This window comes from Acanthopagrus latus, chromosome 1 (assembly GCF_904848185.1).
Source record: "Acanthopagrus latus isolate v.2019 chromosome 1, fAcaLat1.1, whole genome shotgun sequence".
Taxonomy (NCBI): domain Eukaryota; kingdom Metazoa; phylum Chordata; class Actinopteri; order Spariformes; family Sparidae; genus Acanthopagrus; species Acanthopagrus latus.
The window spans coordinates 4,791,426-4,848,629 of record NC_051039.1 but is presented as its reverse complement, the minus strand read 5'-3'; the positions used below and the strand labels follow the sequence as shown (position 1 = coordinate 4,848,629).

The 57,204-nt window shown below is 43.5% G+C and overlaps 1 protein-coding gene and 3 non-coding genes across 7 annotated transcripts; 2 read left to right on the top strand and 2 right to left on the bottom strand.

The window, feature by feature from the left end:
• Window positions 1-27,096: 27,096 nt before the first annotated feature.
• si:ch211-79m20.1 (transcription factor SPT20 homolog) lies at window positions 27,097-44,661 on the bottom strand. Of its 4 annotated transcripts, none has more exons than XM_037114204.1 (7): window positions 43,727-44,661; window positions 35,118-35,220; window positions 32,555-32,617; window positions 32,260-32,453; window positions 30,306-31,473; window positions 28,436-28,571; window positions 27,097-28,166 (listed from the first exon to the last, which is right to left on the bottom strand). In XM_037114204.1, the coding sequence occupies exons 1-6, from the start codon at window positions 43,796-43,798 to the stop codon at window positions 28,444-28,446; spliced, it is 1,728 nt and encodes a 575-aa protein (XP_036970099.1). In that variant the 5' UTR covers window positions 43,799-44,661; the 3' UTR covers window positions 27,097-28,166; window positions 28,436-28,443. The 4 variants fall into 4 exon arrangements, with proteins under 4 accessions (XP_036970099.1, XP_036970086.1, XP_036970094.1 ...); XM_037114191.1 differs by having other exon boundaries at window positions 32,555-32,620; window positions 43,727-44,660; XM_037114199.1 differs by having other exon boundaries at window positions 32,260-32,456; window positions 43,727-44,660.
• Window positions 44,662-53,811: 9,150 nt separating this feature from the next.
• On the top strand, window positions 53,812-53,883 carry trnac-gca. The gene has a single exon. It is a non-coding gene; the product is annotated as a tRNA-Cys (tRNA).
• A 244-nt stretch (window positions 53,884-54,127) lies between these two features.
• Window positions 54,128-54,199, top strand: trnac-gca. Its single transcript has one exon. It is a non-coding gene; the product is annotated as a tRNA-Cys (tRNA).
• A 610-nt stretch (window positions 54,200-54,809) lies between these two features.
• trnac-gca lies at window positions 54,810-54,881 on the bottom strand. The gene has a single exon. It is a non-coding gene; the product is annotated as a tRNA-Cys (tRNA).
• Window positions 54,882-57,204: the final 2,323 nt, after the last annotated feature.

Genomic DNA, 57,204 nt, shown 5'->3' with positions numbered 1-57,204 from the left:
GAATTGAGGAAGTAATCAGACCTGAGATGAACCAACAAAACATAAAAATATAAGTAGAACAGCTGTTGAAGTTTGGATGCTTCAGCTCCTCTCCACAGGGAGGCGCTGTTGATCCACTCGGTGCAGTTTCCAGTAGCATGAATGCTGCAGAGGCACAGTGTGTCTTCATCAACATAATCATCATCATCCAGGTTGTCAGCATCAGGACCGTCACCACCGTCAACATCAGCGGCTTCCTGCAGATTAGATTCTCAGAGAAGAAAACAGAATTACCCTCCGCCGCTCTCTGCGCCGCTTTATTTGTATTTCCAGCAGAAATAATGTTACAGCACATGATTCCTGTGCTATTAATAACTTGTTTAAAGTGTTCGGAGTGATTCAAACCTATTCTAGTTTTGACCTTCTTCCAGGTTTTGGATTAAAACCCTTTTTTTTTTAAATGTCACAAATGAAAAATGTATGTGATTGGCACCATTTTGCAGAAGCACGACTGGCTTAAACTGCAAAACCCTGCAGGGAGAGAGGAGGAGAGAGGGGAGTCTTCACGGCAACAACAACAAAAAGACTGGTCGATACTGTCATCTCCGTTTAGGCCTGCAGGGTTTTTCTTTCTTTTTTTTTTTTGAACAGATAGGCAGGAAGAGGAGGAGAAAGAGAGGGCAAACAAAATAAGTGGAGACGGACCAGTGAGCAGCACTCACAGAGAAAATGTTCAAACAGGGCGGCTGGAGTCACACAGATGGCCAGACACACACAGAAGGTCAATTATGAAGCTGTGGAGGAGGCAGAGACTGCTGGGAGTCTGTTGTCCAGAACTTGGCCTGAGATGTTGGTGTGAGGACGGTGTGTGTGTGTGTGTGTGTGTCGGTGTCAGGCGGTGTGTGTTTTTTTTATCTCCACCCGAATCTTAAATCAGTCTCTCTCTCTCTGAGATATGAAAGAGGGGAGAGACACGTTGGTAAGAGATGGAGACAGGTGGGTGGAGAGGGAAAGAGAAAAAAAAATCAAGCGAGAGGTCGAGAAGAGGAGGGAGGGTTTAAAAAAAAAAAAAAAAAGCAGCCGGGGACTTTTGATGTACAGGACAACAATAATAAAAAAGAGGCAGCAGCGGGAGATTTACAGTAACAAATCTGTTTTCCTGGATTACAGTAAGCCGGGCAAATTGTTTATTTTCTGTGCGAGTGACGGAGCTGCTGGGGATTTTTTTTTTTTTTTTTTAGGAAAAAGATCAAAGATCAGCAAAAAAAATAAGCCAAAAATATTTGAAGGCTAACATCCTGGAAAAGTCTCTCCTGTTGTTGTTGATGTTGTGAACCTGCAGAATATCACATAATCACAGTTTACCTAAAAGAAACCAACATTAATAAATCTGGCTCATTACTGTTGTTTTAGGTTAGAGTGTTTTGGTTTAGTCTGGTTTAACACCACATTTCCTCCAAACTGTGTTGCTTCCTGCTGGGATATTGTCGTCTTCCTGGCTTTTATCATCGTCCCTCTGAACTTTTTTTTTTCTTTTTGTTTTGGTCAAATGACTCACTAATGTCTCCAATTCACTTTTTTTCCTCCCCAAAGACGACGACACACACATGCCAGAATGTGTCAGCCTGAAATAAACAGATTACTAGAGTTTATTATCTGAAGACGTGTTGATTTGGACTGATTACAAAATGCCTCATAAAATATTTAGTTGACACTGTGACATGGTACAAACTGTATGAATTGGCTGAGACGTGAGTGATTTCCTCTTAACATCTACCACAGCAAGAATTTAACATCTTTGGCTCTGTTGTGCAGAAGAAACAGTCCCCTTGTTTTGTGTGGTAATGCAGTCGGGCAGATATTTAACCTTAAAGCGACTTTATTTTTGTGGGAAAGTATGTGTGAGACGGTGGAGATGCTGCGGAGGCTGGTAACAGGGAAAACAAATTCCTCTCCAAAGGGCGGCGTATTGAATTCCTTTCCTCGGTACCCTTATTCCCAACAGGACGACTGAGGATGATTCAGCTGCTCGTTTCTTGTGATGCGAGTTTAACATGAGTTGTGGTTATTTGGTTTTTCATGTTTGAGCTCCAACATTTTGAGATTTTGCGCTCAGAAAGTTTGTAGTTCCCCATTTTGGGATGTACTTGTTCTGTGAATGCCGATTGTAAAATTGCTGGAATACGTACTGAGGAAGCGTTTACTCGCCTGAAATGTCCGTCTGGAAATACTAAATAGTCAAATTGGAGTGCCGTCCTCATCTTTCTGTTTGTATTATTGAGGAAATTAGGGATTTAACACCTCGTCTATAGGGTGTCATCGTGAATTCAACATGTTGTGTCGTGTGTTTCTTGGAAACGAGGTTGAAATCTGGGCTGGATTTGGAACAACTTTGACTGTTGATCTTATTACATTAAAAAGTTACTACAAATGATGATGTTTGAAAAGATACTCTTGAAGGAGAATCAAGATATCTTAGCTCTGTATTATAACAGACATGTAGAATCTTATTTGGTAGAAATCGATATATTAAATTGTATTTTTCACTTCTGTTAGTTTAACTTTGCTCCATAGGAACTTGGGTAGAGAAAATCTATATCAACTCCAAACTGGTCCTGATGGTCAGCGGACGTTTATGTGTGAGAATGGAGGAATGTGAAGCGACTTGTGCACCACTTTGGATAAAATGCAGACATTTACATTTTCTTTAAAAGTCTTTAAATCACAACAGAGAGACAGACGCTCGTCATCTGTCCTCTCAGACATCAAACGTCTATTTTTGGAGACGTAACAGAGACAAATTTGGAGGCAGAGTTCAAAGGTAAGAAGCGGAAATTATGTGAGAGAAACGCACCCTATAAACACACACACACACACACACACACACACACACACACACACACACACACACACACACACACACACGCGCGCCTCCTCACCTCCACAGGATCTGTAGTATAAACTGTCTGTCCAATCTACTGACAAACAGGAACACACACACACACACACACGCCAAATTTCTTTGTCACACACATGAATATAAACTGTTATCATCGCCGCATACCGTCACTGTCATCAGAATAACCGCGCCAGAAATATCCAACACACACACACACACACACTCTGGATGGTGTTCAGACATGGGTGTGGGTGTGTCAGTCTCCTGTTCACCGCCACACAGAATAGGCCATTGTTAACCTTAACTGACAGAGAAAGGAAAACTGTTAGGAAAAGTCCCTCAGAATTAAACACACACACACACACACACACTCTCTGTACAGTCGTGAAGTGGAAAGAATTTGCTCGTAAAGTTTGTGAAATTATCTCTGTGTTTCATTGTTCTGATCTGCTTCATCTTTTAGTGTTTCGTCCACATCCAGACTTAATGGTGCTTCGACTGGTGTGTGTGTGTGTGTGTGTGTGTGTGTGTGTGTGTGTGTTTTCTTGACATCCATCATTCTTATCATGCTTCCATTTATTTTTTTTTTGTTCATTCTTGTCTGTCTCCTAGTCTCCGTGAGCCATTTTTGTCTCCACTATTGTCTCCGTCTGACTCGCTCTCTCTCTCTCTCTGCCGGCTTCTTTCTAATTCCCGTTATCTTTCCTCCGTTTCCTCCTCGGTCCTCCGCTCCTTCTGCTGCGCTGGCATCTGAAACAAAGGGGGGGAAAAAAATGAAAGCCTTTGTACTTCAGTTACTTTGTATTTGATGTCAGAGCGGAAGCTTTTTCATGACGGTCCAAACTGTAATTAGGGTTTGCCCATACAAAGAGCTGCTGCCCTTGATGGGCCTTGTGTGGATATACTACTGAAGGACTCACACCTCCAGTGTTGTTTGGGGGGGCGGGTCAGAATCTGGGCCCCCTGACCGAGATGTGTTTGAGTTGGTTTCTGTGGTTTTGCCTCACAGTGACACAGCTGAATCTAAAGCTTCTTTTATCGGGCCGTGATGGAGCTCTTTGGTGTGTAAACTGTCATGTAGTGACTGACGTAGCCGCGAATTTCTCAGATGATGAAAACCAAAACTGTCATGATTTCACGTCTTTGTGTTGTGTCTTATGTTTTGTTTCCTCGTCCTCTTGAGTCCTTTCAGTGTCTCCTGTGTTTTCCCCTCTTGTGCATGTTTGTCTCCCTCTATCTGCCACTGTTGTTTCCTCTGTGATTCCCCTCCATCATCTCACCTGCTGCTCCAGCTCACCTGTTCCTCGTCTCATCATCAGTATCTGTGTATTTAGCCTCTGCTCTCCCGCTTGTCTTGTCTTGTCAGTTTGTTGCTTCTGTCTGGTGTTGTGTGATGTCTCCCTCGAGTTCCTTGTGTCTCCAGCTCGCTTTGTGTTCCTCCTTATCCTGCCTCCTGTTCTGATCTGCCTTTGGGTCCATCTTTAGTTTTCCCCTTCAAACCCGTGACACAAATAAGACCCAAAGTGCTTTACATGAACTAAGAATATTTGATAAAATTAGAGAGAAAACACAAGGAAAAAAAAAGAGCAAGAAGAAAAGAACAGCATAAATAATTCATGGTCAACATGACTTATTGTCAACAAAGCATCTACACTGTGCTGCACACTTTAACTATCTTTACATTGTTATTTGATAACCAGAAGTTCCACATGATGATGTTGAGGAAACCCTTTGGTCATAAAAATAATCACATCGTCAGCATAGAATCGGATTTTCCGTGAGGGATAGAAGTGATTCTGCAGCAATAATGTTTTTGAAAGTAATTTCACAGATTACTTTACTAGCTTCAGTTCCAATGGTGAAGATGACAACATTCAACTTTTTGCTAAACTTTAGAGTATCATAGTACTGGATGAAACAAATTCATTGTTTTTATATTCGATTTATGTATGGGACAAAATATTTATTTGGCAGTTTAAAACTGCAAGTATATGCAACCCAATAATCAGAATAAGTGTTGGTAATGTATGTTTCCCTTGCACCCATCATGCCCAGGGCCGACCTAAGAAGCCTGTGGGGGCAGTGTTATGATCTGGGGTTGCTGTAGTTGGTCAGGTTTAGGTTCAGCAACGTTGTGTTCCCTAAAAAAGATGTCATCTGACCACCTGAATGTAATGAATGATCAGGTTTTTCTATCAGAGGATTTTGTCTTCCCTAAATTCCTAGTTTAGGGCCTCTTGGATGAAGTAAAACTATTCTACAAGCCTTGACACAGTTGTTTTTTTTTTAGTTTTCACTTCTATGCTACTGTGGGCCTTCATGCACAGATGCCCAACAGATCTGAGCCTGTAAATGCCTCCCCTGTAACAACGTAACTTTGACCTTTCACTGTCACTTCTACTTGACCTTAAATTCAAACCCACCCTCCTCTCAGCTCAGTTTGCAGAGTCAGAGGTTCACTTTACACCTGGATCACACAGACTAATGCTTTACATAAACGGCTTTGATTACGTCATATGACATCTGACCTTGACTCACAGGCCGGCGACAACGACAATTGTATGGTGCAACTGTCCTATATGTGTCTGGCTATTTAGCTTCAGTCCTATATCATCATGATCATGCCAGGATTACTGTGTCCCAGTGGCTGAATCATGTAGCAGATGTGAGAAAACTACCACTGTAATTTAAAGTTGTATGCTTCCTATACATCCTGGAATTTAAAGAAAACACCTTATATTATCAACAGAATGTGAAGAAACAGTGTTGATGTTATGTCAACGTCTGTGTTTTGTTTGTTATTACAGAGATATCTACTGAAGTTAACATGTCAACCAGCTAGCCCAAACCCGTCCTGTCTAATTATACTACTCTGCACTGAGAGGAGCGTAACTGTCTCGTTAACTCATCATAAAACACGCTTCATTGAATCCCAACTTAAATATCGGTCTATCAGCTATGACTCCCTCCATTATCCAAGGTCGTGTTCCAGGTTCACTGCTGTCAGCTAATGGGACGTAGCTCCATGGCTAACTGAGCTAGCAGCAGCTAGTAACTACAGTCAAAGATGGCTAGCAAAGATAATAGAAACCAGAAGTTGCAGTCCACTATAGTTTTGGAGCTACCTTTGAATTCTGGCCATATCTTACATGTTGCACCTTAGATTGTGTTGACTTCAGTGAAATACTATTCACCTCCATCACATCTGAGTGGCAGCTGAACTCTCCAGGACAAATGAATTCAGAAACTTTCAGTGTGGCTCGATACCACTCACCGAGGTTTTACATCTCCACAAGCTCTTTTTTTTTTATGATGCAAAGCGAGGAACAGAAGCCCCTGGCTGTCTGAAAGGTAGTAAAACACTTTTAAAAGTCTAAAATACTGCAATTCAGCAGCCTGGTTTGCAAAGGTTTCCTTGAGAAGCTCATCCAGCCTCCAGTTCGCCCCTTTCCGTCACTCGACAGACTATTTTCTGTCTTTTATCTGCGAGCTCTTTAACCGTTACGGTTCAGTGAGGAGGCTCTCCACTCTCACCTTTCTGTGTGTTTTGTGTTGTGTCTTTTCCCTTCAGCCCTCAGACTCGTGCAGCTGTGCTTGCACCACATTAACATTTCCACTTAAAGAGGCGATAGATGCAGGTTAAGATGCTGGTGTGTTTGTGTGTGTGTGTGCACCCGCATACACACAAGAATAAAGACTAAAGGAGAAAAAGGAGCTCCGCTTTCACTTTCCAAACATCCTGACGAGCGAAACAGATACGCTCATCTTCAGTGATACCCTCAGTGTGTGTGTGTAAAGGAAAGAAGTATCCAAAGTGCATTCATCCCCTATCAACAGCTTGACTTGATGGGCCAAGGATCCTCTTTCACACACAAACCACTTCCACTACCGCCACAGCTTTTAACACTTTAAATAGGACTCAGTGACACGTAGGCCCTGCATACACACAGCCGACAAACATGGTTTTATTTTACAGCAGAACCGGATCTTGAGAGTGTATGGAAAGTCATTTTTCATCAGAGAGATTGAATTTTTGGCATTGCTCTCCCAAACCTTTGATTTACACTCAGATTCACAGTCAGATCTGCAGCTCTCAGACTGTAGAAGTGAAGAAACAGAGGTACAATCTCACGTCAGTCTGTGTTTCAGGCTGCCCGTCTTCAGGTACAGAAAAAAAAATAAACGCAGCGGGTCCGACAGGCTCTGCTGACACTTCCCACTGTGAGCTGCTTGTGGGCAGGTTAATCACGCTGTCACTGCAAACACAGTTTACTGCTTTCTCCCGTGGCTGCCGCAGTTTAGAGACCACAGATGGTTGAGAAGACTGCAGCTAATTGGAGTTTCAGCCATCAAGAATTTAAGCTGCAATTACCAAAGTCTGTCAGGTCCATACCTAAAAGAATGAATATATTGATTGCTAATTTCTCCCGAAATGACACATGCAGTATAACATTGGAAAGACAACAAGCACACCTTTGTCATCACACGGTTAACTTTAGCAAAGTGTCACAGCTTGGTTGTGTTTTGGGCAACAAACCTACTTGGTTACATTCAAGACAAGATCGTGGTTTAAGTGAAAATAAGCACGTCAATGTGAAGAGGTTACAGTTTTAACATCTGTTTGGTGTGTTTTTAATAGACATTCTGAAGTTAGCATGTTACCAGCGAGCCTCGGCTCATCCCGGTCCAAAGTTCCTGTGTTGGCGACGTAAACGCAAACACTCCTCTGGTGCTCTGAATCCTCAGTCAGTCCTGCTAGCTGCAAGGCTAACTGAGCTAACTGGCAAACCATGTCCTTTGCCAAGGAATATCTACTATGGCCACTAGAGGTAGCCGCCTAACAATAAATCTAAATATGTGTGGTAATAAGCCGGTCAGGAGTGAGCGTTCAGTGCACCAAGACTTTCTCCTTCGAGTTTCCTTTACCACCTGAGATCCTGTTGAACCTCTCAGGGAAAATCACTGAGCTGTTGTAATCCTAAAGAGCTGCAGATGAGGCGGACAGACAGCAGCTGTGATGGTCGGTTGGCGTCATCCTGAAGGCTCCTCCATCTTTGATTTGCTTTGTTTTCCATTAAGGCGTCCCAGTTAGTCCATTTATGAAACTGTGTTGACAAAAGCACGGGCGGATGATCCTCACAAAGGCGATCCTGCCAACACATGAAGGCAGTTAGTTTGACAGTTTTTCAAAGATAGACCGTCTGCGTCCCGCCTCCTTTTCTTTACTCCGAGCAGACACAGAGTAGACAAAACGGTGTCGTCTTAGCTTTCGATGGAACACAGCAGCCCAGTGAGACGTAGAGAATATTTTGTCCTCTTTTTTTCCTGAAAGACCCTCAGTAGTGGAAACAGCTGTTTCGCCTTGTAAGAGCTGTTTTTCCGTCACAAGATACAACAGATCTTTGTTTCCTCTGCAGAAACAGCAGATCCACTGAGCTGCAGTCAATACACTGTGTACTGTTCCACTCAGCTTCTGAACATATTTAGTTTTAAAGTCCAATAGTGACGTGAAACATTAGAACAGAGGGAGAAAATGACAGACAAATATCGTATTGCTTATGTAAACAGAGTCGTGTCAGTCATCGGCAGCACACCGAGGGTTGTGTTCTCCGTAACGGAGAAGTTTTACTCATTATTTGTGCGGCTCACATGCTCAAACCTGAAGGCCGGGGCGCTCTACTGCACAAGATCCTGTGGCAGATATTAGACGGCAAGAACACTTAAAAAGAAAACCAGCAGTGGGGCAACAAGGGAGCGTCGTATTCTCGAATTAACAAACTGGGTTGCTAAACATCCGTACTGCATTTCTATCCTCAAAATGTGCACCTGCTTCTCTTCAGGGTTATTATCCATCCATCCATCCATTTTCTGAAAGCACTTTCAGGGTCATGGGGGGGCTGAAGCCGATCCCAGCTGACGTTCAGCGACAGCAGAGTGCATCCTGGATAAGTCGCCAGTTCAACACAGGGCTGACATATAGGGACAAACAACCATTTAGCTCACAATCCCACCCAGGGAACATTTAGAGTAACCGATTAAGCTAACATTCACATGTCTGTGGATTGTGGGAGGAAGCCGGAGTACCTGAGAGAATCCAGCCTTGTTTTGAAGGTTATTGTCCATGATATGCTGTCTTATATCAGACTGTGTTCAAATACTAAACAAGTTGATATTTAGTTACAAAATCAAAGGTGGAATATGGAGGAATTTCAGTTGAGGACTTCTGAGACTGACTGTCAGGTTCCTTTAAATGACAGACTGTCTGCACAAACTGTGACTCTGCCTGCTGTGCTCAGCTTATGAAAAAAAATGAATAACTAGAGATCTGTATCTCCTCTTGTCTCCACTGTCACTTAGAGCAGCACAAAGCTGTCCTCAGGTCGGTTTTTTTCGGAGGTTAAGACAGCGAGGACGAACTGCCACCATCCCCCCAGTTTACATCCAGCTGGGGAACTTGTCCAGGTCTCTCTGTGATCTCTGTACTATCAGCGATCTAATCAGGGCATAAAGATTTAGATAAAAGAAATCTCACGCTCGTGTCCTTACATGTGTGATACATCTTGCACATGCTAATACAAAATGAGCTCTACAGCACCTCTAGTGGCCAGAAACTCCACCGGCTCCCTTTAGTGCGCGGAGCGAACGATCAATATCCATCTCATCTTGATTCTGCAGCACCGTATGACCGACGGTTCAGACCTACAGTCACTCACACCGACTCCACCCAGCTTCTTCCATCAGCTACTGTGTTATAAGTTCATGTCTCCTACATCTACTGCAGCCAGGAAGAAGAGCTTCAAAGCTGTTTCTGATGCTCTCAATGAGTCCCACCATCTGTAGTGTGTGTGTGTGTGTGTGTGTGTGTGTGTGTGTGTGTGTTTGTGTATGCATGCATGTGTGTGACTCTACTGTCTTTGATGTGTACAGTATAGGTCTGTGCATGTCTCTGTGCTGCTCCGTCTCTCTTTCTCCACTGACATCTGGACGGGTGTGAAACAGCTGTCCCCCTTGGGATTTATAGCTCCACACAGACACAGACACAGACACACACACACGCACACATGCACACACACACACACACACACAGTACTTCCCCATGTAACCCCTCATCCCTTATCTTTCCATAACATCCCACCTCATGCTACACCACCCCTCCCTAACCCGTCCTCCACCTCGCTCAACCTTTTTTTTTTTGTTAGAGAGGATCATTCGGACATCTTTTCACTGTGTGTGTGCGTGTGTGTGTGTATTTCTTTCTCTGTAGTTTGGCAGTTTGGTGCATGTTCATGTATGTAATTGCATCACTCCTTTTTATGTCAGTCTGCAGGAACATGCATGCGGGCCGACATATTTCCATGTGTGTTTTAGAGCTCGTGCGCTCCCAATGGCGAACATTCCTCCGCCTCTGATCTTCCACTCTTCTCCTCCTTTCATCCCTCCCTTTTCTCTCCTCCTCTTCTCATCCTCCTCGGGGCAGCCATTCATAATCAGGATCATTCTGGAAGAAAAAGAGTCTGTTGGAGGGGAAAAAACACCCCTTTCTTTCATCTTTTGCCCTTTTCTCCCTCTTGCCATTTGGACTAAAATCTGCTTCAGTAAAATCCTGCAGAATGATTTATGGGATGAAACTGGCTCGCCATCTTCATGGATTCTGTGTGATGCTCACAGTGTGTGTGTGTGTGTGTGTACTCAGATATCCCAGAACTGAAATATGAAACAGGAAAAAAACTAAATTGTGATATTCAAGAAGTAAATCACAGTTTATTTGTAATAGGATGCCATTACGAATAAAGCACTGTTAGTTTCGGGCATATTTCAAATGTTAAATATTTCCCAAGTCTAATAGTTGTGCTGTAAATAACATAAGATGGATAAATGAAATTAGATTAGATGCAGCCTCAGCGGCCAGCAGTTTATTTGGTGCAGCTCTCTCGTATCTTGTGCGCTGCGAGAAGCGTGAATTTGTCTGGACACGGATCCAACGAGATGCCAGATGCAAAATGAAAGCATCTCTGCTAATTGGACAGCTGCACAGCCTTGCTGTAAAAAAACCCATTCCACCACGTCCCACGGATGCTAAATGCTGTTGGGATCCTGGCACAGTAAGAAATCAGTGAAATAAAAGCAATTAAACTGCAATAAAAGTTGCTGCGAAACATTTGGAGACTGAACTTTTTCTCAACCTGCTGTGTTATCAAGTCAAGTCAAATTCAATTGTGCTGTAAAGTCTAAAATTGCAAATTTGCCTTGTGTTAAAAAAAACATTTAAATGATGTTTAAACTAAAATTAAAGACAGAATGTGAAGAAATAACACTAGATGTAACGTCAAAGATGTTCATGAGGCCACCATGTTGCAGAGATATCTACTGAAGCACATCCTGCATTCAAATACCACTTCGTACCTCAAGAGGTGACAGTCCAGGTGTTTAGCTAACATCCAGAGGTTAAACGATGCCGGGCTGATAATGACCTGACCTCCATCTCGTTGTGTGTCTGAATGTCCGTCTTTCCCAGAGTCATAGTCTTGGTCAGAGCTGCTGGACAGTAAATCACCTCCCTGCCAGGTGAGCAGTCACTCTGTTGCTGTCTCTTACTCGTGGTAAACCCTCAAAAACGGCATGAAAAGATGACAGCTGCTGGGACATGCTAGCTGCTATGGCTAGCACTTCTGTTACGCTGACTGATGCCACACACCGCGGCAATGCAATACATAACTTGTTGGAATGTAGCCTACATTTTGTGTAAAGGCGGAGGGGTTAACCTGACAAATTGCGTGTGCTTGTCTGCATCCGTTCATATAATAGCCTCATCTGTATGTGCTAAACTCTTTATTTCATGATTTATGTGAACAAAGTGTACCAGGGGAGAGAAAGCAAGACGGAGACAGAAACAGACTAATTGGAAACAGTACTTGCTTGTGTGTCTTTGTGTGTGTGTGTGTGTGTGTGTGGTTCATGCCTGATGGACTGCAGCTCCCATTATAGCCCCAGAGCAGTGATTAGACTTGTCTGTGAGCTGATTAATATTCTCCAGAGACGCCGGGCGAGGTGAGGGAAACGATTATGGGATGGACAGATAATGGAAAGATAATGCCCCCATGGATCACACTGTCAGAACAGAGGGAGACGGAGAGCGGGGGAGGAGGAGGAGGAGGAGAGAGGGATGCAGGTACGGAGGAGAGGAACTTTGTTTTAAAGTGCTCAGTACGGGATTAAGAGAGAGGGATACAGGTCGGCAGGAGGGCGATTAAGGGAGAAAAGACAATATGGCTGACGTGTGTGAAAAGGCAGATTTTACATGAGCCATGAACATGTTCAACACCTTCAGGATGAACCGGACAGCTGACCGAGACAAACTTCATCACACAACATCAGTGGCCGACCTCACCGATGAACAACTGACTGACTTTTCTATTTTCACTTATATTTTGTAGACTTTTTGAAGATAGGGAACATTTTAGGACTAAACCTTAACTTTCCCAAGATGCTAATCTACAGAAGAGAAGAGTTGTTGAAAGCTTTTATTCTGAAAGTGTGGAATGCTTCTACGATATGAATGCCACGTTTACATATCTGGCCTCTGAACTGCTGACGCTCCACATCTCAGACTCCACTTCTTTTCCCACAAAACTGTGCAGGGAAACATTAACAGACTGATTGAAAAATGTACCTTTTGAGAGAACATCACTTCATCATAATCATCATGATATCAACATGAGCAACGTCAAAGCATTACAAATCTTATCTTGAACTCTGTGTTTTATGTATGATCTGTTATATACTGTGTCTCAATTCAGGGTCTGCATCCTTCAGAGGAGCATTGAAGGCCAATTACGTCACAATGCTGCGTGAAGGCTGTCCCAATCTGAAGGCTCCTCCAGATGCTCCTTCTTTTTCCCTCCTTTTGGAGGACGCACCACTACTATCCTTCGTGGCCCAAAAAAGAAGAGAGAAAGAGAGAAAATGGCGACATCGCGTGCCATAAATCATCATTTTCGTGGGCCTGGGCAGCAGAAATTGTGAGGTAAGGGTAAAACATCTGGTGATGCAACCAGGAAATGCTCCAAAGACTAGACCGTCACATTTAACAACGGCTGACGAGGTTAACAAGGTCTCTCTGAAGGACTCGCCTTCAAAGACCTCAAAGGCCGAGTCCTTCGAAGGATGCAGACCCTGAACTGAGACAGAGCAAATGTCTGTTTTGTTTACCTTATTTTCTTTTGTCCTTGTTTGTTAAGCAGTTTTTGTCATGTCATCTTGTTTTAAAATGTACAATAGAAATCAATTTTGACACGATTTGACCAACAATCAGCTTTTAATCAGTGGTCATTATAAAAGCAAACATTATAAATGATGTCTATTACAGATATTGGAAGACGAGGAAACAATAAAATACATTAAAAATAGATTAATAAGTAAATATACATAAAACAAAACATCCAACCAAGTCATATGTCCAGGCTTAATGGAGCCTCTAGGAATATATTTTGTCTTTTCTAGGTGGAGAAACTGCAACAACATCTCAAGAGTCTTTTTTTCTTTTTTAGCTCTTTCGTAACATTTATGATATTGTTTGTTCTTGGCAGCTTCGGATGATTCTGTCCACGGTTTTGTTTCTGCACTAAAGACTCCAGGCGACGCTTTCCACTTGTTTTCACTCGTCAGGAATTTATTTCCTCCGTCACAGCTAAAGCATATTACATGAGAAAAAACTCCCGGAGGTTAAACTGGGCTCACGAAACTGATCTGAGATCTGATGTCGTGAATAAACAATTTTCAAGTCATCACATACGATGCACAGATTCATTTTTAGAAGAAATTTTCAGAAATATGATCTTTTTCAACACGGTAATGCCAATGATTTTAGAATGAGATATTCTACAGTGATACATGGGAGTCATGCTCGGGTGTTCACATTGTTTTAGCCATGCGTTGCAGTAAAATATGAAGATGGAAGGTAGAAGAAAACTTGAAAGAGAAGCCGAGGACAGAGAAGGAGTCAGGAGAGTGAGAGGAAAGAATATGAAACAGGTCGAGAGGAGACAAGAGAAGAGCGAAATCATGAAAGACAAGGAGTGGATGGAAAGACAAGGAGACAAAAGAGGTACAAATCTAGAAGAGGACTGTAAAAGAGGGATGCAGATGAAGGAAAGGGGAGATGGCTCCGAGAGAGGGGGAGGATAAGAGCTGAGAGAGGGAGGGGGGAGGAAGCGCAGCAGCAGAGGAGTAAATCCAGCCAGTGTTCGGCCCGGCATAATCTATGCCAACATAATAACGTCACTCACAAGCTGACAAACAGCAAGGCTGAGAGGGCAGAGAGAGGAGGGGAGGAAGAGCGATGGAGTGAGACCGAGGAGGAGGAAGAGGAGGAGGAGGAGGAGGAGGAGGAGACGACGGCGGCACTGAGAGAAAAAGTAGAGAGGCTTTACGAGGAAGAGGGCAGCTTTCTGGAAGATCAGCATGTCGCTCGTCTTACGGGTCACTGTTCAGACCCGCCGTTAAAATCTGCTCCCGGACGATCCGATCGCAGCCAAACGTCTAAAAATACAGGTGTAAATGCATCAAAGACGTACTGAGAATCTGATCACCCAAACCACAGTGTCAGAAACACACTTTGTAGAGAACACATGCGAGTTCCCTGGAAAGACTGGACCGTACGAGCAGAGACGAGTACTTGAGGTGTGATCGAACAAGTTGCGGGGGACGAGCTCACCTTGTGCAGGGGAAGATAAAGTCCGATTAACGTTCTGAGATAGCCGCACAGGAACGCTCAGAACTGTTAATGGGGTGGAAGCAAAAATCCAATCTCGAGTCGTCACGGCCGTTTGAGAAGCAAAGCTGATGCTGCGAATCGCCCGCAGTCTTCTCAGAACAGGGTGTGTAATCAAATGGTGATCAATTTGCTCTGGTGTTACAATGCCGGGTCTGTAACGGTTCAGTACAGGGTTTTAAAAAAGTTCCCAAAAGTCATACCGTGATAAAAGTGAAGATATTTTGTCGGTAGAGCAGCAGTTTCCCCTCATCAGAATTGGAATTGTCATTGCATATTTGTGAAATGTAACTTCTGGGAGGCAGAACTTAATCTACGACCTTTTCCAAAACAAAGCTTGATGTTCTTTTGCAGAATTGATTCATCAAAACAATAATTTGTGGCCGTTCCTCATCAGAAGCACGGTCCTATAGCTGGTAAGTGCGAGCGGACCCATATCTACATTTAATGTTAGGTTGCAGCCTCTAGTGGCCGTCGTTATTATTACAACAGCAATGGAGGAAGTCAGGTGATGAGGTATAAATACAGACAAAGTTCACAGGAGACCGCTGTTTGTGTCCTGCATCAAACCAAAACACGGGACGCTATTAATGCATTAATTAAACATAATAATTGTTTGTTTATTGTTTATCATCTTCAATGCATTCGTCTTATTCACCAAGACAAACTCCTCGTCGGTGTTAAATCCTTCTTGGTAATAATTCTGATTCTGATTCTGACCTTTAAAGGTGCGATATGCAGTTTTGGGGACAAAAAAATATATTAATTAGGTTATGATACAAACTCAGAAATAATCATTAGATGTATTTCATACAAATAAGTCGTTCTCGAGGGTAATTAGGTCCCCAGAATACAGTTTAACATGTAGCAACACAGAAGAGTCCTGCAAATATAAACAAAGTTAAACAGTATGAATTAGTGTTGTTGTTTGATGACAGATTGTATATTAATTTATTCAGCCATGAAAATCAACGAGTGAAGATTTTTCCTATCTCGTAAAACGCTTCTTCAGAACTACATCATGCAGCTTAAATGTTAATTATCAGGGCAAAGTCCCTGAAAATGTGAAAGTTAAGTAAGTAAGCAAAGTTAAAATCATTTTTCTTTATGTAATGGTTCGTCTACCACTAAATGATCTATTAGTATAACCGACCACCTAATTAATTCCTTTCTTCCAAAATGAAATGAATCCTCTTCATGGCAGAGGGCACTAACGTCAGCGGACACTTATTTTTAACTGACACATGGTCGTTGGTCTGTTTGTGTTTTGGGGTTATTATTGCTACGAGACAGGAATGACATTCCTGCTGCGACTGTTTCTGCAGATACGCGCGTATTCGCCCATATCCGACATAACTGCCTTTTTCTTTCCACGGCTTCATAATTGACCTTTTGTGTGTGTCTAGCCATCTGTGTGACTCCAGCCCTCCAGTTTGAACATTTGTGTCTTTTTGGTGAGACTGTGTGCTGCTCATTGTTCTCTCTCTCTCTCTCTCTCTCTCTCTCTCTCTGGTTCTGGCCGTCGCTCCATCACTGGAGTAAGGACACGCTGGAATTCGAGGCACGCGGTTTTGTACTTCCTGTATTTTTCCTCGTGTTGCTAAGGTAGCACTTCCCGTCCCGGGAGCTGGAAAACACTGCTTGGATGCAAAATACACACACACACACACACACACGCCCACTCTGTAGGAGAACATATACTGTGGCAGTGCGCCTGTTAATGTACCTTGGCAGTAAACTGAAACTAGCATGCAGATGCTATAGCATAAGTCTTTCTCTCCCACCTGTAGACGATCCCTCCCACCTATAAACCATAGAGATGTCGACACTGGGGTTCTGCCAATGTGCAAGCAAAAATAAATAAAAATCAGGCTAATGCAAAACACTATCTGACCTTTTAATCAGGTTAAAGTCCTTATAGAAGAAAAGGCGTCTTTATTCTCAGCACTACTGGTGTTTCAGTTAGCTTAAGTTTTTCCTTTGTTCCCTGTCTGACACTTGCAAGATGCCACAGCTGAACTAAAATAAATCAATAAATAAATAAATGTTGTGATGCTTCATCCAGGCATATTCCAAAACTGGCGGGCTGCCTTAGACCCAGTTTGCGCTACCTTCATTGCACCAAATAGCAAGAAAAGTTGGCTGCTAGCTGGTGAAGAAAAACGGAACATTTAGCGGCTGAAGACCAAGATTTTATATTCAGGAGTAGTTTTAATAATAATGCTAATGTTGTTGTGTCTGTTGGACATGTTGTGTATATATATATTGTCTCAGATGATGGATATTGTTATACAGTATGTTGATATGGCATAAATATGGATTTTTCCTGGTTTTAAAGGCTTCATTACAGTAAACAGATATCATTTTCTGAACTTACCACACTGTTATGTTTATTCTAATACTTGCTCTTATCCACTTAGTCATTATATCCACATTACTCATAATTATTCATCAAAAGTCTTGATATTTTGTATAACTACAAAAAGCCGTCCCTACAATATTGTTGTGAGGCATTTGGTCAAAAATATCATGATATCTGATTTTGTCGTCCCGTCCCAACATTTATGAAGTGATTTCAAGATATCAGGATATTCAAAAGATTATTTAATCTTGTTTTTTTTTTTATTGTACTGCTCTATTTTATTTTACTTAATCTTCAGACTAGCTGTGGGACTAGTAGCAGCAGCAGAAGCAGCAGTAGTTTTTTTTTCTCTCCCTCCTTCCTTCTCAACAGTCACACCAGGTTTTGTGACCCCGACTCGATCACAATGGGAGGCTGAAATACGGTCCTGCTGTCACTTTGTCAGATTCTCTCTGTCTCTCTCCGGCCCTGACAGCCTGTGACAGTACGGAGGGGGACACACACACACACACACACACAAAGTCGCACACAGACTCACATTCTTTCAGTCTTAGTCACTTGCCCACAGAAAATGCCATTGTCAACATCCAGAGAAACAGACCGAGGGGGGCCGGAGGGAGGTGGAGGGGGGTGGTACTGCTGCTGTTAGGGGGGTAAAAGAAAGAGAGGATGTTGAGTGTTGACTTGTGACTTTTTGAAAAGGCTGTTGTCGTGTTTCTCAGCTGTCAGCAGCGGAGACGGGCACAGAGACAACAACTGAAAGGGAGAAGGACCGATAAGTCTGCTGGTGAGCTGTTAAACAGCTGATGTCTGTTTGAAGTGAGGTGGTTTTTTTGTGAGATGGAAACATTCACTCTGACCTGTGAAGTGTTTTCCCATAATTTGGTGGAAGTATTCGTATGATTAAAAGGGTTCAAGCACTGTGTTTAAGTACCATTCTATTTTTTACTTCTCTTGAGTATTTCCATTTTATGCTACTCCAGTATAATTCAGAGGGTAGTAATCCACTGGAGCTTTAGGTGACAATTTTAATGCATGACTTTTACTTTTATCAAGTGCTTTAAATGGGCTGGTACTGATCAGTACGCTACATCATATTTTTCGGTGTACCGTAGTTCTCACAAGCTGCTAAATTTCATGTTAATCTCTTGATTAGATTTTGTGTAATCAACAAACAACCTTGTCAGAGTTAAACATTTCACTAATTTAAAGATTTTTAGGATACTGACACCAACATTTTTACCTCGTCCTCGCGTCTGACTGACGTTTTTTGTAATCTCCGCACAGTAGAGTCTCTCATTTCAAGTCAAGAAATCTATTTCCAGGACAACATTTATTTATTTGACAGGTCGATCTTTGTCTTGCATCACCGTGTGTGTGTGTGTGTGTGTATCCCATTAATGTTTATGTGTGTGTGTTTGGGATATTGGGCGTGTGTGAAAACACAGATACCTGACTTCTTACATAAGCTAAAGCCTTCGAGGCTGCGGCACACCTCCGCTCTCAAAGTTTCCACTGCACTGACCTCACACTGATGATATGCAGGCACATGTATGCACGCACACAGACACAAAGATACACACACACACACACACACACACACACACACACACACATGCAAATACGGTGCACGGTGCGCTAACATTCATGCAAACACGTACGTAGACATTAGGGATGCACACACACAGATACAAACAGGCGTTTGACTTAGAAAATGCAACATTCAAATACTTAGTTTTTGTACACACATATACACACTCTCTCTGTATCGAGCTGCAGCGGCTTGTTTTTTTAGGATCTGGGTGTAATTTCACGTGTCTAATGGAGTGTGACTCGATCGCTGATGGATTAACTAACTGGACGTGCTGATTCAGCACTGAGCGCTCTTTAATCAAAAAGAGAACAGACTCACGCAGAAAATGGGACACACCACATGCACACGCACACACATACACACACACACACACACACGTCCAATAAGGAAAGAATATGACAAGGCAACTGAGCTGCAGCGTGATGACCACTGGGCCAGCGAGGACAACAGCGGATTATAGAGTGACAGAGTGTGAGTTAGAGAGAGATCAGGGTCATTGCAGAGTGAGAGAGCTGAGTATTAGACACGACTGACAACAAAACTTGAAACAGTGACGAGCAGGTGACTGGGTTTGAAAAAGAGGGGAAGAGACTGAATGTAAGGACCTCTGATTAAAGTGCAAACAGAAAATAAGAAAATATTTGTTCTGTATTTTCTGTATTGGTCCAGTTTGTTTGGCAGCAGGTCATGAAGACACAGTGAGTAAACAGGCCAGTCTCAAACTGAGTACGTCTGTTTGTTTCCTCGAATCTCAAAGTGGAGGAAAAGGGACTTCTGAGGAATAAAAATCATAATTGAGTTTGGAAGGTTGGTAGCCTGGTTGAACTGAAAATACAGGTTTATCAGGGTATTTTCTAGTTAAGCATCAAGTTATCGTTATGATTTTTTAAAGGGTCTAACACTGATTTTGCAATCAAAATGCAGAATGGTAACAAACTAATCAGGTCTGAATAGATTTCCCTCCGTGTCTGCTCATCCATGGACAAATGTAGTAACCTCTGGTGTGCAGTGGTGATGTGGGGGCAGTATAGCAGCGACGTCGGTAAACCTTTCAGATGAGCAGCGTGGCAGCAAAAGAGTGATCAAGGCCCTGAGAGGATGCAAAGGATGCATGCATGTCAAGTGAGAACAGAGTGCTGAGTGAACTCAAAATCGACTGCCTGCAGGGATGTTGGGGTTGGAGTTCAGGCCCCAGATGTGTTGGATTGGGGTTGGAATCTTGGTTCTGGTCAAGCCCAGTCTGACTCTGTGTAAGCCTTTTTCCAGCTAGCAACAATCACGTTGAAAATGGTAACTTAATGTAACAGTAGCCTGGTCGCTAACAGTCTGAATGTAGCCGCTCTTTTGCAGGAGATTCAGCCGTTTTAATGCCAGGTCGCAGTTCACCACATGCACGACAAGTTCAAGCAGCAGTATTTTGCAGGGATACCCTGGCTGCATCCTGGGTTAAGCCCCGCCCAGGATGAATTTGATTAGCTTAAAAACAAAAAAAAGAGAGCGCTTTTCGTTAGAATGAGAATCAGTTGATGAATATTGTCTAAAAATATCACTGGATGTTGCAGTGTTTGCCAATTTCATTGATTCAGTGACATGTTACAGTTTTGATGATTAACCTTTGTATTTTTCTTTTTTTAAAATTGATAATATTTATTATTATTTTTCAGATTTTCAGGTTTTTAAAATAGACATTCACAAAAATAGAAGGCCAATTTCTATAGAAAGACGAGGAACCACATTAACTTGGGGTTACTTTCGGGTATTTAGTCATAAAAGATTTTCAATGGTGAGACTTCTGCACAACAAACCATCAGGAAAAGTGTGTGTGTGTGTGTGTGTGTGTGTGTGTGTGTGTGTGTGTGTGTGTGTGCATGATTTGAGGATGTGAGTACATGCAAAATTTTGCAACATGAGTGCCACATTACAACACATCCCCCAGAAACCAGAGTCAAATATAGTTCTGGTTAGAAAGAAAGAGCAGTTCCTCTTTCAGTGTTGCTTCCCTCCATGCGTTCATGTGAAGCACAAGTGCAGAGCAGCATGCTGGGAAGAGAGAGAGAAAAAAAAAAGAGGGAATATAGGAGGAAAAAAAAATGGATCTTAGCACTTGTATGCGAACAAAAGGACGGTGAGAGGGTTGGACGAGCATGCACTTCTCGTTTCACTTCTGTAAACCTTACTGAATATCTGGAAATGAGCTAATGGCTATAGTTACCGTAACCAAGAGCCCTGGGACAAATAAACTCCCTCCGAAAATACTTCTTGCTGTCCTGGGGATCTGCTGGCTCAGGTGGCACTCCAGCTTTTCTTTTTTTTTTTTTTTTTTTTCCAAGGACTGAAATCAGGGTTAATGAACAACTGACTTAGGGTCCCAGAGCAAGTAAAGTCTCTAGGAGTATTTTCAGACCAAGCAAGAGGGTTTTGGTCAGAACCCTGTTCAGACCCGGTGAACTGAGCTACCGACGGAGAAACGTTAATTTCCCCGCGGACACAAAACATGAGTCATTATGACACTTTGTTCAAGCGTGGACATTATATAGACGGGTGAAAATAAAATCCTTACATGATGGCATTCAGCCAAGTGTGGAAATGTATTAAGAAAGTGTAACTCCTGTTTGTGGGAGGGAGAATTGATTCTCTCTCTCTCTCTCTATTGATTATCTCTCTCTCTCACACACACACAGTCCAGTAATTATGACTTCAGCTCGCTGTAAGATAATAACAGGAAATTGTGCAGGATGATGTGCGGGAAGACTGAGTACGATGCTATTGTGTGCGGAGCGAGGATGATGACAAATATGGAACAGCGGCCGAGCTGGACGACTTTGTATGTGCTGCCTCTGTACTTCTGTTTTTGGGAAGACTTTGTATTTTGACAATTTTTCAGGAGTGAAGTCATTTTGGGCGTTCGCGGGAATTCTTGATGGGCGTAGACTCGGTGTAGGGTAAAGGTTAGGGTTGGATTTGTGTATGCTCATCTGATCTTTGTCGCAGGAGTAGCTGAGTTGTCACTTGAGCTGGATGTCTTTTAATTGTAATATTGTGTCATTAAATGATTTATATTCAAAACGCTGAAAAATTTGCAGATAACTTTTAGGTTGCTTACAAATTCTTGTTACTTGTCTTACACTCAGCAACGTGAAACTTTGCTTGAAACCAGCTTTGACAAGACTTCATTAAACACTCGACTCGCACTTATCCCCAAAGCAATCTCGATTTCTTTGGCGTGAGTTGTAGAGTTTGGAAGATGTCGGCCGTCGAGATGACACAACAGCTGTGTCTCTGTCTATATCTTGAGTAGACAACACTTCATATCACATCACTTTATAATGATATCCACAATCTATATATAGTCTCATACCATGTAATTATACAATACTGATTTATTTCCCACCTCTAATATTGGGTATTTTTTAAAATTTTTATGGTCAACTGTCCCTTTAAAGGCATGGAAATTCCTCCCTGCAGTCAAATCCAGCGTTTCAGATAGTGTTCGGAATATGTTTAGGTTTGTCTTTGTGTCTGTTGGTGTAAAACTTGCAATTGTCTGTTCAGAATAATGTGCACAGGGGCGTGGATGTCTGTGTGTGTGTGTGTGTGTGTGTGTGTCCTGCAACAGAGACCGGACTGAGGACAAAGCGTAAGGGGTTTAGACAAGGCCGCACATGGAGCCACAACACCCCCACAGCAAATAGCAGGGAGACCAAACTACTCGCCCTGCCCATACAAACACACTCTCACCACATGACAACACTATTGTGGCAGAAGGTCGGCTGTGTGTGTGTGTGTGTGTGTGTGTGTGTGTGTGTGTGTGTGTGTGTGTGTGTTGTTGGTGGGGCGGGTCGGTCATCTGGGTTTCCTCCAGGGAGCGAAACAAACGGAGTGAGGGAGATTCACTTCCCCATCGGGACAGACAGTTAATATTGACACAGTCTGTCACAATAAGAGGCAGACGGAGCCAAAAAGTTCTGACCCGCCAGGACGAAAAGGTTTCCTGAAAGTCTTCTCGACACATAAACTAAATCTGAGTCCATGTGACGTTCTTATCACAAGATGGGCTTTCCTTGTAATTGGGAAACAAATTAGTTAACAACCCATATCTATGTTTAAGTCGGACCAAAATGCAGTTTTGAGCTCACTCTTTTATTTCTAATTGTTATCAGAGGGAATATAGCAACAGTTTTTACAGCTGTATGCTGATGACACCCACCTGTTGTTGCCCCAAAAAACCTGACGGCCTGAAAACATAAACATCTACAAAATACTCCGGGGTTTTTGGAGACTGTGGAAATTAAGGACCCTGTCAGATGCAAAGACAAAATCGGCATCTTTGCTTTGAATTCTAAACATAACACCGTTTGGCTGGTTCAGTTCAGCATCTATCAAATTATTCAGGGTCATTGCAATAATTTAACTGAGCTGAATCTTTTATTTTATACTGTTGAAATAATAAAATGCACCTCACTGATGCCAACATTTTTACTTTCTGTGTCACTTTATTCCTTCCTTACACTGGATTCTACTTGTTTTGGAATTGATTGTATTCTATTGACTTTAATAAAATGAATATTTAACGAAATCGCGTCTTGTTTCATTGCAAATTGCATAAAAAAACTAGGGCTAATTCAGCCCTTTGGTGTAGCGTCTGCTGATGCTCTGAAACAATGTATGTGGGGCATGTGATTATTTGAGTTACTCATCTTTTACTTTTTTTTTGTTTTTTACTTTCAAAAATTCAAATATCTACAGTCTGATTCAGATTAAATTTAGAGAATATCAGAGAATATCTTTCGTGGCACTGTTAATCTAAATAGACTGTAAACAAACAAGTGTAAACCTTTGATTTGTGATTTGATTTGATTTGCTTTGCAACCAGAGCCATCTTGTTGTTTTTTTTTCTGCCATGTCTTGGCTTGGAGGATGGAACCAGGGAGAATATCCTGATTGGATCCGACTGAGAAGCTCCTGAGGAACTTATCAATCACAAGGTATCTAAAGCAAACCCTGCTGACCATAATCCACAAACCGAATGTCAGCAGAAGTAGGGTCATTTTCTCATAAGCTTACATACAGTTTGACTTCTTCTTGAAACCACTGGAGTCGCCCCCTGCTGGCCATTAGACAGAATGCAGCTTGAAGGCGCATCCACATTGGCTTCAGACCTTGACAGTCATCCATATTTTATACAGTCAGTGATACAAACTGACTTCTTGATGTCACTTGTATTTCAAAAACATTTTTTTTTTCAAACCGCCATTTAAACTTCGGATTATTATGATGACTCTCCAGGAATGTGTGTGTGCGTTATATGAAAACAATGCGAGTGAGATGATGACACAGAACAAGGTGTGTGTGTGTGTGTGTGTGTGTGTTTATATTGTAAGTGCACGTTCAGCACGAGTCAGCTTGTAGTGAGTCACTCCCCCCTCAGGTGAGAGGGGAAGACATATCACACACACACACATAAACACAAACACACACATCGGTGATTCAGGATGGCGTGTCTGTGTGTGTGTGAATGTAATCTGTCTGCATGCGTGTAAGCGCCTGTGTGTGCGTGTTGATCTGCTAAAACTGTGACCCCTCCACTGAGTGTGTGTGTGTGTGTGTCTTGTCAGGTGCACGTCAAATGTGGGCGGTCCGACCGCACTGTTTACACACGACGCCATGGTGTGACCTCGGAGGTTGCCGGTGGCCGTGATTGGCTGCCAGCTACCAGCTCATTAAACCGCTCACATGGGGACACAGTGCCAGCAGACACACTCTCCATTTGTTTCACAACACACGGACACAGTCGCACACACTCGTCAGAGGGGCACCGCAGGTATGGCAGGCGGCCACGTGCAGCACACACACACACACACACACACACACATCACAGTTCGTCAGTAGCAGAAGGTCTGTCTGGCCTCGGTGACCCGACTGAACCTTGGCTCACCCTCATTGGTTCATTACACCACACGTCCTCGCACCTAGATGCCTATTGGCTGGTGGAGCGAGCCTCAGGGTCATGACTTACAGGAGGAGAGCAGAGGAGAAGAATATGAGATGGAAAAATTTGAATGGATGCGAATAAAGGAGCCAGAAGAAGAAAAATAGAAGGAGAGACAAAATAATTACAACAAGGAAGATATGTGAGGAAAGGAGAAGGAAAAAGATGCAAGCTGCTTTAAAGTGGAAATTGGAGAAGAAAAAAAAAAAAAAAACAACTTTAGAGGAACTAGAAAAAACGGACTTGATTTCATCTTGATGACTATGAATTTTTCACACAGTCCAATGGGTTTCTGAAAGAGTGTTGTCAGCAAAACTAGTCAGAGAATTTTCTCAACGCACAAAAGAGCATCTCATGACAGGAGAGAGAGAAGAAGAAGAAACGGCCAACGACTGTTATATTATAATCCCTGTTTATTGTAACACAGGACTTATTTTCATTCCTGTCACTAATAACACAGTTATAAGTGAACTGACCCCGAGAACATGGCGACATTGTTGACTTGTTAAAAACCGTTATCAAAACTGAGAAATATGACCGTCAGAGCTACAAAAATGGATCCCAAACTCGAACAAACTGAAATGACCCTTTAAGCAAAGATACATTTTATAGGTTACAGGTGATGTAACTGGTGTCTGATTTTTAACATCAAGATGTGGAGAAGTTCTGTCAGAATTAGCACAAACTTAGAGGTGAAAGACGTACTTATTTACAGGTGTAGATTTAGTGGAATGGCCCTTTATACAGTACCAGAGTGAGATGTTTATGTTGGCAGTGCACGGTCTGTTGTGCAGCGCTGAATGAAGCGCGGAGGACAGGTAACAGAGTATTTCTGCAGTGTTTGTGAATAATTTACATTATTTGATTATTATTATTGATGCATGAACGTGTGCATGTCTCTGATGTTACGGCATTATCTTCAGAACAAACGTCTGAGTAGTTTTCTGGGTGCAATTCTTCTTCTTATCATATCTAAACCTTTGATTATACATATCCACATATCTTTTGATTATGTTTGTTATTGTTTATCTGAATCTGCAATATGACTATCGACTTGAGTAAGAATAGCTTTATTTTTATGCAATATAATGTAGTAAAGATGATGATTTAAGTTGTAGAAACGTACGATATCTACTAGCAAGTTGATGCTTCCTGGACCGTACAGTTGTTGTTTCCATCCAACCTGCTTGCACATATTCATATTTGGAGCTCCAGCTCTGGCTGCATGTCCTCGAGATACTTCCCAATTTCTGCTCCATCTGTGTTTAAAGTGGTTGTTTGAGTGACTGAGCGTTAAAAATGGGGCATTGACGGCGCTGACGAGGAGGTCGGCACGTGGCATGGCAACCTTCCTCTGTCATCAGCCTGTGAATGTGCGAACTTGGCAAGTGTTGTAAAGCACATTGAAAAACAGATGAGGTGATTGGACGATGAGGTGAATCTGAATGGACTGACGGTCTCTCAACCCTCCAGTTTTCTTGAGAAACGAACAAACGATCACCTCTTCTGCATCGTCTTCTTCTCCCTGTGATTCTTCCTCTTTTGTCACTGGTACAACTTTGTGTTAGCGTTTATAATTGAGAAGTTTATTGGTGCCATCTATGTCACTGTGACTCATAACGACGCCCTCTGGCACCACTTGTGATGCTTCTAAAAATAGTTACGGCACAATTACAGTATTGAAAACGGTGACGTTTTCTCCAAGTCCAACTATCTCTACGCTGAAACACATGAATCTCACCAAAGTCGCAGCTTTGGCGACAACAGTGACTTGGATCTTACAATATCCAGGCAGCTTTCAAGTGTGTGTCGCTGTGTGTGTTTGTGTGTTTATGTACCTCGACGCCTGGTAAAGTACACGCTGAGTCATCATTCTTAAAGAAGAGAATTCGCTGACTGAATTAGCTTTGCAGGGGGAAACCCAGTTACACAACAGAATGACATTTAAACGGCCTCTCTTTCTTAAATTATCTTTCATACCGGCCTGTCCTGCACCCTCTACTTCATCGTATTTACTTTTTATAGCCTGATTCATTTATCAAAACTTACTCACATACATTTTTCTGTCACTGTTTTTTTTTTTTTCTCCTTCCCACTCGGCTGTGATGTTTCAGCTCCCTCCACGTCTAACTGGGCCTTTACCCCCTCATTCTCCCTCTCCCTCTCTCGCCGTCCATCTTCTGTCCATTCCTGGTCTGACACCCCGCCCTCCCTCGTCTCTCTTTCACCATACGATACTTCTCTGTTGACGTGTCCGTCAGCGAGTTCCTATAGCAACCGGACATTTCTGCTGACCCCTGCCTTGGTTCGCGTGACAGAGCTGCAGGACGTTCAGTCGCAGGGCAAAGATTAGGAGAGGGGTCTACTGTATGAGTGCGTGTGCACGGCTAAACATACATGCACGCACACTTTACATGCACATGCACTCATATGCATGCATTCATCATTTAGTCACACATATACACACTGATATCTGAAAGTAGATGACTGCAAACAAGCTGTATATTCGTTGAATATTTTTATTTTTTATTAAAAATAACATTCATAACAGTAACAGTTGTACAACCAATAATTATAATCTGAACCATGTCGGCAACAATAATTACACTTGAGAACTGGAGGACTTCACATCCTCCTTCTTTTTTTTTTTTTTTAAATAAGTTAAGAAATAAAGTTTTTCTTTTCTTTCCCCAGAAATCATTTCTTTAGAAGCATTTATACATACAGTGTTGGCTATAACTGGCTCACAGCGATCTCTAAAAGCCAGGTCTTTAAGACTTGCTTTAATGTGGATATTCATAGCATGTTATCTAGGCAGGCATTTGGTTGTTATTCCATTTTGATCTGGCAGTAGTACAAAAATGAGCAGGTTATCGATATTTTTTTTCCAGTACATTAAGCTACAGTACACGGTAGAGCACTTCTCTAGTCGACGTAGTATGATCAGTGTATGGCTACTCCAGTGTTAATAAAGTTAGACTCAGACATTTGTAGGACAACAGCAATGTTTGGCATTGAGGCCTGAGCTGCACTCTCCAGGTTCCAGTTATTGTCCCAGTGTAGAAATCCAGTTCTCCACGTCTCCGGTTTCATCTCGAGCTCCACGTTTAGCCCCAAATTATGACCTCTTAGTCCGACTTACAGTCAAGTTCTCCATTTGAGGACCAATCAGTCGTCAAGTCAAAAGTGTTCAAGCAGCCAATCAATGGCTGCAAACTGCGAGGAGAGACCAGCGGTCAAAGCCTTCGGGCATCTCATAGGCCTCCATCGATCCATGTTAATGGGATTATGTGGTTCATACGAATTAATTCCAGTGTTTAGTGTGACAAATATCCTCCCTTTCAAGGAGTTCATAAGATTGCACTTTTATTATATCCATGAAGCTGGACGCTCTGCGGCAGCTCTGGAGCGGTGAAGGTGACTTTGTTGGTGGAAACAGCAGCAGTGTCCGTCACCTCTGTTGATTCCTCAGCATCCGTCACCCGACATCCATGAATCCAATGTTTCTCTTCTCTCCATATTCCTTTGGTGCAACGTGTCAGGCCAAAAGCGTTTGGTTTGCTTTACCGCTTCCTGTCGGGGGGGGGGAAAATCCTTTGTCTTATTACACAGTCCAGATAGAATGATTTAATGACACATACTGTCAGATACATCCCAGAGAAAACAAATAAACCTGGAGGGTAAATATCTGTGTATCTGTATCTTTGTGAAGCTGCTGTTTACTTTTTCACTGTCCAGGTCAACAGAGGCTGGTGTTTTCAGAGTTTGGTGACATTTTTATTGAGCTCAGTCTCACTCAGGTAATAAAAGATCTCATTATGCCCTCGGGCTCGTTCTCTCACCTGCAGCTCTACATGATCATGGCTCTGATGGCTGATTTGCTGATGCGTTTGCGGTGCTTCCTCCTGCGGCGGGGCGAGGCTGGTCGGAACGGGGCCCGGCGGGCTGAGGGCGACAAGGGGGCCACGGTGGAGAGGGCTGGAAGACAAGCGGGAGAAGGTAGAGGACACGGTGAATACAAAAAGTCGACACCAAACATTTTGTTCTGATCTTTCAACACAGCTCACGACTTTCATAAACATGACTGAAGATTGAAATCTGAAAAATGGTGTCAAAGATGGAAGACAGTCGCATACTTGTTACTAACATTTCAACACGTCACACTTTTGAGTACCTTGATGAAGACCGTCAAGTCAAAAGGTTGTGTGCACTGATATGAATATAATTCTTCCTTTCTCGAGTACTTTTACTAACGAAACTTGGGAAAACAAGTCATGCTGGTGTGTCTTTGTCTCCCAACTTGGGTAACAAATCAGCAAAACACTTAGTTGAATTCATTTGGAATGCATGACGAAACAACATGTCTTTGTCATTTAGGTGCGAGACACGATTCTGTCACTGGGGGATCATAAACAAACATAGAAAAAGGTTTAGTTTCATCTTGTTTCAGTGGCCGTATATAGCAGCAGTGGAGAATAAACACATGGCGTGTTGCTCCTGTGAGGGGCTCTAACTGCGCTCTGAAGGACGGCTGATAACCTTGAAGTCTACGTAACACAGCGTGTGACCGCCTGCAGGTTCGAGTCCAGCATGAAGCGGTGGGAACAGCGGGGCTCTCAGGGGGTCGAGGAAGAATAGCAGGACACATGTGGCTGTGTTGTTTAGTCATACGTGTCCAGTGGGCTGCTTCCTGCCTGGGAAACTCTCCCACTGATTCTCTCTTACGTTAGAAGCTAAGATTTTCAGGACACGCTCCAGAACCGAGACCACTTCTTCTCCCATTAGATTCGACAAGGACGGCGATGCTAACAAACGTGTCACGCAGAAGCAACAGTCGTCCACTGTCAGTGCAAACAAAGACACTTTCCGTCTTACTTTCTTAAAGGGCCACTCCATCAATTTCACTCGTATAGATTACTTTTCTTGTCATTCGGAGGACTGTATGTATGATGGGTCACGCAGCTCTAAGAAGCAGCTCTCATAAATAACCCTGATGATGTCACAGTTATGTCATCAGGGTAATTGAAGCCTGCGTCAGCATGCTCCTCAGATCGTCACATTTCCCATGTTAGAAAGTCTTTCTGGATGCTACAAAGATCTTTTAAACAAAATGTTTGAAGGTGTTTTGAAGTTTGAAGTTTTATATTCGGCTACAAAGTCATTTCGCTTTTCCTGCTGCACCAGTATGTTCCATAAAAAAAACTAAATAATGTCGCTTTACCTGACTTGTTATCCTGGTTAATGCAAATAAATAACTTGTCTAACTAATCTAGGTCTAGGTCAATGAATGCATCACATTGAGTTTAACATATTTGTGCACACCTGAGTTGAAACAGATGTGTTTTGCAAATCAGGTAGCGTCTCCTGAATGATGTTATTGATTTGCATGATGGGAAATGTAGGACCTAGTGTTTTTTGGACCTTATCTTTTCTATTTATAAAGATTACTGCAGATAGGACTGCAGTATCTTGGGGGAGTGAATTTCCTTTTTCGAGAAAAAAATGCCTCAGGACTTCCTTGAGACTCAGACCTAATGACTCGAGTCAGATGTCTGCTTCTGAGTCAGCGGTGCGATGCTGAAGTCCTGGACTGCTCCTCTCACAACTTGCGTGCAGATAACAGGAAATATACATTTGGGGAAATCAACCATGTGACCTTTAAATCCGGCTTTCATCCACTCTATCACACATCATCACGCAGCTGAGCAGTACCTGTTTTAAATGTGGTCGGTTTTGGTCTTTGCTGAGGAGGATGCGGATGAAGTTGACTCTCTCGATCCAGTTCCTTCTGTACCGTCTCCAGAATTTTCTGTCTCCTCTCCTCCTGTGTTAAATGACCGTCCCCGCTGGTCACTTTAGAGTCTTTATCCTTCCCCTGATTGGCCAGCTCCGCCATGGCCGTGTCCCCACTATTCCCACTCTCCTCCCTCTCGTTCCCTTCTTTCCGACTGGCTGTTGCAGTCTCAGTCTGTCTGTGATTTGTGACCTCCGTATTTTTTTGGCTGGTCACCGAGTCTTTCTGAATGGTGGTCAGAGGAGGGGTGGGGTTTTGTTCCAATGTTGGCAGCTGGGTTGGGCTGCCGGGCGGGGAGGCGCTGTCCGACTGGGGAGCGTTGAGCCGATATTGTGTCCTCAGCTCTTGGTCCTCCGCTGCTCCATGGTTGTACTGCTGCGGGTAATGCGGCTGATGGTGATACTGATACTGCTGCTGGTGCTGCTGCTGTCTTTGCTGATGCTGTAACAGCTGCTGCTGCCTCTGCATGTGATCTGGATGGTGCACATCCCCGCCGCTGTTTGCTACGTGCGCGCTGCTTTCCTCCTTGCTCCCATCATACCCGCTCCCGTGCCCCACCTGCTGCGTACTTCCCATGACGCTATGCTCTGCCCTCGCCTCAGACGGCCAGCTGCTGACCGGCCCAAGCACCCCAACCACCGGCTGATGCACCCCTGGCTGCACGTGTGTGGGCGCCTGATGAACCCTGGGCTGCGTCCAGTGCACCAGCTGGGTGTAGCTGCCCTGCTGCCACTGCCTCGCCACCGGCTCGCGCTCCTCGGTGTGGTAGCGCTGCTGGTTGTGCTTCAGGTTGTCGAGGCGATGCAGGTCGGCCTTGGAGGCCTGAGTCTTTGGTGGAGCAGGGTGGACGGGACGGGGGAGGGCCAGGGGAAGGTGGGAGGATGGCGGAGGCTGCTGCGGTGGAGCTGGGTTGGGGTTGCTCGTGCTGGAGGAGCGAGTGACGGGAACAGACGAGGAGGAGGAAGAGGAGGACGGCGAGGACGAGGACGATGTGGGAGGTTGGCACCTGCAGCTGACGTGATCCTCCACTGATATGATGGCTTTGTCATAATGTGCTTTCCTGTTTATATACTGGATCTTTATCACCTGGAAAAGAGGAAGAAAGAACCAAAACATTAGCACAACAAATCTGACACACATGAAGCTTTAATGAAGTCTGGGGTCCGGAAAGAAGATCTCCAATGCATGAATCTGTTTCTTTAATTACTCTTAACTGAACATACTGTCGCTGTATGTACCAGGAGGCGAGTTTCAACCTGCAGCAGGTGAATGTGATTGACTGAAGTCGTTTCCATGAAATTTGGTGGCGTCATGCCAAAACTTTTAGTCGCCTTCTGAGGAAGTAAAGGCTGAATTACTTGTTCCTAAAGCAACACCAGCTTTTAATGTTTAAACAAGACTGAATCAAGAGTGTTGAAGCTTCTGAGACTGTGTTGCTTTGACCTGACCTCAGATGGCATCACTGATTTGAAATTTGTTTGCAGAGTTACAGTACAGTGCTCAGCTGCTCAGAGCCGGCCAGCTCTCGGGTGCAGAGCCAGACGTGCTGGAGGAATAAACACCCACGATTACTTTGAAAACTTTCTGGGACAAAAAATAGGATTCATCTCCACTCCACTATGGAGTTGAGCTCCATTGTATTTGTACTGTAAGAGTGACTGCTGACTGGAGCTGGAGGGGTATTATCATCGTATCTTGGGGCCTCTGGTGATTCCAACCCATAGTAAATACTCAACTTGTCGTCTGACAGTGATGGCTGTGGACAGCTCTTCCACATTTAGCCACCTATGGGAACTATTACCAGCATTTGGCCTTCGGTACAGCAAAAGCTATTTTAAATCACAAATTCATTCTTTCATGGCAGCTGTGTACCTGCAGGTATCTGCTGGAGGTGACGGTGGGGACACACTGCAGCACCCGGGTGTTACAGCAGCCCGAACATCTCTGCACCTCCACACAGGGCGGCCATAACAGGAAGTTGGCGTTGCGGCGATCCAGCATCGACCTCGTCACCTCCATCACCTCCGTCCGGACTTTGCACGCCGCCTGCTGGGCCGGCTGCGCCTCTACTGATGGGAGGAAGAGAAGGAAGAGAGTGTTGAGAGATGGATGGTAGAAATAGATTCATCGAATCAGAATAAAATGAGGACAGGGAGCGGAAACTTACCGAGACTTCTAGTATATCGGCCATGGGTGTGGTTTGTGAGAATATCGTGCTCATCTTCTTCTTCTACTACAGAAAGAGACGGGGGAGGAGGGGAGGTTGGAGAGGGGAGAGAATGAGACAAAACACAAACAGAGAGTCAAAAAGAGTCAACGTAATACTTTCCAGCTTTAATCTGAAAACCAGGCAACACTGAGGCTGCGCTTTCACAAGCGACGAGAGAAATCTGGAAAGCAGGCGATGTGAAGCTTTGAGGGGCAGTTTTTAGCAAAACTCATTGTTCACCGCACACAGGAAGCCATTTTTTTCCTCCTCCCCGCTAAAACAATTAGGCTATTTTCTGCCGCAATTTGTCCTCGCGCTGTCAAGAATACTGTTGAGGAGAGATATGAGTTGTTAAATATAGCTCGTGTGCAGATCTGTGAGTGTGTATGTGTGTGTTTGCACTCTCACATATGTCGTCATTTCATACTGTAGCCCCCCCGCAAGTCCTAATTATATCCCTGGTGTAGATTGCGTTTGGTCACTGTGTGTGTGTGTGTACGTGCAACACACAGATGCATGAGGTGTTATTTGGTTGCCTGTTAGCCCTCGTTAGCTGCCTGGTGCAGAAAGAGAACAGTTTCTGATTGTTCTCAGGAGCTACTTTCTAATTTTATCTGAGAATGTATCTGTGTCTGAATGTTACGTGAGACCGACTCCTTTCTTCCTCTTTCATTTATTAGCATGTGACCCGTCTCATTCCGAAATCAACACACTGGTTCCGCAGAGTTTGACGCTGGCCGCAAATTAAATCAGACGTTTTCCAGTCTTGTGCTCAAAGTTTATGTCGTCATGTTTTTTTAATTTGCATAGTGAGAGGATGACAAAAGTGATCAAATAGATTAAATGGTGAATGATGAAAAAAAGTTAACTACTAGAAACTACAAATTGAGAAGAGAAAAACAAGAGTCACAGCCGCGCTAGCTGCTCTGTGCGGCTGCATGTTTAACGCTAACATGTCCATGCTAAGCTGCTAATGTTTATCATGTTCACTGTCTTATTTTAGCATGTTAGCATGCTAACATTTCTCAAAAAGCACTTAACAAAAGGTGTCATCATTTTTGCAGGTATCTGGATGTAAACTATAGTGCAAAGTCAAATTTTGATTGATCCAATGATGGTGCTAAATCGTGATGACCCCGTTTGATTTGTCCCAAATCCTGACAAATATCTGTAAAATGTAAAAAAAAAAAAAATTAAAAAAAAAAAAATCCCAGTGTCCCAGTTTTCTCCACAATTTCTGATTTGTCTGTATGTCAGGCGAACAATGAAGGTGTTGTTGTTGCTGGCCTATGAGTCATCGGCGAGCTTCAGAGGCTAAGCTAACGGTTAGCTATCATGCCAAACGTAACGCCAGTCTTTTCCAAAGAGCTCTGGGACGATTACTATTTCCTTCCGGATGTGCCCGACAACGCAAGTAAGTGCTGGATGACTTGTCCCCCATCCTGCTGAAAATGACTATAGCACGCAGTACAGCTAAAGGTCGTGATTTGAGGATTTGAAACGAATGCTACATGAAAAGTTAAGGGAGTAACAAGTGTGTGTGTGTGCCATGTGTCAGTGCAGCCAATAGTGGTTCAGACAAAACCACTGAGGTCAACCTCACAGTTTCACTAGAGGTCATTAGGTCTCATCCTCTGGGGAGCAATGAACACCTGCACCAAATATCATGGCAATCCATTGAATTGGTGTTGTGATATTTCAGTGTAAACTTCAGCGGTGAAACGACCCACTGACATTTTCATCCCCAAACTTGATAAAACTTCCAACACTCACAGGACTCAGAAAAAAAAAAAGTTTATTTTTGATAAAAACATACTCTGAGTCACTTCCTCGTGCCCTGTTTCTGAGCATCCTTCCCTCTGTTGGTTCCTCTCTGTGGTCGCTGTTATGTCACTGTGTTATTTATGCATTATGGAATGATCAAAGGACCATCTATTAATATATGTATGTGTGACTGGGCTCCTCAGAAAGATGACTTTAATGAATTTTTTAATCACCCGCCGAGCTGCGTGCGCATGTGTCTGACTTTGTGTTTGTTTGGACTCAGTTTGGGGAGGTGGTGGAGGCGTAGAGAGGAGGAGGGCCGGCGGCGGCGGTGGCGGTGGTGGTCTCTCTCCGGCGAACACAAACATCCATATTTCAAAATCTGGAGAGGAATTCGGAGAAGGAGAACAATGTGGTGACCTTGTGCTGCACGTTCTTTCCTCTGTGTTTCGGTTTGCTCAACACACACCAAGGTCACAGTTACTCGCTCTCTCTCTTTTGTTCCTAGCTCTCTCTCTCTCTCTCTCTCTCTCTCTCTCGCTCGTCGAGCTGGTTCATCATCCCGGCTGCTGTCGCGGGTAAATATTGCCTTAACATGGTGCTTGGCATGTACTCTAATATTCTCCCCTGCTGCATTCCGATCTCTTCAGGCCTCTGTAGACACACCCACACACTTACCTCCTCCACGTCTGTGTTATTAATGTGTGTGTGTGTGTGTGTGTGTGTGTGTGTGTGTGTGCGTGGTGGTCATTAGTACCTATTGCATTGGTTTCCTGCTGCAGCAGCAGCTTCAGGTCGTCCACAGAGGAGATGGGAGAGTTCCTCACCAGGTCGACCAGCGACGCAGGGAGCGGATCACCCTGTGGAGACAAAACAGCCGTCATGCATTTTTTTTTTTTTTTTTTACCGTTACCCTGGAAACAACTGTTGTTGTGAGGTATGCCAGTGAAGTTTAGGGTGTTATTAGAGCGAGCAGATTCAGTGGCTGTGTCTGAACGCAGGGGCTGACCCCTTTAAATCTTAATGTCTGGGACGAATACATCAGGACGGGATATAACCAACGGACAATGTCTTTTGAAGCTGTTGTTTGATGAGGAGTTCAGTTCATAAACTCGTATTTTCACTTATGAAGTATTATGACCATTGACACCATTGTGTATATACACTGAGGCAGTCAATGAACGTATACCCTGATGTATAAATAGCAGTAAAAGTACATACTGTTGCATGCAGTATGCATAAAGTTGGGACATACTCCTTCGTCATGACAGTGTATTGCAGCCTCAGCGTGAAGTTGTGGGGGTGCAGACAGCGCCGTCATCTAGCAGTGCAGCGTTTGTTATTCTGTCTAATGAGCTGTGAGCTGTTTATGATCTCTCGGCTCTGTATAAATTTGCTTGACACACCACTGATACATGTGACGTATCCCCCGCTGTGCAGAGGATTGTGTGTTTTATAGCTGGCTTGCAAACTGCAAAATGCGACTGGATGTTAAAGGCCTGGTTTGTTTTGATAACTTTTAACCCTGCCAACTAATTTTGTTAACCAAAAAGTTTGTAGGATCGGACAGAAATGGAGCAACAGCACAAGGAAAAAAATGCAAAAGTCACCAATTTTTCTTCCTTTCATTCACTTTTTGTCTATAAAAAAATCTAAATGTGTGTGGGAGAGAGTAAGTTGAGAGACCTGCAGAGAAAAAGGGCTGCTGTGTAATATCTCATTCCTCCATCTCCAGTCAACACTTGCTCCAGTTTCACTTCCTCCTGCAGAGGAAACGATGGCTGATTGGTGTTTGTTGCTGCTGTTGTCACTCTCTCCCTGTCTGTTTACCCACAAACACCGCTGTTGCTCCCGCTGTAGCACAGGAAATTAGCCTCCCTCTCTCTCTCTCTCTCTCTCTCTCTCTCTCTCTCTCTCTCTCTCTCAGTTTAACATTTCTGACATCAGACAAAAATCATCATCTCGCGGCGAATCCGACAATTTCAAAGAACAAAAACTTGTCCGGCAGCTTTTATTGTGATTTACTCCAAAATCTGTTATTTCTCAAACACGATTATGCAAGATTCTTAATTCTCGGCGGAGATAAGAAGAGGAACGCGTCGTTGAATAAACTTTTAATGACTACCTTGGCGCGGCTTCATTATGGATTCAGCGTGGCTTGGTTTGTTTTTTTTAAGAGAAAGGCTCATGTGGTTTCTTTGGCGAGATCAAAGGCAGATTACTGAGGCTTCTGTGTCACATTTTGCTTTGGTTGGCAGTAAGCTGACACCATCTCAGAGCCGTCGGAGGCTCGTTTGATAGAGTCACATGCCAGAAAGATGCCAAAACAAATTAGGGAGTGTAAAGAATGTGAGAGGGGAAATATTTTGGGCAACGCTCCGCGACGCCAGGAGACAGGAAAAAGTGAAGACGTTCATCTTTTCTTTTACTGCAAAATTTATGACGATGGATATAAAGATGTTTACGGTATCTTAGTAAAGAGTAAACATCTGGGCTGTTTAATGATGTAGGCAGCGCTCACTCTCCAAAGATGGAGATGAAACAGCCAGTCAGGAGGATTGACTCGATTTCTGGAACTCATGAATGAAAAATGTCCCCACGCGGTAGAAGCTCCCATTGGTTTTGACTGATATTCTCTGATTTACCAACTTGAATCACCGAGTTATCATTAACATCACCAGCAGCATCGGTCCGAGTGCTTTCTCTAATCTAATAACGTATTCTGGTACCTGGTTGTGATTCATTCGACCGTGTTAACCCAAGAAAAACAGTCCCGCCGCCAACTTTCATCCAGTCCTTCCACTCAAACACAAGCCAGGTTTCTCCTGACACTCAGCCCCGCTCTGATAAGACAGAACGTAGTTGCTGTTTATCTACAATGAGTTGTGCTGCAGATTAACCTCACTCGGTCTCTGTGTAGCCACCCATTAGAGCTAATGTTATCACTTCAGAGGTCAAATTAATTATACAGGACATGCGATACAAGTAAGGTTAAGTAAATGTTGCACGGCGATGACGCGGTCTGCCAAAAACTCTGTTAAATGGCCGCTCGTGAGGAATGAATTTCCAATTAATCGGAAAGAGAAAATACAACAGTGGCGCCACAAAATATTGCAGAAGAAGAGGATGCAACAAGCGGACTCAACGGAGGGAAAATGAACGATGTTTGTGTTTCAGGAATTTTAATGCCGCCACAAAGATCCGCCGCAGTTTTTCAGCAGCTCGGACGTTGCGGTCGGACGATCCATTACACCACGATTGTATTTTTCACATTTTGTTTTTATCGATACACCAAGTTTTCCACTTCAGCTACGCATAAAGACTTTTTTTGTGATGACGAATATATTCGTAGTGAGCTGCAGTGGTAGTGCCAGTTACCAAGCGCTCTTCAAGGACAACAAAAACATGAGTGTGCAGCTCATGCACAATATTGATGGGCAGTAAAAAGGAATCCGAGACTCTCTGATGATGATATTCTGATAATTGTCCATATAATGGATAAACCAGCGTGTTGCGACTCAGATTCCCTGTCAGACTACCTATCAATACTCCTGACTCTCCATACAAGTCAGCAGGACAGACATCAACTTATTTCTGGGGATTTGCAATCCATTGTAGATAAAAATATGAAGACTGACACTCTGATAATGAAACATAAACATGCATTCTTGCGTTTAAACAAGTCAAAACCAGTCAAATAGATGGAACGTGCAATCTTACGAGGCGTAAAATCAGAAAAGAATGATATTTCTAAAGGTATCATTTGATTGTTGTCCATATTTTGGTCTAAAATGATCTAAAATGACTTCTGGACTTGAAAACCGTCTTTTCATCATCGTTTTCTGTCCGTCACTCGGTTCATTTTTCATTGAGCTTTCTCCTTCTCCCTCCTGCTCTCCTCCCTCCCTCCCTCTTTCTGTCTGTCTGCTTTGTGGGCGGCGGTGGCTCAGGACACCTGGATGACTTTCACGAGCCATTGACTGACCTAGTTAAGCAAACACACACACACACACACACACACACTCGCCCCCTCTTTTCCAGTTCACATACAGATGCTTAACCACTTAGCTGTCCGCCCAATTTGTCCCAAGACCCACACACACACACACACACACACGGTTTTCACTCTGCAACAAGCTATCATTACAGTCACCGTGTTAATCACCAACAGACACACATGCATGTACAAATACACACACACGGAAATTAGAGAGTGGAATATACAGACGGGAAATAGTTTCTCACATGGACAAACAACAAGCTGCTGGTTTATAAAAAGGCTGAGAATTGGACAACAAGCTAATAATAGTGGTTTGAGCAGAAGAGCTAAATTACCAAGAATGGCTCTGACGCCAAGTTCCTCATTTGCCATCTAACACACACACAGACACACACACACACACACACACACACAAAAATAGGCCTCTCTTGTTGTTTCGACTCTCCGTGAAGCCTCATGAATGCCTCCGCTGCTCGTCGTTGTTACGGAAAGTTCGGCATTTTTCATATCTTACGCCGCATGAGCGTGTGTGTTGCTAAGCTCTCGGGGTCGAGAGGACTGTCTGGTAGGATGTCATGATCTACAGGCAGGTCACACACACACACACACACACACTCTTGTGAAAACACACACTGCATGGGGGCCTTGAAGAAAAAGCCTGGAAGGCAAAAGAGATTGTATGGAATGTTTGAGGAGAAAGGTGAAGTGTAATGGAATGTAATTATGGGGCCAGCTGACTGCACACACACACACACACACACACACACACACACACACACACACACACACACACACAGTCATACATATACAAACATGTTATCAAAAGGGGACAAAGATTAGGCGAAGTAAACAAACACACATGCAAACACAGCGAATCCAAGTGTGTGTTGAGTGACTCACAATCACACCGTGCTGTCACAACACACGTCTTCTTTTATCAGAGATGTGGCGGACGGCCAACATACTGTCGCACAAACTTGACAGACTCGATGGGTACTCCCTTTCTTTCTCCCTCTCTCCCACACACACACACACACACACACACACACACACACACACACACACACACTCCCCGCCCTCCTCGGCTGCAGAGATGAGGGTGCAGATGATGGATGGAAAGACGACAGAGGAGAGGAACAGAAACGAGGGGAGGAGGAGAGAAGATGAGGATGATCACAGAGGAGGAGGAGGAGGAGGAGGAGGAGGAGGAGGAGGAGGAGGAGGAGGGGGAAGAGGAGGAGGAGGAGGAGGAGGAGGAGGAAGAGGAGGAGGAAGAGGAGCAGGGCAGTAAACCTCTCTGCACAGTGTGTCACTGAGACACAAGAGAGGCTCGAAAAACCACCAGAATATGAATTTCCACCATACATGTATTCACACTTTTGATAACAGATTAATCACATTTAAGTGTATTTTCATGCAGGAGTTCCAAACTCTCATCACTGTAAGATGAATATCTGAATATCTTTGACTTGTGGATGAAACAAAACAGGCAATCTGATCTGACCTCACGTGGTCATGATCAGCATTTCTCACTATTTTCTGCCTTTTTTTTATAAACAAAACCGATTAACTGGTTGATAAAGAAACTACAGCCGGGCAATAATAGAGAATGAGTTCATAAATACTGAATGATGATGAAATACCTCGATATTCTTATTGAAACAGGATATTAAGGACATTAGATGTTTGATCAATAATCATGAGTAATGTGGATGTCATGACTAAGTGGGTAAAGGCTGATATCGGAAGTAGAGCCTGATCGATAAACATCGGTTGGCGATATTAGAGGTTTATATTTGTCTATCACAGATGTCGGTGTCATCATGAAAGCTTCCTTTTTAAAGATGCTTAAGCAGATAAAAGATGTCCAAGATCCAAAATGTAACATGATATAAAGTATCATCTCACTCATAATGATAAATAATATCGATATAAGATATAAGAAGAAACTGATCAGCTGATTGACTGACGGTAGAGACGATCGCTCTGTGCAGAATCCTTCAACACAAAAAAGTCGTCCTACGAGAACAACCGGGCCAGTGTCCGCCTCAGACTTCCTCTTAACTCGACTGAATTCCAGTCCAATCTTTCAAACTGATTCAATATCAAAATGAGCCCAAAAGAACTCAATGAATACAGGCTATTTAGAGTGAATAGTTAGCATTCCAGGCTAGCTGATATTGTTCGCCGCATGCCTTTTAACGGCTATAAAGTTAAAAAAAAGGGTTTTCATTGTGTAGCGGCCGCGACCAAGTGTTCGAGTCTGCAGCCTGCAGCATCTTACTGCTTGATTTAAGTTGGTCTAAACTGATTTGCAATGTTTTCTGTGAGTTTTAATGAGTTAATATTATCTTTACTGTAATCTGTTGATACATAAAGTGTCAAATAAGTCAGAAGTTCTGTAAATTCCAGCTGTTAAGTTTAATTTTGGGGAATTTATTTGCATTGAGTGAAACATTTTATCTCATCTTTTGTTACCTTTTTTACCAAGTGATTTTCTACCTTTTTTAAAGATATGTAACTAAATAACAAACCACATCCTACTTTTATCATTTGTTACTTTTATGTCCAGTATCTTGAGCCGTCCGCAGGACTCTCTGACTAGATTTTCCCTCTAATGCTGCAGCACACGGGGCTTACCAACAAATACTCTTATGCACCACTGCGCTTTTCTATCTGACACACACGCACGCACAGAGGCACAACCCCCCCCCCACTGCACACACACACACACACACACACACACACTGAAACACAAGCACATATGTCCACCAACACATACGCAGAAACACCCAGATGTGTGCACACACAAATACACACACACGCAGGGCACACAGCGTCCATGAAATCCCTGGCAGATTAGTTGTTGTTCTTATGTAAAATGGATCAAGCTGGGCAGCCGCAAATCATCCGAGCTCGCCCGCAGAGACAATAGTCAGACAGCAACCTGTTCAAAAGCCACCAATCAGCTGTGTGTGTGTGTGTGTGTGTGTGTGTGTGTGTGTGTGTGTGTGTGTGTGCATGTGTCACTGTGAGCGTGTGTTGATGAAACAATTTTCATTTGAACATCAGACACGGTGAAAGAAATGAGGTCTGACCTGATGTGTGAGCTGCTGCCGTGTGTTTGTAGCTCCAGTTCTGTTTAAATGGATTGAGAAATGAACCGTAGCAACCCTCAGTGTGTGTGTGTGTGTGTGTGTGTGTGTGTGTGTGTGTGTGTGTGTGTGTGTGTGTGTGTGTGTGTGTGTGTGTGTGTGTTTGTTTGTAAATGCATTGTGTAAGCAGTGAAGCCTTGATTGGATTGTTCATGGACAACAGCTGCACAGTTAACGATATTTCATAAATTACGATAATGTCGTCTGGATGTACTTATTACGTCAACCTCAGTGAACCTGTAGTGATTCTGCTGAGTAATCTGTGTGTGTGTGTGTGTGTGTGTGTGTGTGTGTGTGTGTGTGAGACTGTGCAAATTATCAAGTCTTTTCCATAGAAAACACATGTGGCAGAACTAAGATGTCTCCATTTTTTTTCCACCCCTGGACTAAACATTGTGACAGGAAGAGGATTAAAGTGTCACAGAGTCTCAGTCGGTGCTGCTCAGGTCACATGTCAGGTCAGCGTTTGTTTTAATACAGAAATATGTCTGACGTCCAAAAGATGTCAGCTGCAGTTTAGCACAAGCGCGCACATGAGGTCGGGGACACTTAATAGTTTCCGTGATTACGCTGGAGACGGCAGGAACTAACTCCACCAAGTGTCCTCGTGCAAAGCATTCAGTTTCTGCCAGCTGCAGCGTGATGAGAGTCGAGTGACTGAAGCATCATATTTGCAATGTGTGGACTGTAATCCAGTTCTCCAATCACTGCTTCAGGATGTGACGCCTCTGATGAAGCGATTATGTCAGATTCATACGTCGGTGGTGAGAGATTCGAGCATGACAAAGCAAGAAAAAGACCAAAGACTCCAACGAAGCAAAGATTCTCACCTCGCAGGAACAACAGGTTTAGAAAGAGTCCATCCTCACGCCAAGAGCAGCAGCATCAAACACTCGTGTTAGATCATACCCACAGATCACACCCCGTCTCTTACCCGCAGTCTGTCTGTTTCTTTGAGCTGAAAGTTATCTTCATCTAGACTTAATCATGTGGTGTTTGTGGCCGAACCTTTAAGTAGACCTTGTGTTTTTGGGCTAGAGGTCATCTGACAGCTCCTCCACATGACCGACAGCTGATGGAGACGGGACACGATCTAACGAGGGCGGCAGGATTCTTAAGACACTTCACCACCTTGTGTCAATCTCTTGAGTTTTTTTTAAAGAGGTTAATGCTGCAGGGTTTTCATTGGCATGACACAATAAGACGCTCAGGGAAGTGTCGACCGATTTTAGCCGTGTAAAAGATACTCAGGTGGAGTTTCCGAATCGCTCTCTGGTCACCTGAAAGTTTCTGTTTCCTCCCTGAGCAGGTGTCTGACAGCACGAGCTGCACTGAAAGGCTTGTGGATGGATTTATGGCTCTTCCTTGCAACACTTCAGGAGAATCCCTGTCGTGACACAAGAAAAAGGAGCTGCAGAGATAAAACAGAGCCCTCATATGACACGAGCTGCAGAGTCACAGAGGGAGATGTACAGGCTGTCACACACACACAAACACACTCCAACTCATTGTTTTTTGCCCTGCGGTTAAACTGTTACACAAAACATCCACAGAAGCACCTCGGGGGGGGGGATGATCTCTGTCAAACACTCCTTGCGAGCGAAGGAAATTCTCCCCAAGTCTAAGATATCGCCGTGTTCGTCCCATGACTGTCACTGTCGATGTGACGTATCTGAGTCACAACGTGAACTCACAACCTTTTTTTTTTTTCTTTCTCCCCCTCTGTTTTCCTGTTATGTTCTTCGGGAAATCAATCTTCCACCGCTTCCTCTACAGAACCCCCCCCCCCCCAGGCAAAGACGCGTAAGACAACAACACTCTGAGAGAATCTGGGTGTGAAGTTGATGGTGGATCTTTTTTTGGTCTCTATCAGTGTGTTTCACCATCTCTGACATCTTCCTTCCAACTTGAGCAGTGGTGTAACATTAGTGGAGGCTCAGAGCACCTTCTCATCATGGAGACACAAACATGTGAGGCTGCAAATCAGAACTGACTGAATTTGCCATCACACTCACTTAAAAGAACATGAAAATTGGATATGGAACAATAATTTTTTTGCCTCCTTGATCACCACATTTATTATCAACCACTATATCTGTAAAAATCTCCCATCTATAAACTGTCAATCATGCATTTTTAAATCCATGTGTTACTTCCTCCTTCCTCCCTCATAGAGGTCATAATGTTCACCGGCACATTCCCAGGTCTTACCTCAGCGCTTCCGAGCCGCACACGGGCCGCTGAGAGCGCAGCCAGCAGCAGCAGCAGGACCCAGGACCTCATGTTGCCGCCCAGCCTGAGGAGCCGCAAGCGACCGGCTGGACATTTAGCACCTCGGCGTCCAATCCCCCGGCCGCACCGAGCCTCCGTCCCAGCGTCGTCGTGTGCTGGCCGCTGCTGGTGCGAGGCGCGCACTGATAAATATCCTCAGATGTGTCAGTGCTTATAAGCGCAACGCTCGTCCAAGTGTTCGCTCACGGTGACTCACGCTCAGGCTAGACGTCTGACTGCGTCCACGCCGCTGGTTTTGAAAAACTCACACAAGAGGGGGAGAGAGACGTCAAGGGTGCAGTGGGACAGGTGCGTAATGCACGGTGTTGAGGTGCACGTCAGGCTACAGTCCCTATGATATCAGTCTGCAGTCCCAGTAAAGCCCCACTGAGATCCCAAGAATGTCTCCAAATGTGTGATTAAAAAATAAAAAAAAGACAGATTCGTCAACATGCGCCAACGTGCTCGATGCGTCCACTTGAACTCCAGTCCCAAAATGATCAGATTACGAGCTCCTGTTCCAGTAACTCTGATACGTGCTGTGAGAATAACGCAGCATTCTCCCTGTGAGTGAAGCGCCGCATCTCCAAAGGTCCGTGCGTAAAAGTTGGTACACCGTGGTCTGGCGCGTTCGTGCGTAATTCTCTGGACGCTCCGCTGCAAAAGTCAGATTATTCTCCTCCCCGGCGCGATTCACCTGGCTGCAGATAGCCTGTCTGTCTTATCTAAGCGTGTCTCTTATCAGCAGCTCCTCCCTGTGCATATCTCAGTCTGACTCCCTCTGCTCTCCTGGTTCTGCTCAGCTCAGCGGGTCCTGGATCAGGATGTTCTCGCCTCTCGCGCTTCTCCTCTCTGGTTGCCTCTTGAGCTGTGGGCAGCTTTTCCACACAGTGACAGGGCCTCCCTCCTGAAGTTTAACACGTCAAGTCAGACGGATGGTAGACGGATCGGACCGGAAACCGGGTGATTTTCTTTTCAAAATAAGAGGATAGACTGGAATTTGCATGGAAATGTCACAATCTCTGCTCTGAAATTTGCAAGAACAGACAAAAAAAATTAAATGAATAAATAGGAAATGAGGAAATAAATCTGATTTTACAAGTTAAGACAACTGAAGTCAAGAGAACCAACAGTACTGACTACACCTAAGTGACAAAAGTTGAAGTGATTTGTTGAAATGAAAAAATAAAACGAAGGCAAAATGAATCAAGAAAAAAAGACATTGTATAAAAAAAGATACTACATGACAATATAAAGCTGTGTGAATCTTATAATTCTGTGACTGACACTGACTCACTGCTCTGAATGAAAATATTACGGATGGAAAGGAAACACTCATTCATTGCCTCCTGCTCCTATAATCATATCTCTTCTCTGATTATTTTTATTTTATATTTCTATTCTGACAATGATTTTTGACCATGTGGCATGCGATTAAAAGGTTTATTTTGAAAGTTTCATACCGGAAGTCTCAGGTCTCCGGTGGCTGACGACTTGACTCTGGTCCTTGAATGTGTGCCAGGGCCCCCCTGTCCTCTCCTCCTGAAGGTTTACCACCTCCTTATTAGGAGCAAGGAGACCTGAGCGCCCATGGGTGCTCTTAAAGGGGAAGTGTGAAGCCATGAGACGGATTATTGACTCTTATCTTCATTACAGTAACAGAAAATGTCATGTGAAGAGTCAAATTATGTTTTTTTTTTCCTTTTTCTCCAGTGAAAATAAGGTAATTTTTAGACTGTGATGAAAAAACAATCAGCAGAAAATGTTTTTAAAAATGAGATTCAGTTGAGTTTGAGTTTAATTTCTCTTATCTAATCTATTTGAATTCTATACACTTATCATTTATTTTCTTAATTCCCTCATTTATTTGCACTCATTTCTCTCCTCTTGCTGCTTAAACTGTAACACCTGAAACCCCCCTCAGTGGGATTAATAAGGGATTATGTTATTTCAGCCTCTAAAGAGTGATTTAAAGGTAGTGAGGTCACCTTTCTGTTTACGATTGAGTCGAGGATTGCACCTTTTTTAGAAAACGATGATGTCACCGTAACTGCAGCGATGACATCACCAGAGAGGCTCCTATATTGGATTATGATACTAAAGAAGAATATTAAGAACTTTCGAGGCAGAGAGGATATCAGTTCTGAGAATGCATTTGGGTTTTTTTTTTTCTTTTTCCTTTTCTCTCCTGTTTTCACTTCCTCTAATGTGAAATGCATGAAGAGCATTACATCATCAGTAATTCCAGCTAAGTTATGAGTCAGTTCTGGGGCAAATGGTTTATCAGAAAAAAACAAAACAAAACAAAACAAAAAAAAAAACACTGGAGTTTGTTGTAATCTGCCTGGATTATTGTTTGGACTTTAGGGTGGGAGAGGTTGGCAAACAGAAACACAAAAAGACTTGATGACTTTATTTCACTGCTGTTTGAGTTGTGCAGACAAGCTCAGCTCCGTCTCCCAGTCACAAAATGATTTGTTTTAAATTCATTTGCCTCTTAAAACACATTAGAACAGTGTTACGTGATGGTGTGAACTTTATCTAATCAAAGAAAAGCCAAAATGTGCAACATTTTTTTCACTTTCTTATGTTGTGATGTGAAACAAAGACACATTTAAGGCCTCGTTCATGTGTCACGTGTCACCTCGAAATCCAAGATATCTGCTTGGCAAATCAACTGTATAACACACAGTTCATCAGCGCTAATGTCTCACTTGTGCCTCATTAAATCGGCTCTCACAAACATTTCTGTCGGACTTCTACTCGTGGAGATGTTGCTGTGCGGTTTGTGGGAGCAAAACCCTGCGAGATGTCAAATCAGCGGTTAACAATCTCTAACTCGGCCAGAACCGGTTTTCAACTTGTCGTATTGGAACTCAGACAACTTTGGTGCGATGCCGCTCCAGCCTGCCAGTATAAACAGGAAGCCTTGTTGCAAAACATACTGTTAATGATTTTTACTTTTACGTCCTCATTACTTAATTACTTTATGTTTCTGCTGTATACGTTACAGCTCGTTGGGGCTCATCTCACTGATGCACTGATCAGGAGGACGTTGGAGTCTTCATCCTCTGGGAAGTTTTCCAAAACGTCTTAATGCTGCTTGAATAAAAGGCCAAAAACGAGCTGACATGCAACATTTGAAGAAATAACCCGTGCACGTGTGGACGGAGCCGAAGCCATGTGATGATACTCCGCTTTGTGGACATGACAACCAGCAACAGAGCTTGTTTCACTGAGTGTTACCGGATGAATATGCAAATAGAGATTCTCCGCATGGCTGCTTCTCCACTCAGTGTCTTAATGTAATAACTCGACATCACGACAGGCTGATTCTTATCATGTCGGTTTCGTGACTGCGCTCGGGCAGAATTTGGATTTTGCAAAGGGAACAACTGGCGTTGTGCTCAGATGGCCGGATAACAGCGTCAGTGCTTTGCGTGTCTAAGAGACGGTATTGTTGGACTTTCCGGAAGTTCTCGTGCCATTCAAATAGCTCTTTCGTAGAGCATTTTATCTGCAACATCTCAAAGGTTTGATTCAAATGAAGCTTTTCTAGGAAAATGGGGGAGGGAATATGACTTTACACGTTAGTCTCACACGAGTGACCTACTGTGGCTTTACTTTGCGTCCCATGAGGAGGTTTTGTCTTGAAGCAGGGAACGTTTTGGAAAGTAAGGCTGCGAGTGTTTTTCAGTAAGCTCCGTGTTTCATTTCAGGGTCACGGCTCGACGGGTCGACGTGGAAGCCGGAGGTCACGCTAGATTCTTCCTCTCCTGCACAGGGAAGACAGAGGAAGGAGACATCCCCTGTGCAGGCTATTCCTGGACCACACACACACACACACACACACACACACACACACACACACACACACACACACGTAGTCATGCACCAATGTGACCTTTTACCTTCATGTACAGTGTACGGACTGATTGACAGACTCTGAGGACACACTGCTGTCACCTCAGCTCATCTCAATAATGACTGCTGAGTTCATGTACAGTGTGTGTGTGTGTGTGTGTGTGTTTGACAACTTGAAAGGGTATCAGGTTTACAGTATTGCCCGCTGTCAGCCCTCGATGTGCAACATGGAATTCCCAGTATGTCCTAGAGGACGGAGGTGTACTGTACGGGTGTGTGTGTGTGTGTGTGTGTGTGTGTGTTCAATGTTGTTGATTTAAGTACTCAAATTTGTTTGAACGGGCTTGATTAAAATGATTTGTGAGTTAATCATTTCTGAGCGATATTAGATGTTCAGGGATTCTCATGAGTCATGTTTTATTTGTGACCCATAGAAAAAAATAATCAGATGAAAAGTTTTGATGTAAAGAATTAACAGGAAGACTTTTTTTTTTTGTTTGTTTGTTTTTTGAGGGCCACATTTGGCCTCGAGGCTGTTTGCCTACCACCGACGTTAGCCTTTATGTCAGTGCCTGTCAAACGACGCATATGAAAGGAATGCATTGTAGATCGCCTGCATGTTAAACAAATACAAGCCTGAAAGCAATAAGAACCTGTGAACAGCTGAAGTACAGGACGTGGTCATTACAGCCGACGTCTGGTGGAAGCCAGCTAACTAAATCACCACAATCAACACACATACAGCTGAATGACAACAGCTGCGGTGTGTGTTCAGCTCAGCTGGCATCATAGAGAAAGTAAAGCGGCGACTAAAGGTTGTCTGACTTCCACTGGCACACAGCTCGACCCCTAATGAACCGACTTACGTCATTGTTTTGGGAAAGCTCTGTTTACCCTGCACACACTCAAACACCCACTTGCAGTTTCAAGATTTACTCAGACTGGAGGGTTTTTTTTGGGAAGCAGCTCAGTTCTGGGGAAAGAAAAATGTTTTAGTGTGAAAAGAAGCACGAAGTAGAAGTTTAACCCTGAAGTGGACGCACTCCTCTTCGTACTGTAAGTCTGTTCAGATCAGACAGACAGATGTTTGTTTAAATGTGTTTCATACTCACCTAATCTCAGAAGCTTTATTGAATTTACAGCAACAAAGACACGTTTTTTCCTCCGACCAGACAACCGACACAGCAGCAATCAAAGGAGGCCTCACATTTAGTTAAAAGAGTCGAGAGCGGCGTTATATTGGGTTAGCTGAAGTCAGACTGTCTGTTTCGGTCCCTTTTGAAGGCTGCGTCTTCCCAATCATTTTTAATTTATTCCGTTTTGTCTCCTCTCCTTTTCACCCTCCTCTCCGATTCACTGCCCCTCTTTAGAAATCTTTGCTGGGCGCATGTGTGTGTGTGTGTGTGTGTGTGTGTGTGTGTGTGTGTGTGTGTGTGTGTGAGAGTGTTAATTAACTTCCTGTCCAATATCCTGATCTAATTAATAGAGTGAATTTTCTTTCCTCCTCTCCTCCTGCCAACTTCCTCCGTCAGCGCAGCCAGTTGCAGGATGAGGCAAACAGCCGCTGCTGCTCCCCCCCCTCAGCCAGAGTTCAGCCTCGGGTCACGAGCTCAACACACGACCTCCGCCACGTATTCTGCCGCCGTCTGAATCGGGGGAGCGTGTTAGATCTGCCGTGGATCCTTCGAGCAAAGATAAATCCCACAGGATCGATGGCAGAGAACCTTTGGTTTCGGCTGCTGGGTTTATTTATTTACACTCCACCACCCGCTTCAGAGAAACAGCGATCATTATAGAGAATTATACTTTGTCTGCACGTGGCGGGTGAATCTGAGGCCGGTGATGTCATGACTGACGAAAACATGGGGAAAACTGCCCTGCAATGAAAGATCATGCAGTCACTGATCAGCAAAACAAAATAAGGAACAATAACTAGACTTCTTGCTTAAAAAGATTTAAAAAAGTAAAGTTTTATACAGATACATTTGATGCTCGTCACCAAGACAGATTCGTGTTTATCCAGGCTTAAAATTAAAGTATAAACTATTCATGTGAGGATGAAATGACACTGCAGTGACATTTAGCTGATCTCTGAATGGAGAATTACATGTTTTCACTTCATCTTCATTGGGAAATCAGGAAAAAACAAAACAAAACAGCAGTTTGGAAGATTTCAAGACGCGAAATATCTTCTCACTGAAACTCAGACTAATGAAATTCTTTGACCGCCACCAGCTGCAGAACGCAGACACACCCACCGCCGCTTCAGCGTCCGGAGACACAAACAGTGAACAGGCAGTGACTGGGACACACTTGGCCTTTACAGTGAAAGGGTAATACATTCATGATGGAGTGTGTGATTAAATGAGGAGCTGGACAATGACCATATCATTTCATTTAGACCCGCTGCAGCTGCACGTAGCGGAAACTCTTGATCATGTCAGAGAGGGACGACGCTGACTGACGTGGCGTTGGTTCGGTCGGTGAAGTGAGCTGTACGCTTTTTGTAATCCACCGACTAACACGGCCGCTGGAAACACTAATTGAGGTAAACAATGGGTCCAGGAATAGTAAAGTACAAGTATAAGAAACTTTGCCAAAATGTGAGTATGAGTAATACCTGGAGGTGTTTCCCTTCCTGGTCTGGATTTAGATTTTTTTAACACAGTCTCGTTGTGTTTTTTTGGCCGTCATATTGTGTCTGAACTGGTGTTAATCAAACACAGTGTGTGAGCCGGAAAAACACGGCTGCCCGTTTGGCATTGTTGTGGCTCTGTGAGTCACTTCACAGTTTCTTTCTCAAAGAACCGCTTTGATGAGATGGCGAGCGAGTGAGGAGAGGACGGGGCACTGAGTCAAGGGGAAGGCGTGAGGGAGGAAAAGGGGGAGGGAGGAGAAGGAGGATGGGGGGAGGATGCTGAGGGCAGAATCACAGCCGTATTGTTGTGTGTTTTCCCACCGTCAACAGCAGAGGAAGTGGAACCGGGCAGCTAAATATACAAAACAGCACAATGAGGCAGCGAGCGTGCAGCAGCTGTGGAACATGGCTGTCACCAGGTTCAGGAGTGTGAAGCACCGAGGCCCGCCTCTTTATTTATACAGGAGGAGCTGACCGCGAGGAGACACGCTGCCGTTCAGATACGCTCACACATCCAGACGGTCGACACGGGCTCACACACAGACACACACACCTCAGAGCGTCTCAGCACAACCTGCAGTCCATCAGGGTCGGGATGAATCAACAGCTGGACGAGATTTAGTCAAGTGGAAAGTGCTTTGAAATATCACCTAAATATTACATGTTATTATGGTAAATCTAAAATTAAACTAAAACCCAAAACTAAGTGTGTGTTTCTCTGTTAACTAAGTAAAAAAAGGTGTAAGGGTCACATGGACGACTTCCTCGTCAACATTGTTGTTTCTGACACTTTTAATAAAACAGAAATTAAAAAAAAGAGAATAAAGGGGGAAAAAAAGCCTAAAATTACATTGTTTTCTCACCAAAACAACTCAAATATAATAAAGATATCCAAGAAAAGTTTGTTAATTTGTCTAATTTTTCAAGAGAACAAGTGTTGCTTCCCTTCACAAGTGTTTGTGTTGTTATGTTGACACTGACAACTGACAAATTTCCCCCACATGATCATCATCAACAACTCAAACTGAAACTAGATATTTTTAACTAAACCCTAAAAAAACCCCCGACTGAAATGAGGAACCCATTTTGGAAAATTTATCTGAAACTAAATGGAATTGAAAGCAAAACTTAAAAACAAAATTAACTTCAGCGCTATAATAATATTACTGCCCCATGATTCACAAACTGGAGGAGGCAGCAGTGGACGGAGTAGAAAAGTGCACCAGCGCTCAGAAGGTCGTGATGAGGTTTAAGTGAAACACTTCTCCAGCGTTCAGGGCATAGACAGACATCCTAAAGAAACATCACATACATACACAATTTATATCTGTCCTGTACAAAAGCCCTGAAGAAGGGAGGATTTATTTTGTTTTACTCCCCTTTACCTCCCTTTACATCTCCCCTCCCCTTAAGGGCTTCTATAATCCTGACCTTTCTCATTTCACAAAAAGAAATTTCACACAGGAAGATTTTTTTACTCTTCTCAAGGCATGAAAAAAAGATTCCACTCTTGGAGAAAAAATAAATAAATGCACTCGGACCAAAACATGAAAACAAAGAGAGAAAGATATAGACAAACATCCACACACAAGCTGTATCCGTCCTGTACTGAAGCCCTGAGGGGCCAAAGAGAATTTACTTATTTTTTTTATGCTCCTTTAAAAAAAAGATTTTTTTTTTTTTTAATGTTACAAAAAAAAACCTTATGGTTCTGTCATTTTACTTTGAAAACTGTCTTGTGTCTTTGTCCTCTGAATTGCAGATATACAGCAAGACATTTTTTGATACTATTTAATTCCTTACATTTTCAGACACATTTGAAAACTGTCAAAAAATTATCACATTAGAGATTTTATGTCCTAAAATGTCACTGGTTGTAAATCGCTTTGAAGAAATGACTCAGCCAAAACATTTGGTGAAAGGATGCCATGCAGCAGGAAAGGTCTGGACTTCATGTACTCAGCTGCTGACATTACATAGTGCTGGAATATTATGTGTGTGTGTGTGTGTGTGTGTGTGTGTGTGTGTGTGTGTGTGTGTGTGTCCGGTTCCCCCCCCCCCGGTCCAGGTCATGTGGGAATTGGCCCTCTTGGTCAGGGGAAAAAACAGGAAGAAATGCAGCAGACATTTTTTCCTCATTACCGTGGCAACAGCGGATGCAGTTGTGATGTTGTTGTGACTTTATATGGACCTGTGCAGCAGCATGACTCGATTAGTGATAAGCACATGAGAGCAGCGTGACCGCACAACATCGTCTTCATCTGGACTGACGTATATGAAGGACACTTTTATCCATCATCTGTCATTTTCCAGCGCGGGAGGCTGAGCGTCACCACCACTATCATCATCATCATCATCATCTCCATCCCAGCCACATCCTCCTTCATCACCTTTTTATTATCCTCCGCTGCTCTTCCTACGTTTCCATATCGTAATCTCTCCTCCTCTTCCTCTTGTGCTTCACTTCCTGCAGCATGTTCAAACGATAATTTGACAGCTATAATTTTCCCGTTCATCCATCTATACCATCACTCTTGCCAGTGTTTTGGCCTTTTTATGAAATCATTCAAGGTCAGCTGCTGGATCTTACGATAACTTCTCAGATGTGTCGTCCTTTTTCTCCCTCCCTGTTCCTTGTGACAACTAAAACAGTCGTGCTGTTTCTAAAGCCGCCCACCCGCTGACCAAACTGCTCTCAGCGGGATGATCGGCCGACGCCAGCTGTGACTCTCCTCGCTGCTGATGTTTCCACTGCGTTGGGCTAATGAGAGACTGTGCTGATCCTCTTAACACAAGTTGCGTCTGTGATAATCACACATGTATATTTACTTTGTTCTCAGTGTGCTTCTTCTTCCTGGGCTGTGAAAAGATGGAGATTTTATGTGTGTCAGCGAATGTCCCCTAACCTTCAACGCCGCCTCCCCCACTCAGCCACATTAACAGGATAAATACAAGGATGTGAAATGAAGGCAGTGGTCTTAAATGCATGCAAGTGTGTGCGTTTGAGGAGACGTAATTGCCAGGCTGACCTTTTTATATATAAGAAGAAGAAGAGGAAGGATGAAATGATGAGACGAGACAGTCTGCAGAGTGCAGACGAAGAGCCTGAGCAAGCAAGACGGGCGGCAAATATCAATAAAGTGGAAGCTTTTATACCAGATGGAGTGAAAGATGGAAGCTCGTTTCTTCCTCCTGGGACTTGTTTTTATCCATTTTCAGCAGCAAATGGACGGAGCAGAGTGACGGATGTCAGGGTTGTTTGTTGTACGTGCTGACCTGTGTCTCTGGTCTCTGGTCTTAGTTTACCAGGTACCTTGATGCAGATCCAACACAGAAACTGAGAGACTCTCATTTGATTCGGATCACCTTGAAATCATAATCAGTAATGTGAGAAATAACCAGTCAGGGACGCAGACGGTGAAATTGTTTAAAAGCAGAATGGCTGGAGGCCAAAATGAGGAGTGTTGGCAGGAATGAGCAATGAGAAAGAATATTATATTTATGCAAAGCAGTTTGTTAATGTGGGGGTATAGCTCAATGGTAGAGCATTTGACTGCAGATCAAGAGGTCCCCAGTTCAAATCTGGGTGCCCCCTTCCTTCTTTTCTTCTCATTTTACATGGTTACCATCAATAAAATACAGAAAATACATTTTCCTTTGTGTATTTATCACTTGAGAGCTGGTGGAAAATATGTATATATTAATATTATCTTATTATAAATATATTGCCAGGATAATCTTTCCGATTACCAAAAATATTTCAAGAAAAAAAAAATTACACATTTTTTTCCCCCTGATAAACCAAATATTCACTAGAAAAACTAGGTTTTGCTGTATGTGGGGGTATAGCTCAGTGGTAGAGCATTTGACTGCAGATCAAGAGGTCCCCAGTTCAAATCTGGGTGCCCCCTTCAGTCCTTTTGTTCTTTAAAAGCCCTTTTCCCTGGTCGGGAAGTGACAGCTTTTGATATTTCGGCGTGAGTTCTGAGCTGTGCTGACTGGGCCAGCTGTGTCCACAGAATCACCAGTGAACAGCTCCTCCGTGAACAGCTCCTCCATGAACGTCCACTCACATCCATACATACGCTGAGCCTCTTACAAACGCTTACAGGATCTCAGATTGTCCAGCAGGAGTCAAATCAAGGACTTCTCAAAGATTGTCAAACATCGTATCAATGTATGACTCATGGACATGGATTTAGCTGCTGGAGTATAGCTCAGTGGCTGAGCATTCATCTGCAATACAAAGAGGTCCTATTTTTCAGTATTCACTGCCAGTTTAAAAGTGTAAGGAGTTACACATGCTATACTTAAAAAGTGGCCTTCCACTGAGCTATACAGCCAGATCAGCGCATCAACGTTTTTTTGATGGTAACCATGTAAAATTTAACAAATGGAGTAAGACTACAGGTGACTGTAGCTCTAAATGTTGTATCATAGATGACATGTTTCAGTCTCTCTGTACTGTAGGTGTGTGCTGGTCTTTCTGCTTTAGGAGAGTGTTTGAATTAAAGGCTAATCAGGGGGCACCCAGAGTTGAACTGGGGACCTCTTGATCTGCAGTCAAACGCTCTACCACTGAGCTATACCCCCACATAGGAACTTAAAAATTGACCGACAATGTATTGACTTCACATCCTCCACATGATTAAACTCACTTGCAATGGGTTTCAACTCTAAAACAGTTTTGCTTACCTACACACACCCAAATAGTTTTTTTGGCAGCTTGAAGGTGGAGATGAAAGGTAAACACACACCCATCGTCAGTATAGAGGAACTTTGCAGTCAGTTTCATCTGAATGAGCAAAGAAAACATTCCAGCGCTCAAAGTTGTTGCCACCAAGAAGAGTTCAGGACTCTCATGTCAGCGTCTCAAGACTGTTGGAAGAGAAGAAGAAAAAAAAAAAAAAAAAGCGACTCTGACAGCAAATATGTGTGTGAGCAAGACAGACGTTTGACTTCTGACCTCCTTCAGTGTCTCATAACATCTGACATGAAAGAGGAAAAGGACCTGACACACATTAGGAAGGCAGCAACTCCCACCGCCGCCCACATCTGCAAACACCAGCGCGTATGAGACACGCGCGTAAATCACCAACAACAAAACAGACGGAGCGCCGGGAGCATCTTTCATGAGCTCGGCTAATATTTAAACGCTTACGAGAACGGAGGAGGGAGAACAACGGAGTCCGATGCATGAAGCACTGCAGGGGAAACTGACTAAGTGTGTTGTGTTGTGTTAAACAGCTTACAGGGCGAGTGTGGGAGTGACAGTCTGGTGTTAATGCTCATGAGTCTGGTTAATGAGGTGAAGGCGGATGCTCGCTGCTGTTACAGAGCGTTAGAGAATCATGCCGCGCAGAGATTTGAACTCATTTTACAAGAGAAGACAATACAGTACAACACTGGACTATTACACATGTTTTAATACAATGCAGAGGTTTATTTGCTCGGGCTATAAAAAGATTTGATGTACTGAGTTGCAAGTAAATTAAATGCACTCCGACACACGATTCAGTACGATACACCAGGATGGAAGCAAAGCCTATTTGGACATACGGAGCTCAAAAATACAGATAAAAACAGGTCAAACATTCCTCAGCAGTGAAGCATGGGAAGAAAAAATGCTCCACCAGTGGTTTGCCTATTAGTCTTTGGACTTGGATTCATGAGATAGCCTCCGTCCTGTGATCTGAGTGTATGTGGGGGGAAGGTCTAAGTAGTTTATAGGTAATTTAGTGTGCAGCAGTGTGTGCAGTCTAAAGTGGATTAAACCAGGTAGTCATCAAAATAAGAAGAGAATCTGTGTTATTGGTCAGATTTGGGGTTTCGGTAGGAACTCTTGCAGCTTTTTGACACTGCTGGCATGTGAATGAGAATCTCTGCAGCCGACTGTTTCCATCATTATGTTTAAGTTTCACAATAAAGATACCATTTGTCAGAAAATATGATTTTTATGTCTCATTCCCAACTCGCAAGATAATGACGCTCTTGGTTTCCCAACTTGTTAAAAACAGATGCTGTATGATTGCAGGGATGAGTTGGCAAACTAAGAGCGTCTTTATCTGACAAGTTAGGAATGAAACTAAAAAATCTACTTTTCTTACAAATTGCTCTTTCAAAAAAGACTGCAAAGACTTTACAAAGAAGTCTTTACGTTCACTTGAAGTGATTTTTGCCTCTGTTGTAGAAGAGTTGATGCACTCAATGTGGGACGGAAACATCTTTCCCAAATGAGTTCTGACACACTGAGCAATTAGCGTTTTCTTGACCTTTTTTCCTTTTTGAGACATTTGACCTTGAATTCGTTCACCCCAGTTCCCTCCAGGGTGATCACAGTGGCAGGTGTGAAGTAAAACTAACGAAAGGAAAACAAAGATCCAGATATTTAGCTGCTGAATTTGGAATAATGTTGTCATCAAGGCTGAGCGTTGACCCACTGGACCAGTGATCCAGTGATCATGGTTTCTGTGGCTCCATACGTTAACGTGTTACAGCTTTACATGCAGCTCCAGTTGAAAGGCAGCACAACAGCTCTGTTGAAATGACCTTCACCGACATGCCTCTGGTCCCAGCCTGCTGTAACAGGTGTATACAGTATGTAAGTATGTGAGTCATTACCATGAAAACAAACAGTGTTTGGCTCTGCTTGGTTACGCCGCAACATGACAGCGTCGTATTTCCAAGCAGTTTTTAAAGCCTGCATTCCTCCCCACCTCTCAGCTCGCCTTCGCCTCGTCTGTTAAAGTGCGGGTGGCTCGGCTCACAGGTGTAGCGCTTTTATCACACACACACAAGCACACACACACACACACAGGCAAAACATGCACACAGCTCACCACACTTTGATCTGAGGGGTGGTGCGTTCAATCGGTGGGAATTTCCCCTCGTATTGCTATAGGATGGTCCCCTTCCT

Coding starts and splice junctions, on each gene's coding strand:
- si:ch211-79m20.1 (XM_037114181.1), bottom strand. CDS start 43,798: ATGAGGTCCTGGGTCCTGCTGCTGCTGCTGGCTGCGCTCTCAGCGGCC. Junction 32,457..32,554: donor CCGATATACTAGAAGTCTCG/GTAAGTTTCCGC, acceptor TCCTCCCATCAG/TAGAGGCGCAGCCGGCCCAG. Junction 28,572..30,305: donor ACCGACCACATTTAAAACAG/GTACTGCTCAGC, acceptor CTTGTCTTCCAG/CCCTCTCCACCGTGGCCCCC.